This window comes from Petaurus breviceps, unplaced genomic scaffold (genome assembly GCF_028583685.1).
Source record: "Petaurus breviceps papuanus isolate PSGF00001 unplaced genomic scaffold, PetGlider_PUasm1.0 186, whole genome shotgun sequence".
Lineage (NCBI taxonomy): Eukaryota > Metazoa > Chordata > Mammalia > Diprotodontia > Petauridae > Petaurus > Petaurus breviceps.
Window position 1 is genome coordinate 58,644,744 of NW_027185798.1, and position 61,967 is coordinate 58,706,710.

The 61,967-nt window shown below is 39.0% G+C and overlaps 1 protein-coding gene across 3 annotated transcripts; it reads right to left on the bottom strand.

The window, feature by feature from the left end:
- Positions 1-25,510: 25,510 nt before the first annotated feature.
- RTCA (RNA 3'-terminal phosphate cyclase) lies at positions 25,511-49,013 on the bottom strand. Of its 3 annotated transcripts, XM_069090529.1 has the most exons (11): positions 48,733-49,013; positions 48,501-48,601; positions 42,645-42,788; positions 39,736-39,859; positions 38,779-38,837; positions 36,877-37,018; positions 36,467-36,591; positions 35,344-35,402; positions 29,668-29,762; positions 28,887-28,991; positions 25,511-26,047 (listed from the first exon to the last, which is right to left on the bottom strand). In XM_069090529.1, the coding sequence occupies exons 1-11, from the start codon at positions 48,775-48,777 to the stop codon at positions 25,946-25,948; spliced, it is 1,101 nt and encodes a 366-aa protein (XP_068946630.1). In that variant the 5' UTR covers positions 48,778-49,013; the 3' UTR covers positions 25,511-25,945. The 3 variants fall into 3 exon arrangements, with proteins under 3 accessions (XP_068946630.1, XP_068946628.1, XP_068946629.1); XM_069090527.1 differs by lacking the exon at positions 28,887-28,991 and having other exon boundaries at positions 48,733-48,919; XM_069090528.1 differs by lacking the exon at positions 48,733-49,013 and having other exon boundaries at positions 42,645-42,803; positions 48,501-48,589.
- Between the last annotated feature and the right edge of the window lie 12,954 nt (positions 49,014-61,967).

Below are 61,967 nucleotides of genomic sequence, written 5' to 3' on the forward strand. Positions count from 1 at the left end.
CTTCTTCTTCTTCTTCTTCTTCTTCTTCTTCTTCTTCTTCTTCTTCTTCTTCTTCTTCTGCTTCTTCTTCTGCTTCTTCTTCTTCTGCTTCTGCTTCTTTTTTGCTTTTTTGAAGGGGGGAGGGCAGGGCAATTGGGGTTAAGTGACTTGCCCAAGGTCATACAACTAGTAAGTGTTAAGTGTCTGAGGCCAGATTTTAACTCAGGTCCTCCTGACTCCAGAGCCAATGCTCTATTCACTGAGCCACTTAGCCACCCCTTGAGCAACTTCTTAAAGCAACAGACCAAGAAAATTTTGCTTAGAGTTTCTTCTACAGAAACACTGAGGATCCCCCTACACACTAGATTAAATGCCTATTTAAAAATAATAACAGTTTTCATTTACTGTGATGTTTTGTAAAGTACTTTGCACACATTATCTCATTTGATTCTTTTAATTTTTTTTTCTTAATTGTTAGGTCTCCCTCCCTCAGTCTGGAAATACAGATCCTATTCATGGGCCTGATCCCACTACTGATTGGAACAAGAAGCTTTGACCTGTTCCATTTCTGCCTTGGGTCAGTTCATCCCATTTAAGGCTAAATTTTGGTTCTGCACTCCTAGGAGCAGACCACATTGATGCCAGACTTAGTGGAGATGCACAGTCATAGTCCACTGCAGCTCATAACTCCAGAGCTCAAGAGATCCATGAGACTCAGCATCTCTTATAGCCGGGATTACAGGTGTTTGCCAAGATGCCCAGTATCTCATTTGATTTTCACAATGCTGTGAAGTAAGTGCTTCCAGTATCATGTCTCTATTTTACAGATGAGAAATTGAGGCTGAGAAAGTTTCAGTAATGTGCCCTCGATCACACAGATCTCTAGCATTCACTATACCAGCAAAACAGGTTTGAGGAGACAAACCAAATCTTCCAGTTGGGTAGAAGCAATCCAAATAGCCAGTGAAAATCATTAAGGTGAATTCAGTAGGAGTGACCCTGGAGAAAAATGGAGTCAGTCAAAGCTGCCTCTTCCATGGTCAACAGGCGCTGGGCTTGCAGTTCTGTCCTATTTTTTTTAATGTAATATGCCTTTTGTTATGCTTATGTGTGTACATGTCACAAAATAGCTCCTCTCCTATTACATCATAAGTTTCTTGAAGGCAGGGGCTATGTTCTTTCTTGCTTTTTATCCTCCATACCTATCACAGCATCTTCCATGGAGAGGGATCATGTGATCACATATTTAGGTCTAAATGGGGTCTTAGTGGCCATCTAGTACAAATCCCTTATTTTACATATTAATTACCTGAAGAAGTTAAGAGACTTGTCCAAGGTCAAACAACTAGTAAATGGCCGATCTGTGATCCAAACACAGGTCCTCTGACCCCAGATTCAGGGCTTTTAAGTGCTTAATGAATGTCTGTTGTCTTGAATTAAAGTTGCACAAATGATCAAATAAGATAAAAAAATTGTTTTAAATTGTTTTCGTCTTTACCAAGAATTCCCCCATCTACAACACAGTAAATATTTCTGAATTCTGTTAAGCAGCCATTAAAGGCACATTTAGCTTTCAGGATTAAGTAGGTGTAATTCAGAAGTGTCTTCCATAGATATACCCAGCAAAGTGCTAGGAACACAGCTGACCCAACACATACTGCATTCCCTAGATATCTGTCAATTCCCTCCAAACACTCCTGCAAAAGATTTCTTAAAACTGCCAATAATTCTCAAGTGGCCCTTAACATGATGATCTATTTAAGTACATGGGAAAGTCAAATCAAGAGCCTTACAATGTAATATAGCACATGAATTAATAACCATTTAATCAGGCAAAGGTGCAGAATGGACATTCATTGAACTATTTTTGTGTTCCCACCCCACCCCAAAAGATAGAGCTAATTGCATCAGATGATTGCATGATATTTCCAGCTCATACACATGAGGATACTTAGATCCCTAGTGATTTACTATTAAGATGTAAGTTGGTAAACAAATATCCTGCTCCATCAAGTCATGATAGTTCAAGCCATAGTTTTTCTTAGGGTACAAGTGAACTCTCAACTCAATGTTGCTTCAGCTCACATCTGTCATTTTTAAACAATCTAATCTATTAATGCACAAAGGGGAGTGAGAAATTAAAAGGGAGTCCCATTGCTAAAAAGCTAAAGATGTTAGTTTATGTTAATAGTATAAACATTAGAGAAAATGAACTACCATGTTGCCTGGGGCTATCTGTTAGTGTGGCCAGGTGGAAAATGCAGCTAAATGATGGAGGTAGGAAGGGAATGGATGGAACCATGTGTACTGGTAGAGGACACTGTCTTTGGGTCTCTTCTGGGGTTACAAGAAGCAGCATATTTAAGCAGCAAGTAACATCGGAAGGTTGCTGGTGTTTGTAGACCAGCTCTCAGGATTCTGTAGACATGGCTGTCAAGAACAAAGAAAAAAATGAATGGAGTCAAATATGGTTTTTGTGGCATTAATGTGGAGTATGCTAACATGACCTACCTATATACAACCTGTTCCATGAAGGCAACCAGGAGGACAAGTCCTATCTGTCTACACTCATATGTGGCCATGTTGCTGAGCTGTCCAAGGTCCAGACATTTAGTCTACAAGGAAATCGGTCTGTCATGACTCTTGCCTTTTGCTCAGCAGAAATTGCCTACCTGATGGTATCTTCTTATATTCTCTTCTCCTTTATTTTATAGGTGAGGAAATTGAAGCATATGTAGATTAAATGGCCTTATCCAAGGTCACATTGCTAATAAGTATCAGAAGCAGGATTTAAACTCAAGTCCTCTGACCCCAGACTCAGTACAATTAATTTAATTTATATTTTCAGTAAGACTGATCCTGATCATTGAGGGCAGTTATGTTGCATAGTGGATAGAATGAGGGACCTGAAGTCAGGAAGACCTGAATTCAAATATGGCCTCAGATATATACTACCTATATGACCTTGGACAAGTTACTTAACCCTGTTTGCCTCAGTTTCCTCATCTGTAAAATGATCTGGAGGAGGAAATGGCAAACCATTCCAGTATCTTTGCCAAGAAAATTGGGTCATGAAGAGTCACGACTGAAATGACTGAATCACAACAAGGACTGATCATCAGCTGTAAAGGCAGAAACTCTGAAAGTACTCTGGACCTGGGACTCATGGCTTAAGAAGATAAAACTTGGGGTCTGATGGGAATTGAACCTCAGGAGGATTGGTGCTTCTCTCTAGTCTCAGCATCTGGTTGCTGGTGGAGACCTCTGATTATATCCAGACTCAGCTACCCTATCATGGAAAGAGTTGAGGGAGCTCAGCAGTCAGCCCCAGGAAAAAACGGTGCTGGTATTATCCCTCTCCCCAGACTTAATTTCAGCACCTTATGTCCTGGCACCTATGATTCCCCAATCAGGGACTAGGGGCTCTGAGCAGTAGTATGGGAGAGAGGCAACCAGATCAAGAGGGCACAGGCACAACACAAAAAATAAACAACCCCTAGCCTCAGAGAACTTACACTCTACTTGGTGACACATACACAGATAAGTACATCTAATGTAATTTAAGGTAGGCAATAGCAACAAAAACTGGGAAAATCATGAAAGGCTTCCTAGAGGAGAAGGTAAGGATTCTAAGAGTTAAAGATAAGAAGAGAGTGTGGGAGAAGTTTGGGGTAGAATGTTAGGTTTCAGGAATTGCCAGAAATCTGGTTTGGCTAGAATAGAAAGTGTGATGTAAGGAGTAACGTGAAAGGAGGAGGCAAAACCATTATTAGATCCATCAACAAATTCTGTTGAGAGACATTTGGGGCTAGGCATCATGGTACTGTGCAAATGGTCATTTCTGGGAAAGTTAAATGAGGACCACTCAGTTTAGTTGACAGGGCACCCCTGGAACTTCTGATAAGCATACCCATACAGCTCGATGATAGAATGAACTACCAGAGGAGGGGTGAGGTTAGGACTGAGAGTAATGGAAAGTGGGAAGAGGGTGAGTAAAAGGAGCCAGATGCCATGCAGTGAGAGGCCAGCTGGCAATGACAGGCTTCTCAGGGATGTTAGTGTTAGACAAGACATCCTGTGCTTCAGGCATGTAGCCTCCATCCATCCATCCGATCCAGCCCTCTCATTCATTCATCCATTTGATTTACTCAGCAAACATCTGCTTAGTGCCAATTGAAGATGAAGACAGAAAACAAGGCTCTGCCTTCAATGAGTTTGCATTGTCTTGGGAGGAAACAACAGGCACAGAGGTAAGTAAATAACAAATATGTAGGGTGTCCCTCAAATCTTAAACTAGTAAAGCTTTTTGAGCTATGATAGCTTCAGACTGCACTAAGACTTTTGGGACACACTATATACAAAGTTATTATAAAGGTGCCCCCCACCTCAGGTTGAGGGATTAAGGAAAAGCCTAAAATAGAAAGTAGCCCCCTTGAGCTGCCAATGGCAGCCAGCCCTTTATGTATCACTTTTAAGGTTTGCAGAGTGCTTTACATAAGTTAACTACTTTGATCGTGTGAAGTAGATGCTACTATGATTCCCCTACTTTGTTGTTACTGTTGCTGTTTAGTTGATTAGTCTTGTTGGACTCTTTGTGACCCCATTTGGGGTTTTCTTGGCAAAGATATAGGAATGGTTTGCCATTTCCTTCTGCAGCTCATTTTACAGAAGAGGAAACTGAGGCAAACAGGGAAAAGTGACTTGCCCAGGGTCACACAGCTAGTGAGTGTCTGATGTCACATTTGAACTCAGGTCCTACAAAGTCCAGGTCTGTTGTTTTATCCACTGCGCCACCTAGCCATCCTTTATATCCCCACTTTATAGATGAGAAAACTGGAGATGGAGAGCAGTTACATCACTTACCTAGGGTCACACAGCTAGCAATTGTCTGATGATAGGATTCTAACTTGGGTTTTCCTGACTAGAAATCTAGCATTCCATCCACTGTATCACCTAGGTGTTTCAGAAAAGGTGAGGGAGGAAGGGAGAGAGACAGAGACAGAAAGAGACAGTAACAGAGAAAGAGAATTCTAAGCATAGGGGACAGACTAAACAAAGGTTTGGAGGCTGGAGATAATGTTATGGGTGGAGAATGTTAAATTAATTGATTAGAATTCGAACTCAGTGATTCCAGGGTTGGGACACAAACAGGGAATCCCTGAGGAATACAGGAAAAATTAGTGCTTCCTCAGATTCCCAGAAAATTATCTTCTAGGACCCAAATGAACCTGTTTTCAGTGTGACAACCTTGTTCATCTAATACAATTGTGCAGGCAGCATTTCCCTTCCCTATTGGGCCATCAAGACAACGAACCTTGCTCAGTTGGGGCTCAGAGAGATGTATCAGAGACCCCTGGCACAATTCCATCTCAGCCACAGTAGCCCAATTCCAAACTCACTCAAGCAAAGGGACTGCAAAATGACAAGACCTTGAGTAGATTCTGAGGCAGGATAAAGCTGACCATTGTTCTGACCATGAGTGAATTGGACCCCAAAGCCTTGTATATGGGAGCAAGATAAAAAAAAAACCCACGGTGAACAAGAGCTCTTAAATTGAGGTGTCTCCCTCAAATGGAAAAATTCTGAAAAGAGAAGACACAAGAACCAGGTTATCCTTCCTGGCAAAACCCTATAGTGCTGAGGGAGTAATAAGAATGATCCTTAATGCAATCCAGTCCTCTGAGAGAAGGAAATAAAAGATCCAAAGATGTTTCAGGAAAACACTAAGATAAATCCTATGAGCATTTTCTGATCTAAACCTATCAGATGAGGCAGGGCCAGAACTAGGTTGGATCCATGGAAACAGCCACAGAGCAGAAAATGTCTTATGATTATTTTTATTAATACCATTTCCCTGTTTTGTCATCTTAGCCAATCTGACCTGTGAGATGTGGTACCTCAGAGTTGTTTTGATTTGCATTTCTTTAATCAATAGTGATTTGGAACATTTTTTATATGCTTATAGATATCTTTAATTTCTTCCTCTGAAAACTGTTCATATCCTTTGACCATTTATCAATTGGGGAATGATTTGCATTCTTATAGATTTGACTCAATTCTCTGTATATTTTAGAAATGAGGCTTTTATCAGAAACACTGATTGTAAAATTTCTTTCCCAGTTTTCTACTTCCCTCATAATCTTGGTTTTGTACAAAAACTTTTCAATTTAAGGTAATCAAAATTATCCATTTTGCATTTCGTAATTCTCTCTTAACTCTGGTCATAAAATCTTCCCTTCTCCATAAATACGACAGGTAAACTATTCCTTGCTCTCCCAGATTGTTTACAGTATCGGCCTTTATACCTAGATTGTGCACCCATTTAGACTTGATTTTGGTAAGATATTAATTAAAAATAGTTTCTGCCATACTATTTTCCAGTTTTCCCAGCAGTTTTTATTAAAAAGTGTGTTCTTATCCCAGAAGTTGGGGTCTTTGGGATTATCAAATAGTTGATTACTATAGTGTTCAATTCTAGTTTTTAAGGAATTATTTTCTTCAGTGAGCTTTTGTCCTTCCTTTTCTGTTTGACCAATTTTTGATAAATTATTGTGTATCATTTTCCATGCTATTGATGCTTTTTTCATTATTTTCTTGCATTATTCTCATTTCTTTTCCCAATTTTTCTTATAGTTCTCCAATTTGCCTTTCATATCCTTTTTAGCCTCTTTTAAGAATTCTTTTTGGGCCTGAAAAAACATTACATTTTTCTTTGAGGATTTACATGTAGCCATTTTGACACTATTGTCCTCTTCCAACTTTATGCCTTGATCCTCCCTATCCCCATAGTAACTTTCTATAGTCAAACTCTTTTTTTTTCTCATTTTTCTGCCTTTTTTGTGATTTGGTGTTTTTGTGCTGGGACTCTGGGCATTACTGCCTGCTTTCACTGGGCTTCAAGGCCTAGCTGCTTGCTTTCTCTGGAGGGTAGGCTTTCCTTCTGGCTTGTATTGGGGTGTGGGGCCTCCCTGTTGGCCTTCTCTGGGTTGGCCTGCCCCAAGGGTGGGGCCTTGCTGCTTAGTTGCTATGGTAACAGAATCTTTCTGGTGGTTGGCACTGAAGAAGGGAACTCTTTATTGGTCTATCCCAGGGGTGGGGTCCTGCTGCTGGCTTGCTTTGGAAACTGGGTATCTCTGCTGGTATATCCCAGGGGCAGGGTCTTGGTGGCTTGTGTTTGGGGTAGGGAACCTGGGGTGGAGCCTTGCTATGCTGCACAGACTGCTCACTTACTTAGAGGGTTGCTGGTTTGCAGGGCTTACTGGTAGATTACCCCAGCCTTGTTGCAGGTCCCCTGCTGTGAGCTTGCCTTCTGCTGCTGCTGCTGCTGCCGCTGCTCTTAAACCTTGCTCCCCTCCCTCCACCCCAGTGAGACTGACCTTTCCTGCTGGACTGGTAAACTGCTTTCCTGCTCCTAGATTAATTCTGAATTGATTTTCTAGTTGTTTGGAGGGGAATTTGGGAGGACTTCAGAAGTTCCTTCCTCACTCAGCCATCTTGGCACCAGAAGTCTTTAGTCACTTTTTTATCATAATTTCAACTGCTTTCCAAAATGATTGGTTCAATTAACAGTTCTACCAACAGTGTACTTGGGTACCTGTTTTCCCACAGCCTCTCCAACTTTGGCTAATTCCATCTTTTTTTCAGATTAACCAGGGCAAGAAATTTGAGAATCCATGGATAGTTCTTGTACTTCTCTAAGGAAGAGGGGAGTATTCAAAGTATGGTAGTGGGAGTGGGGCAGTGTTGGGGCAAAGGTAGGGACCAGATGATGAGGTCAGGTCAAGAAAAGCCTTTTTCAAAGGGCAAAGCTTGACAGAAGATTCTGCAGGAGAGTGATGAGAAGGATCAGAGCATTTTAAACCATATCAATTAGAGATCAGTTGAAGGAAATAATGCTGCTGAACTGGAAAAATCGGGACTTTATCCTCTTTGAGTCCAGGATCCAGAATTAGAGATAATGGAAAGCAGACCGGCTCAAAATAGGAATTTCCTAACAACTAGTGCTACCTTAAAATTGGCTGGATTGCTCTCTTTGGTAATGATTTCTCCAACTATGAAGGTATAGTGTAACTATTTTTCAGGGATGTTGTATATGGAATCTATGAACTGTATAGTGGTTGGCTAAACTAAGTACTAGGTACTAGGTGGGTAAGCAAGATAGCCAGCTGCTTAGACCTCAATATTGAAGTGGACCCAAGGGACATTTATTAATATTTTTTATAATAATTATTAAATAATATTTGTTTACAAAATTTGAAAGTTGGAGGGGATATTAGCAGTCATTGAGTCCAGCCCATACATGAAAGGAATCTTCACTGAAATATACTTGACAAATGGTTTAATTTATACCTTTTTATTTTTCACTCACAATCACTTCCTTGTTTTACATGCCATATGGGAGTTAATCCCCTCAGTTTTGTCATTCCTTTTTTGTACTTCCTTCCTGGGTTTAAACTGTCCTAATTATGAGTAAGTACAAACACAAAACTCCAGTATCTAATGTAGGTCTTACAGATGCCTTGTCCTATCTCCAGAAGTTTAGCTGATGACTAACATTTTGTGAAGCTATTGACCTCAGGCAGTGGGACAAAGTGAAGGATTTTTGACAGAATAAAAGAAATACCTGGGGGAAAGAGTGTAAGGGATATTTCTCACTCCTTAAATTGTGTAATATAGCACTTGATTCTATTGTGAGCATAGCTAGCTTCCTTATAGACTATACAACTGTAATGTTAATGGAATCTGAAGATCTTCCATGCCCCTTTGTATTGACAAGTAAGCAGATACTTAGCACCTTGTTTCAAGTTTATACCTTATTTAAGCTATTTAATTAACACAAAAGTAATGAACACCTTGGGAGGAAGTTGCTGATGTAACAGGAAGGGGTTGAACAGGGAGAAGCTAACACCATATATTAGGTAGAACACAAGCTGGACAGTCAGAATTTCCTGGGGTAAGCATCATGGAGGCAGGGCAGCTGCTGCTGCACTGAAGACTGAACTGAGAATTGAGAAGAACTGAGAAAGGGAATGAGAATTGAGAACTGAGACAGAATTTCTTGGAGCAAGCCATGTGGAGGCTGGATAAAATGATTTTGATTTTGAGAACAGAGCTTATGGTGCTGAAGACTTCCAAGGACCAGCTAGAGCTGCTGAGGATTTTCAAGGGCCAGCTGGAGCTGCTGAGGATTTCTGAGGGCCAGCCAGAGCTGCAGAAGACTGAGGAAGCATGACTGTGGAGCTGGTACTTTGTACAAATGTTGCTGTGACTTTGTCAATGTGTATGAATGTTCTTGTGACTTTGTTAAGCCTTGTCTTCCCAGGAACAGAGACTGTGAAGGATTTGAGATGGACTGGACACTGTGAGCTCCAGTGTGGAGCAGGAACTGCACAGAGAGCGGGACAAGGAGCTGGGAGCTGTCTGCCTTTGAACTCGGGTGGCAGTTGGTTAGATTCAGGCAGGAGCTGGGACCATGGAAGAGGAACCATGGAAACTGAAAGCCCACCCCAAGTCAAGATGAAAAGACCTCTCTGTGGGTACTGAGTAGTGATTGATGAAATTGACTGAGTAGTGACTGATGAAATTGTAATTTAATTGCACCCCATGGGTCAAGGGCTTTGATTTTTGTACTTTGTGAACCTTAAGGAGGCAAGCCTCCTTAAGGATGATTGAATGATTGAGTTACTAAGTGATTGAGTAACTAAATGAATGTACTTTGTTTAAAACTATGTGACCACTTTGGTGAAAACTATGTGGCCATTTTAGTGATAAGTTGTTGAGCTGTGACATGGTGAATGCTGTATTTTGATTTTCTATGAATATTTTGCTCTGATTTATTATTGAATAGAGAGTTTGCTTTACTGTGTAATCAGAACCTTGAAAGCTTTCACAGCAGCAGTCCTCTGGAAAGCTGCTCATGCGTGACTTTACAACAACTCTTGCCTCTTACCTTATTTACTAATGACTTCTATCTATTCTGTCAGTGGCCCATGGGGCACACTTCATCTGACCCCCCTACTATTCTAACCTTGTTTCCATTGTTTTAAGTCTGTGTAAGAAGACTTATAATGGACTGAGTTCAAAAGAGGTCAGAATATTAATTTGCTGGTCTTCACCATGTACTATTTCATGTTCTAAATCCCTGTTGGCTCTATGATAAAGGCAGAGCATGTATAAGTGAGGGATGCTTCTGAAAGTATTGAACAAGTTGATGGTTTTTAGACCCCTTCCACAAACGGCTTTGTTCAGAAGTGGTATGGTAGCAACCACCCTGGCATACCCAGGATGACTGCTAACACAGGTTCTTAGATCTGTTCTACTAGGAAAGATAGCTATTTAAGGGGTCAACAATCTTTTTAATTACATTTACTAGTTCAGGGGAAAAGTCAGCACCCTGAACTTTAGAGAAAATACAAGCAGAGAAATAAACGCCGACAGGTTTCTGACTGCCTAAATCAAAGCAATATTGATATACACTTTACATACATCCCTGCTTCAAGAGGGTCTTTACATCTGAGTAGTTGGGGAGCTCTGAACATATGGCCACTCTGAATTTTGACCAAGGAATCACAATATCCTTCTCATAAGCAAGCCTCCAAAGCAAAAAACCAACTCAGAGTATATAAGCACTTCTCAGAGCCAGAAGGCATCACAACCTTTGTGACTCAGGGCCTAATTGGAAATTAGTAAAAAGGTGTGAAAGCCTTCCTACAAGCAAGCCTCCTTTAAGCAAGCTTCCTTTAATGGGCTCCATGTGAGGCCTATTAATGATTGGGGAAGATCTTAAATCCCATTAACATTACAAGTGACCATGGAGGAAATTTACTCAATTTTCCCTTCTGGTAGTTTAAACGAGCACTAGAAGAAAAAAATAGCCTATTGTTGTGACTAACCAAGATAGTCTTGTGTGTCTGGTGATCCTTATCATTCAGAAGATTGGAGGAACAACTCCACTGGCTTCTGATGGTTTGTTAGTGCTCCTTACTGGGGCCTGAGTTTCATAAGTGACCTGAAGACAAAGTTGGTTGTCAGTGACTTGTCCCTGATCTGGAACACTATGCCTCTCTTAATGTTGCCCAAGATCATATAAACTTTTTAGTTGTCATATCATGTTGATTCTGACTTCATAAACCACTGAAACCTCGAGGCCTTTCTCTAACCTCCGTCTAGCTAAACCTCTTCCATTTTATCTTTATACAACTCCAAGCTTCTGGCCTTGTTGGAATAGTGAGATAACTTCAGACCAGAATTTGTCTTCTTGCATCATTTGGAATTTTTAGTAGTCAAGAAAAAAGGCCAGTTTGAGAATGGATGCTTTATGCCATGCTGACATAATTATGGTGATGTCACATAACCTATTTCCTGTATTCATATCTATTTTGAAGTGACTTTTGAGCTATAGGTGCTGAAATTGAGAGTATCTATTAATTATGATGATAATGATAGTATTGTATGGGTCTTAGAGCATGCTGCATTCACTTAGGAAGAAGAGTAGGTACTGCCCAAGATGTACAGGAAGAAAAATGAGATGGTAGTTACATCATATGCATTATCTGAATATATAGAACATTCTGGAATTGCTAAAGAGATCATTGCAAGATTGCTTGAGAACTGGTTGTTAAACTTCTTACTGTTGTTGATCATGAGATGATGAGGAAGTTTAAAGCCTCCATGGTGATAAAAGAGTCCTAGGACCATGGGATCATATATTTAGAGCAGGAAAGGACCTTTAAAGGTCATCTAGTACAATTCCTTCATTTTACACATGGGGAAACTGAGGCTCAGAAAGATTAAATGCGGTGCCCAGGTCACCCAGCTAGTAAGTGTCAGAGGCAGGATTTGAACCCAGATCTTCCTGACTCCAAGTTCAATGCTCTTATCTACTCACTGTATCATGCTGCCTTTAAAAAACACACCTGTGTCTAAAATGGGGTTTGAACTCACAGCACTGATATTAAAAGTCTCATTTTACTCCCTGAAGTAATTAGGTAACCATGGGCTATGGCTATTGTAAAAGGCTTCCAATGTGAAGGGGGTGGGGTGGGGTGGATACGTTGTAGTTTCATGATGCATTGTGGTGGAACTGTCTCAAAGAATTCAAAATCAGGCCGTCTCTAATCCAAGTATAAGTATTTATTGAGATTGACTCTTCTCATAAAGTGGACTAAGTTCCAAGAGGACCCAGCAACTTCAGAGAAAGCAAGATGGATTTTTATAGGGTAAAGATGCAATTACATAACAAATTATGAATATTAAAAAGGCAGGAAGGATTTGTTAAGGGATTAGGTAATAGGGGTCACAGTGCAATTTACCCATAATGCATAAAGAAAAACCCATTTGGGGGGTATGGTGTGTATTATGATAATAATATTATAGTAAGCCCCCCTAAGTCATAAGTTCACCTAAAGGACAGCTTTTGCTATTACTATGCAGGTGCCTGTTTAGGGAAAGTCCCTTCTATTGTTTTGAGGTGCATATCCTGCTCAGGCATTCTGGTGGTGCTGCTTTCTGATTGGCTGAGTGTTATGGTCCTGTCTGAGACTAGATGGATGTGGTTGTGGTTGAGGGCATAGACACACCTGCTGTTTCTGTGGGAAATATGAGGAATGGGGGCAGTGGCTAGCGAGAGGCAGTGGCTGGGATCCCATCACATGGACACACCTGCTGTTTCTGTGAGAAATATGAGTTAACGGACACACTGGTTGTTCTAGCAAGCAGTGAGGCAGATATGAAGAAGTTAGGATATTGACTTGGGGAGGGGGCCTGCTGTTCAGTGGGACCTATGAGGAAGTTAGACTACTGGGGCTGGGGAAGCTTTATTAGGATTCCATCAGGTAGATACATTTTTCTCAGCAAAGAGTAATTCAGTGGTCACACCTTTTTCAGTGGATTATAATCAAGTGTCCACACTTTCCTCAGTAGAGGATGACCTAGTAACTAATGTGACAATTATTATTCACCTAAGACAGATATCAACCATTACTATTAAAAGGAACACAATAGGGGCGGCCAGGTAGCACAGCGAGTAAGAGCACCGGCTCCAGTGTCAGACTGACCTGGAGATCGAATCCTGGGCTCAGACACTTAGCACCCACCCAGAAACACCCGGCCGTGTAACCTTGAGCAAGTTATTTAACCCCAATTGCTTAGGGGTGGCCAGGTGGCTCAGCGAGTAAGAGCACCGGCTCCAGTGTTGGGACGACCTGGAGATCGAATCCCAGGCTCAGACACTCAGCACCACACCCAGAAATAACTGGCCCTGTAGTTGAGCAAGTTACTTAACCCTGATTGCTTAAAAAATAAAAAAAAAATGAAAGGAACACAATACAGAAATGTATCATCTTTTTGGTGGGAGGGAGGATCCTTACTTATCTAGAGAATAAACTTTTAAGTCCTATCTTGGGCATGTTATGGATTAATGCAGAAATGACAGGTGATGTGAAGAAAAGTAGAAGACGAAATGGGAAGCCTAAGAGGACTAACATTTAACCTTATATGATTTCTGAAAATGCAGTGTCTCAAGGTCATGGTGTTTGAGTACCTGAAGAAGCTTGATAGTCAATTTGGCAGAAGGGAGATTATGTAGGATATCTATGGTGTATTCTTTAAGCATGTGGTCTTTAAATGAGGAAGAAGAGTGTCAACGAGACACAAAGGCCCCCTTCATTCCTTTCTGGTAAAGTGCAGGCCGAGACTGCTAGAAGATAAATCCGTGAATCCCTGCCAGAAAAGCGGACGACGAGCCTGGGACCAGAGGTCAATGTAGCCTGCTGCTGGAGTAGGGCTGCATTTCCTTCAATATTCGGAGGTTGTGAATGAGCTTATTATATGGTGATATCATCAGACAAGGACTCAGGGAAGGAGAAGGGTGAAAAGGAAAAAGAAGGGAAAAGAGAAAAGGAGCAAGTGGCAAAACTGGGCTCAAGAGAGAGAAAACACAGAAAACATATCTCAAGGGAGATAGTCAACTATCGTTTATTATGTACCTATAATATTCCAGGCACTATGCTAAGCACTAAAGATACTGCTCTAGAAGAACTCACAGTCATACTGGACTTTGATGATACCCTAACAGAAGTGAAATGACTGAGAAAGAAACGCCCAGGAAATTGATGACACTGTATCCTCTTTCCACAGGGTCTTTGAGTTTTGAATGACTATTGATCCTCTCCCTTTCTTACTCCTTAGCTATGTTGAAGACCTACAAGGATTGAAAGAGGATTAGATTATAACTGTGTTGCACAATTTTATCTAGAGTTGCTGAGAATATTTTGCTATTTGATTCACTTTCTTAAAGGATTAGTCACAATCCTGATAGCCTTTAAAAATTCAGTCAAGGGATGCATATCCAGCAATTAAGAAGAGAGTCAACCTGGGGCTGCTAGGTGGCACAGTGACCTGGAGTCTGGAGGACTTGAGTTCAAATCTGCCCTTAGACACTTAACACTTAGCCATGTGACCTTAAGCAAGTCACTTAACCTCATTTGCCCTGCCTTCCCCCCTCCAGAAAGCAAAAGCAAACAAAAAAAAAAAGAAGAAAGCCAAGCATGGAAGAAGAACTTAGTTCTTAAGAGGAAATTGCTTTTATTCCTTTCCATTGTTCTTTTTCTAATGTCTGGGGGAAGAGGACATCTCTTTCCTCCTGGTCCCTCACTGGAAATGGTACCTTTTTAATAGTGATTAGCTGGCCTTGTAAGAGACGGTGAGTATTGAGGGTATCATGAAGAAGTAAGGAACACCGGGGTCCTCCAGCTTCAGAAGCATGTTAACTTGACCAGATCTTCCTTAATGTGTGCCTCTCTGTTAGTATATCCTGTCTATGTGTCATGGGAATGTACATTTTAAAGATCTTCCCTGCCCCTAGGCTAAAGTGCACCTGGAGCCTGGGGTGGGAGGCCTGTTTTTCAGAAGATACTTTTTGATTGGACAGTGGGTCAAGAAAGTTGTTACATTTTCTAAGCCAGGAGAAGGCTATATAAGCCCTGATGTGAGGCTTTGTTTTTGGGCTCACTTTGGGAAGTGTTCTGTGATTTGATCTGGATTCTGGGAAGCCGTTGTTGAGAGACCCCCTCAGCTTTGAAAAACCCAGATGTTGAAACCCAGATGTTGATTGGGTATGGATGTAATGGTTGGACAGTTTGAAAACTGTCTACTTGATCTGTTCTCCATCTTGATAATTCTGTCTTTATATTCTGAAGTTCGGGGTGCTGACCTTTTTCCCCTGAACTAGGTGAACGATACATATTTGACTGATTAAAGTAAGCTTGTTAACCCATTTTGAGTTGCTTTCCTTTATCAAAGCAGATCCAAGAACCTGTGGTGGCAGCAACCCTGGGGACGCTGGGGTGCTTGCTGCTATACTATGTGACCCCTTCCCACTGAAGTTCTATGTATTTGTGAGAGAGGGCATCCTAAGTTTATATTGGAATTGTTTTATTACTACTGTTTTTGCTATGCCTTTTCAGTAAATGGCTTTAATTGAACTAATTGTGTCAACTGGTTGACTATTAAGTGTAAATACACTGGTGGGGGCTCACAAAATATAGTTTTAATAGTACAAACCCAAGCAGTACCTTGAATTTGGAATATTCATCCCTCTAGAGATCCCAGCCCATAAATGTAAGTTGGAAGGAAATAGTTAAGAGGGGGCAATACATGTTGTTTCATGTCCTGATTACAAGTTTGTTGCTATTGAATATATATGTCTCTAACCTATATTGCAACAGAGTGACATATCAGGTAGGAGGTTAGTTATTTGAATAATTATCATCTCAAAATGACTACAGGAAATCTTAGAATAATTAAGGGGACTGCTATATGCCTCTTCTACTTCTTAGCTCATACTCTGATTTTCTCTTCTCTCTTGACCTTCTTCCCTGTTTTCTCAATCCTCACCCACTCTGACTTTACTTGTAATAGTTGCTTGCCCCGACACCATGGTCTACTATTTTAATGATTCCCTAAGCTAACACCCTAAAAGCCCAACTCTCTGGGACCTGGACCTTCTGCTGCTCAACACTCCTCAAAAATGGACTTATGAATGTAGGGAAAGTGAAGAAATCAAGCTGCTTTTAACCTCTAAATTTATGCTTGCTTAATCACATCTGGTCACTAATTGCCACACAACAGTCTGGTTTTCTTACTGATTCAAGTTTAACTGGAATGGAGATGCTGATTGACTTTTGAAAAGGCTGCTGACAGTAAGGAAGAGAGGCAGAGAGATGGCTATAACTGAGGCAGAGGAACATTTAAAAGCTCTAAGTAGTGGGTCCCCCAGTTACCAAGGGATTTCACTTTTCCCCACTTTGTAACTAGAAATCTAGATAAAGGTGAACTTCATCCCTGTATGATGCCAGGGAAGAAGAGGGTAAGAGCACACAATGCTCAAATGCACTTAGCAATGACTACTGAGAATCTATCTAAGGTTTATTTCATTTCCTTTTCTATTCCAATTAAATGCTCTCATCAATTTGATACTGTGGTCTGCTTTGTTAGAGTGTTAATAACCAAGTATCTAGACTTGAGTTGACATTAGAAGTTTCTGATTTCACCCTGTGGTAAGGGAGTGAACCATAATTAAGGCTACTTATTACCAACTAGAAGTCTCTGGTTTCACCTTGAGGTGGGGTCATGAGCCATGATTGAGACTCACTTATTTCCAAAATAATCCTCATTGAACCCAGTAATTTGTGGGAACTCTAGAATGGAATAGAAAGAAAGCCGAAATAGCAGCTCCATTTTTTTCACATTATCTTGGGATGGTCTCTAGGGAAGATATATAGAAGCTATGTACACACAGAAGGAGAGGGATAGGAACCAGACCTGTTATTTCACTAGTTATAGGGTACTCTCCAGTGAGGAAATTCCCTCTACCAATGCAGTTTGATATTCTCCCTGAAATAATCAGGCTTAGTTACCTAGAGCACTGAAGCCTTAAGTGATTTGCCCAGGGTCATACAGCCAATATGTATCAGAGGTGAGACATGAACCCTAGTAATATAACAAGTGTTTATATAGTATAGCACTTTAAGGTTTGCAAAGCACTTTACAGATATTAAAAACCTTGATAAGTAGGTATTAATTATTAGCCACATTTTACAAATGAGAAAACTGAGGCAAAGAGATGTTAGGTGGCTTCCCTGAGGTCATGCAGCTAGTAAGTGTCTTTGGCCCTAGAAATCACGCTGAGCATCATCATCATTATTAAAAATTAATAGCTAGCCCTTTAAGCATGCATTAGCATACATTTATCCTCTTTGCTCCCAGGAGCCTGGGTTTCTAAGAGGAAATTTTTATTTAGAACATCAAGGATGGGCTTGAAAACATTCTCTTTTACCCTCTTCCACAACCATATCCCCTGCAATCTTGCCCACTGTCAGTCTCTTTTTTCCCCATTGCCCAGCTCTGGCCAGCACCAGTGTCCTTCAGAGGACTTTGCAGTCGTACATTGTGACTGGGTTCTAGCCCTAGAAGGCTGAGTCACCTAAAATGTGCAAGGAAGCTTCCCAAAGAGCCTGCAACGATTGGGACCGTCTCCATTTCTGCAGCCACCTGGGGCTAGAGACAACTGGCCATAGGACAACCTATCGCCCGATAGCTCTGTCCTTAGCCTTAGGTGAAGATGCCTTTTCATTATGTGGGGAAAATAAATGTCAAGTGTCCTTTCTACTGCTTAGCTTGTTGTAGCATCATTAAAGAGAGAAATGTATCTGCATTCTTAACCTTGGGGAGCACTCTGACTCCCAGTAGCTACATGGCACAGTAGGTAGGGCATTGAGCCTCTAGTCACTAGTTGTGTGACCCTGGGCAAGTCACAACTTCTGCTTTGCCTCAGTTTCCTAATCTGTAAAGTGAGGATAATTTTAGCACCTACTTCCAGGGTTCCTATAAGGATAAGATGAGATATTTTTTAGTGTCTGGCACATAGGAGGTGTTTAATAAATGCTTTGTTTCCTTCCTTTCCCACATTAATGTTGAAAGAGCCATATCTGAGGTGTAAATTGATCACTCTACCTTGGTGAAGGCACAATTTGGATCATTAATGAGCTTTATAAATGGTAAAGTCTAGTTGTTGTTGTTCAATTGTGTCTGACTCTTTGTTACCCCATTTGGGGTTTACTTGGAAAAAATATGGGAGTGGTTTGCCATTTCCCTCTCCAGCTCATTTTATAGATGAGGAAACTGAGACAAACAGGGTTAAGTGACTTTCCCAGGGTCGCCTAAGCTAACAAGAATATAAGACCAGATTTGAACGCAGGAAAATGAGTCTTTCTGACTTCAGTCCTGGCACTCCATCCGCTATGACACCTAGCTGCCCAGTGCAAGTTTTAGAGGCCATAAAATATTAGATCTGGGAGGAACCTTAGAGAGTAGGTAATTATCGGATTGTAAACTTAACAGCTTGAAAGAACTTTGAGATCATCTGATTCTAAGCTAGTGGTTCTCAAACTTTTCAGTCTCAGGGCCCCTTTATACTCTTAAAAATTATTGAGGTTCCCCTGCCAAGAACTTTTGTTTATGTGAGTTATCTCCATGGATATTTACCATATTAGGAATTGAAAGGTCTTTGTATTAATATGAAATTGTTTATGAAATTGCTGTGATCTTGCCAATCCCCTGAGTTTCAGGGACCCCCAGATCACACTTTGATAGCTGCTCATCTTGTTTAACCCCATCATACTGCACCAGGGAAGAGATTTAACTTGCCCAATATCACAAAACTAGCCAGAGGAAGAGATAGGATTCAAACCCAACTGTCCTGACTCTCAGGTCAGAGCTCTTCCAATTACATTCTGCTTCGTGTAGTCATAATAAAATGAAATACAATGTAAGATCCCCAAAGTCTCTTATCCACAGGAGTACCTGCTTTAAATGGCACTGGAAGTAGAAAGGCTCACAGGTGGTGTTAGAATAATTAGTTTGATGTCTGCAATAAACCACCAGGTGGCATTCTGAGCTTGAGTTGTTTTGATTCCAAAGTGACTGACCATCAATGACTCTTCCTCATGCATTGCAGGAGTCCATCTGGGGCCCATCAGCTTCTAGCCCAAGGGCCCTGTCTATGATTCTATTTATGGAAACAGCAGCTTAGATTCCCTGTGACTCCCAGACTTGAAGTCAGCCCTGCTTCTATTTAGTCTAGGGTTAAAAATGTTAAGCTTACCATCATGGCAGAATGATATAATTGAAAACATGCTGGATTTGGAATCAGAGGGTTTTGTTCAAATCCTGGCTCTGCCATTTACTACCTTTGTGACCTTGAGCAAGTACTTAACTTTTTTGCTCCTCGTTTATAAAATCAGGAGCCTGACTAGATGATCTGGAGGTCTTTTCCAACTCTAAATCTATGACTTATGATTTATTTCATAACTTTATCAAAATGGCCTTGTCTCTATCCCATTAAGATGCTTAATTCTTATTTTATTTTTTTATTATTATTTTTTAAGCAATTGGGGTTAAGTAACTTGCTCAAGGTTACACGGCCAGTTATTTCTGGGTGTGGTGCTAAGTGTCTGAGCCCGGATTCGATCTCCAGGTCATCCCAACACCGGAGCCAGTGCTCTTACTCTCTATGCTACCTGACCGCCCCAAGATGCTTAATTCTTTCCAGCTTTGGAAAACATGATGATACTTGCCAAGCCATGCTCCCTATCTGAAAGGAGAATACAGATGCCCATCTTTTGTCAATGTTGTATGAAGAGAGTTCTGCACACAGAGAAGCATATTTTGATGCACAAATGTACAATGTGACTCCACCAATTAACTCATGCCCTAAAACCTATTGTCCTACACTAACCAGTATCCAGTTCCCTAATTGCTGAATTCAGAGGACCAATGAAATTCCATTTAAACTTTTTCCTAATCCAGTACTACTGGAATTTCATGAAAGGTGAGTTGGATTTTTTGAGTTTGTTTTGTTATTTTTTTCTCATTCTCAATCTAATATCCCAACATTTTTAAAAATAAAATTGACATAGCATTAGAAAGCTACACCTTTCCTTCTGAGAGTTTCATAATTTTGAAGAGTGTATCCTTTTTCTGGAGATCAGTACCTAGAATACTCTTGCCTGATGGCTAAGTATAAAATCTTGCAATCCAAATATATGTAGTCTCCCAAGTTATTGCTGAGAACAATCTTTGTCCCCTAGGACCTAGATAACCTTTTCTGAATTTTTTTGAGCACTCAGTTTGATTTCTTCTTACCTGGTACACTGATCCTGAATCCTACATGGGTTTCAATATAGTTTCTCCTCTCTTTCCCTCTCCCTTTCTTTTCCTCCTCCTCTTCTCTCTCATTTTATTTTTCACTCTCTGTATTTGTATGTCTCCCTCCTCCTCTTTTTCTCATATTCCGTTTCTCTCATTTTCTGTCTCTCTCCCTTATCTCTCTGTCTCTGTCTCTCATTCTGTCTCATGAATGAGGTACCACACATTGGCAGCAAGTAGCTCATCAAGCAAAATCCCTGCCCTTATACTTCTGGTAGTCCCAATATCCTGCTCTTTTTTTCTTTGCAGAGGGATCCCAAGACTTTACCCTGTTCTTAACTCTGCTTTGCCATGTCCATTCCCTGTGCTATATCCCCAGTCCCCATGACCTGCAACCTCCTCTTCAGAAGAATTTCTCAATTACATAGACTTTTCTATCTTTCTGTAAGTCTATCTCTTCAGAGACCCAAGTAAAATATTCTCAAATGAATCATTGTCTCTCTTCCCTTGATACTTTGTACTTTCTTCTCTGATCAATCAGGCTCTGTGGAGACTAAATCAGCAACATCATCAGTCATCTGGTTCAATTTCCATATTACCCCATCATTAAAATGAACTTATTTCCCCTTGATATCTTTATATTCTTTCTGCAATTTGTCATGGGCCAATTACAATTCTTTGAACAAAGACACCTAATCCTCAAGATAGATAATGTTACTTTCTTTCATGGCCACCGAAAAGATGGATTGGTGGGTTAGGGTTTTTGCCTTTTTATCAAAATACTTTTCCCAACTTGCCAAATATATCACTTGGATGTAGGGTCACAGTTGTCAAACCCTTTCTTTTCTAAGTTCTCCTAACTAGGCTTTGGTTTCTTACAGGATTCCTCCCACCAATCAATATTTCTGGAATCCTGCCCCTTACCAAAAGCGATACCCAAGGGATCTATTTGGCAGATCATAGGATCATAGCCATAGAGCTAGAAGGGACCACATAACCCATCTAATCCAACCTCAATATACAGATGAGGAAACTGAGGTCCAGGGGTTAAGTGATTTGCCCAAGATCACACAGGCAGAAAGCTTCAGAGATGGAGTTTGAACCCAGGTCCTCTGTCAAGTTAGTTCTCCCTTTTGAAAAGTATCTTACAATTTGAACCTATTCCCCTGCTGACTGTGCCAAGATATTAATCTTCTTTTTTTCACTTTGCCTTTTATTTCAAGAAAATGCTTTTGTTTCTAAATAAATTGTCCTCTGGTTGGTCTGGTAGGATAACGATAGATATAGATATGTAGATATCCATATCCATATCTATCTACATATATATATTTAAAGAGAGAGAGAGAATCATTAATCCATTATTACACACTGTGCTAAGTGCTGGTGTTACAAATGCAAGCAAGCAAAGAGCTTACATTCTAACAAGGGAAAACAATACATAAAGGGGTACTAGCAAGGGAAATGGTGAGAGATAGAATTTGTGAGTGTATGGTAAAGAGACATCCAAGAAATGGCTTAGTGGCTTGGACCCCTTGGCAAGATAATATGATACATAGAGAGGAAAGGGGACAGGAGAAGAATGGAAGGAAGATGAAGATAAGGCCTGGAAGGTAGCAGTATGGTGAGGAGACAGGAAGTGATCTTGGAAAATTCTCTTAACTTGTCAGGGTTGCCATTTGTAAAATGAAGAATTCAACTAGGTGATGGCTTAGGTTCCTACCAGATTTAAAATTCTATGATTCTATGACCATGTTAAAAGATTTATCAGACCAGAGGTATTTTCCTGGTCATTTCCTTGAGTACCTGATTATCTCTTCCTGATCTAAACCATTCTCTTTAGGATTCCCAGATTTCAAGTAGTTTTGGTAATTAAATCCACTGAATCCATTCAGATTGTGGTATGACCTTTGGATGTTTATTTAGAAGAGAAAAATCAACTAGTAATTGAAATGAGGAATAGTGCATATAGATCTATGACTCTACTTATCTTACCCCAGCAAAACACTTGCATCACTTACTGAAAAAGAAATACATTTCAATCAGCACCATCATTTTAGCATCTTAGTTTCTCCAGGGCAGGATCAATGTTGCTTATTCAGCTTTTCAATTAAAAACTCTGCATTTTCCCCTATAAATCACTGAAATTAAATTATGCAATATTTATAATCATATATTGCACTATTCATCCTCCTTTAGCCCCTCCCCTGCCTGCTGTGGCTTTCTTTCCCCAAAGGAAATTAATACTTTAAGCCAAGATATAAAGTTACAAGGTAGTTAGAGGTCAGCTACTGAACTTAAAATTTAATATAAACGTTGATTTAGTTAATTCCTAATTGTTTTGCTGATCAATCATTGTAGTTCAGAAAAAACTTCAGGTTTTTCTGGCCTAGTCTTTCTCTGTCCACCAGGGCTGTAAATGCCCTAGTCCTGTCCTTTCTCTTTATCTGGTTTGTTGTTTGGTCATTTCAGTCATATCCAACTCTTCATGACCCCATTTGGGATTTTTTTGGCAAAGATACTGGAGTCGTTCGCCATTTCCTTCTCCAGCTCATTTTACAGATGAGGAACTGAGGCAAATAAGGTTATGTGACCTTGCCCAGAGTCACACAGCTAGGAAGGATTTGAAATCATGAAGATATCTTCCTGACTCTAGGCCCAGTACACTAACCACTTAGCCAACTGGCTGCCCTCTTACCTAGTAGTCTCTCTTTTCTCTTTGGAATCCACCCCCACCCCTTATATCTGGAACCTTCTACAGTTTTCCCTTCCACATTGCAGGGGTTAGGGATATAGCACCTCTGTGATCTGGAAAATCCACATAAAAGTTTTTGGCCCTCCATTCATCCTGAAGAAGTCTGAATTTTTTTCTTTTTCTTTTATGGAGTGTTTATAGTATCTTATTGGTAAAATTTGGGTTAAGTAGTTGGTCATAGGCTATATTATACAATACTATACGTATATTTTATGCATTTCTGAGTTTCCAAACTTTTTCTGTGTCATCTGCTGGATTTTGCATGTCGCCTGCAGCTTCCACAAAACTCCTAAAAATTCCCATTTAATTTCTTATTCTAACCTGTGATATATTGAAAGCATAATGGGGGAAAATTGCAATGTGGAAGGGACTTTAGAAACTTCATTTCCTAGTTCATTGGTATTTCTGATCTCAGGAATGGGAAACCAATCAGGCCCAGGACCCCACCCCTGAGACACCTGGGCTACCCAGAAGCTCCAAGGATCCAGAAATCCCAAGGGAGAACTGATTAACTCTGTACCAAGTTCAAGTGACAGCCTCTGGCTAGAGACCAGCCTAAAAATCTAAGGCTAAGGCTAAAAATCATCTTGCCCAAGGTTATTTGATGACATCCTTGGTACTTTCCCCAATCTCTCTCCAGTCCCAGTGGCTTATGATCTGACTTGGTTTATAGGTATTTAAGTCCTGGCCATAGAGTACATAGGACATTCACTGGGTATATGGATACAGCAGCAGGGCCAGTGATAAGATGGCTGGATGGTCTGGTCTGCTGCTGGCGAGGCATAGCGAGTTAGGCAAGTGCACTCATCTACTCAGCTTTCAACACATCCCAGTTTAAGGCTGGCAGTCCCAAAGATGAGTGGAATAATTTCCCCAAATAGCTGGGGCTTGGTTTCTCTAAAGTCTCTAGTTCCAGCATGTTCATAAGTTTTAACTCCAAGTCAAGGTACTAACATATATGCACATACACATTCCTTGGCTTATCCTAGAGTAGGCATTTAGCCATAAATATCAATGTCACGCATAAGTCTGCATAGGCAGATTACTTATGATTGTGAAGAAAATCTTAGGGGCGGCTAGGTGACGCAGTGAATAGAGCACTGGCCCTGGAGTCAGGAGGACCTGGGTTCGGATATGGCCTCAAACACTTAACACAAAAACTAGCTGTGTGACCTTGGGCAAGTCACTTAACCCCAATTGCCCTTCAAAAAGCAAAAAAAAAAATCTTCACTGAGCTCTTCCTCCCATATATCTTCATTGCGTGGAGGTCACCCCAGCTCTGGCAGATCCTGAAGATGGAAAGTTTTCAAGTGATGGACTGCATAGCTACTATCTAAAGGTTGGCATAGCCAAGTTGAGAGACAGGTTTATTGGCAATTTGGTTGCTGGGTGATGGACTTCTTGGCCTGGCAATTCTCAAATTGTCTATTAAGTTACTGACTGTGATCTGCATGAATACTCATAACAGATCACTGATTCTTTAAAATTTAAAAGTTATAAAAAAAATTTGATCCAAAATAAAAACTGGTCTTACATGAGATTTGTAGCTACACAAACTCAACTGCCAACCTACAACTAAGAATTCATGATGACATGATAAGAGAATTTCCTGTCTGTGGAAAGAAAGAACCAATCTTTAGGGTGCTACGGTTTGGGGAGCAAAAAAGAAAGGAAGGCATACCTCCATATATTCTGAGGCCCAGGCTGCAAATTGTAGGGGAAAGAAAAACGAGAGCTATTACCTCTAGTGAGGTCTTCAAGCAAAGGCTGGGTGACCACTTAATGTCTATGTTGTATTGTGAACTGTTGTTCAGGTGTATATTGAATTAAATGGCTGCTGAGTCTCCTTCTGGGAGTCTGTGATATACAACTGACTTCCTTTAATTAAGAATTGCAGTGTTTTTTGCTTAAGTGATTCTTATCTTTCTGCCTCACCTAGTATCTAATAGTGCTCTCTACATGTTTGCCTAAGGAATTTTAAAATGTCCACATTCACATATTTTTCCTTATGAGATGTTAGGCCAATAGAACACACTACATATTCCTATTTCACATATAAGGAAATGTATCAACTGCACAAGATCACTAACATAGACCATCTGCTGATCTTTCCACCAACACTGTGAGTCTTATTTAGTAATTTTCTTCGAATGAAGCTGTATCATTCTCATGGATCTAAGCCTTAGGTCATTTTATGTTCTCTTTCTAATGATTTTGCTAATTAAATCTCCTTGGATGGAGTCCAAGATGAACCCAAGTTCTTTACTATGTAAGTTGGCATAAGGTAACTATCTGTTATGAAATTTGCTTCGAGTACTCATTAATTACCTTTAAATAGCCACCTGCAACTAGAATGAAGCATGCTGTTTTAAAATTTACCAATAAGAACAAATAGGGGTGGCCAGGTAGCACAGCGAGTAGGAGCACCAGCTCCAGTGTTGAGAAGACCTGGAGATCGAATCCCGGGCTCAGACACTTAGCACCCACCCAGAAACACCTGGCCGTTTAACCTTGAGCAAGTTACTTAACCCCGATTGCTTAAAAAAGGAAAAAAAAAAAAGAACAAATAACTAGTTCATTTGCCTAGAATTGCTTTATTAGTATTCTAATGATGAGATTTCAGCAAACTGGATACAGAGATTAGATGCAAGTTATTAAAGAGAGATTCCCATGCCTATGCGTTATAGCATAGAAAGGAACCATTTCAAAGCACGCATCTTTTTGGTGAAACACAGGCTTCATTTCAAGATGTTCATACAGAAATTAGTTTTCCAATCTCAAGCATCTGTCTTTAAATTTTAACAGTTCATTATACACATCTCAGTAAACATTCATGGAAAGATTTCTCAAGTAAAGCTTTTTCTAAACAAACCAAGAACACTCTGTACTTCATCTCTAAAGTTAAGCTCATTCATTTGATAAATTACTCCCCATTCACCATCATGTACTATTTATCAACTGAAAGTTAGTGCAATCCATCACTGAGGTATCATAAAAAAGGCAAACATCCTACAAATGTGGATTTGTCATCCCAATTCCTTGGCACTCAATAATGTAAGTTTCTCTAGAGAAATCGTCTTCATCTTCTGACTTGTTCACAGTAAATTTGGCCTAAAACAAGAAAAAAAAATTTAGTACATAATTTATATTAGGAGAGTCAGATGGACAATCCTATAATTCCCTACCCAGCAAACAGGTGCTAATATCACTTACTTTTTTTTTTATGAAGTTACAAAAATCAAGTGATTTATCAAGTATAAAATCCCTTTAAAAGATTCCAAAGTTGGAATTTTTTTTTTTTTTAGGGAAAGATTTTTTTTTTTAATGGCTACGATTTGTCTTCTCCCTTCTTCCCCTTTTGGCCAGCACATGAGGACCCCAAGTCACAGCTTTGGTCCCCATCTGAAATCATCTACAATGGCCCTGAAATGAGACAGCTGAGTGACCTTGGGCATCTGGATCCATGACTTCTGACTGCTGGGATCCAGTGACTGATGCCACACGAATACCCAAGACGACAGGGAAGAACTAAGTCTTACTGGAAAGGAGTCCCCACTGTGCCTGACAAGTGTTCATCGACTCTACTTGAAGACCGCCAAAGAGAGGAGAAATCCACTATTTCCTGAAGCAGGCTAATGTACTTTAGGACAGTTCTAATTCCTGCCAAATTTTCCTTGACATCAAGCCTCTCTTTATCTCTTTGCAACTTCTACCCTTTGTTCCTGGTGGAAAAGTTCCTCTTCCATGTGGACAGAGCTTCAAAAACCTGAAAAAAAGTCATCAGGTCCAGCCTAAGTCTTCTCTCTGCCAGGCTAATAATCCTCATTCTTTCTAGCGACCTTTAGATGGTCCTCCCTGGGACATTCTCCAGTTTAACAATGTCTACCCCAACATGGAGGACACAGTTCTAAATGAAACACTCCAGATGTAGTTGATCAGAGCAAAATAAAGCAGAAATGTAATTTCACCAGTCAGTCCTGAACACTCTATCTCTCAACATAGCCCAGGAAGGCATTAATTAGCTTTTTAGCTCATATATTACAGGATATTAATGAATCATATTGAAATGGTAGTTTAGTTAAAACCTTCATGTCATTTTCAAAAAAATGCAAAATGCAAACCATGTCTCCTCCACCCCCTCCCTCTGTAGTTGTGAAGCTAATTTTCTAAGACTAAGTATAAAACTTTACACTTATCCCTATTCTGTTTCATCTTACTGGCTCAAGCCTGTCAAGATCTTGAATATTACCATTTGATATGTTAGCTATCCCTCTCAGTTTTGTGGCGTCTGTAAAGCTGCTGAAGGGGCCATCTATGCTCAACTGACAAAAAAGGTTAAACAGTCTAGGTTCTCTGGGGCACTCTCGTTGGGGACCAACCTACCACCAAGCTGAAATTCTATATAAGAAAAACATTTGCCTACACTAGCAGATTAGGTTGAACTGTTTACATTTCTCTCTGACATCGAGTTCGTCTTACATTTTAATTCTTATTACTCTTTTTCAATCACCTGAACAAAACTGGCCTTAAGAGACACCAAGCCACCTATCAAAACAAGATAGCACGTAAAAGATTTAGGTGATTCTTTCAAGACTCAAGACTAACCTCCCCTTCCAAAAGAGGCCCTCCCGATTCTTCCTCCCCTCATCCAGCCCCACCCTCCCTTCCACCCGAAACTGTTCCCTCTGACATCATCTCCTACTAGCACTGTATCTACTTTGCATGCACGTGGCTGTCTGCATTTGTGCCCCCACTAGAGCGTGAGCTCCGTAAGAGCCAGGACTGTGTCTTTGCCTTTCTTTTTGTCCCCCACTGCCTGACACACAGTGAGTGCTTAATAAATGTTTGCTGACCAAGAGGGCTGCTAATAATTTCAACTTCTGGGAGAGGAAACTACCAGTACAGGCCAGCACCTTCTCTGCAATTTAGTCTTAGATAGAGACATCCTACAGGCTGCATAATGATTTAGAAAACCACAAATTAACATTATTTTAATTGTACTATATTTTCATTTATTTTGTTAAACATTTCCCAATGACATTTTAATCTGGTTCAAGAATTTGACACCTCTGGTCCAGGGTTTTGTTCATAAGCCCCTCAGCCAGTATATGAGACAAGCAGAACTTAGACCCAGGTTTTCTTGGTTTCTGTTCTGGCTTTCTATCCTCTACAATCCAGTGCTTCTTAAACCATGGGCCACTGTTTAAGAAACGCTGGACGGGTTGCAAATGGAAAAAGTTTTAAGAAGCCCTGCACATCACGCTGCCTCTTTTAGTGTTTTGGAATATAAAGCTGAGACAAATTGCAGGTATGCTACACAATGCTATAACCCTTATAAAAACCTTCATTAAAATATCATATAAATCATTAAGAATTATAAGCACGAGGTAAGGGGAGAAGAGAAGAAAATATATATTAGATTAAAACATTCTAAACATTCTGGGGTTTTTTTGTTTTTGTTTTTTTTGCTTTTTGGAGTGGGGAAGGTAGGGCAATTGGGGTAAAGTGACTTGCTCAAGGTCACACGGCTAGTTTTTGTGTTAAGTGTCTGAGGCTGGATTTTAACTCAGGTCCTCCTGACTCCAGGGCCTGTGCTCTATTCACTGAGCCACCTAGCCACCCCTACTCTAAACATTCTAAAACCAACCACTGGCTGTAGTCAGATTTCCATTTCTAGAAAGTTCTCATCAGAACACATATCTTAAGCATTCTATTATTCTGGGACCCAATATGTATGAGTTCTATGCTCCAGTTAAAAAAGACTCACAATAGGACTGGTTGTTTGCTGGATGATGAATTATGGAGGTGAGGAGCTGCAATTTGTCATCAGTGGATGGAGTACTCCCATGAATGAAATCATAGATCCTTAAAGTATATTATTCCATTATTCAAAACCAGTCTAAATAACAGCTACCATAAAACCAAGCAGTCTTCATCAACATACACTTACCTTTGTTAGTTGTTCAGCAAAATGTATGGCAGTTTGTGTATGGAGTGTAATAGGTCCTGTTTTTACCCTGGAGATCCCACTGGCCAAGGCCATGAAAATGATCAGCTGTATAAAACAACAACAAAAAGGAAAACTTCACAAAACTAGTAATACCAATGATGCAACTCTACCCTTTCTCCATTAAAAAAAATATTGGGGCAGTTAGGTGGCACAGTGAATAGAGCACCAGTCCTGAAGTTAGAAGGACCTGAGTTCAAATCTAGTCTCAAGACACTGTCTCAGACACTTGAAATTTAAATTAGCTGTGTGACTTTGGGCAAGTCACTTAACCCCAACTGCCCTGCCTTCCCCCCCTAAAAAAAACAAACATGCTACCAGAAAGAGTGGATTAAAATAAATGTGTATTTGTAAGAAAAATAAAATTGATCATTTCAAATTTTCTTGATTAATGATTTAAGCCAAGTCTAGTTTTTAAAAATTATGTGAAAATCTGAATACTCTAAGTAGAATAATGGCTTACTTTTACATAATAACAAGAGAAATAACAGTAGCTAATATTTATGTAGTTTATAGTGTTTAATATCATTAGCTTATTTGAGCTTCATGATAACTCTGTAAGTTAGTCAATATAATATTATCATCTCCATTTTAAGAATGAGGAAACAGAGGCTCTTCAGAGATCAAGTGACTTCCCCAAGGTCACACAGATGCTAACCCATGCTTTTTGACCCCACATCCAATGTTCTTTCCACTCTACTGTTCCGTTGGTATGTGAAAGTACCTGGTCCTGCAGATACTCATCCACAGCTCCCCCATGTCTCAGATTTCCCAGCAGCATCTCTGCAGCTTCAATTCCAACCTTGTCAGCAGATATGCCTAAGATAGTGAGAGTGCAGGTGAATTAACTGGCACCACAACAGGCAAAAACCAGCAGTCAAGAAGTCAGCACACCTCTGATCTTTAGGCTATGATTCAGTCAGTACCTGGAGACTTAATTTTCACCTGTTCTTTTATGGGAGGCTGGAATGTGCACATACACACATATGTACATATACATGTATATATACACACACATACAAGGTTTTTCAAAGTGAGAAGCATATAATATATATGAGGGAGATATGTTGCGCCAGAGGCTTCAGGCCTGGAAGGAAAAGCCAATCCAGCAATACAAATGATCTTTTGGACATCTTGAACTAGATGTTCCACTGGCGTCTCAAAATCAGTATGTCCAAAACTCTTTTACTTTCCCTTAAACATTCCCTTCTTCCCAACATTCCTATTACTATCAAAGATACCACCATCTCCCAGTCAACCAGGCTCATAACCTTGGTGTCATTCTCGATTCTTCACCTGCTTCAGCCTGTATATCCCCATCTTTTGTCAAGGCTTGTAATTTCCTTCTACACAATGTCTCTCATATACATTCTCGTCTCTCTACTCATACAGCCACCACCTGGTTATCCTGGGCCTAGCTTCTTACAAATGCCTTGTGATTGGTCATTTTAAGTCATCTTTCCCCACTCTAATCCATTCTCAACTGAGATGCCAAAGTAATTTTCTTACAGCACAAGTGTGATTATATTATCTCCCCCCCTACCCACACCCAATTCAGTAAACTCCAGTGGATCCCTATTCCTTCCAGGATCAAATATAAAATTCTTTCTGGCTTTTAAAGTCCTTCACAATCTGGTCCCTTCCTAGCTTTACTATCTTCTTACACATCTCCTTACTCCCTCCACTCTTCAATCCAGTTACCTTGGCTCCCTTGCTGTTTTTCACTCATGACACTCCTGTCTCCTGAGTGTGCTTTCTCACTGGCTGCCCCTTATACCTGGAATGCTCTCCCTCCACACCTCAGCCTCCCAGTTTCCCTAAAGACTCGGTTCAAATTGCACCTTCTACAACAGACCTTTCCTTGTCTCTTCAGACCTTCCCTGACCAATGCCTTCCCTCCTAAGCTTGCTTTCCAATTACACTGACTATATCTTGTACATTTAGAATTATCTGCATGTTGTCCCCCGTTAGACTGTATATTTGTTGAGATCAAGGCCACATTTTTGCCTTTCTTTGCATCTCCAGTGTTTATGACTGTGCCTGGTACAAAAGAGGTACGTGTAAATGTTTATTGACTAACTTCCTCAAGTCACTTTTCTATTTAAGTGGAAGAACTGGATAAGAATCTAAGCAACCAAACCTGGAATCTCACAAGGCTAAAATCGAAAGGAACCTCAGATTTCATCCAAACCAACACCCATCCTTCATCTGAGAGATTAAGACACTGATGTCAAGTGACTTGCCCCAAGGTCAGTTTCATTAATAATAATATTAAGAAATTCCCGTGATTACATCAGTGCCCACAAGTGTCCCCATAAGACATGGAATTTCGAAATAATCTGCCCTCCTTAGCTTTAAGTTTATGAAAAAGTATGAAACATCCATTCATAGAAAAGGCAATTCCAACACAGCAATGTTCACCACCACCCTAGAGTTACTATTCTTTGCACACTGGCCTTCATACCATCATTTCCCAAGCACAAGCTCAACAATGTACTAGGTGTTATACAGAATGCGAAAGGAGCAGAAGGCATGATCCCTGCCTACAAGGAGTTTACATGCAGTGGACAAAACAAACACGAATGAGTAAATTAAAGGAAAAAAATGCAATATCAGACCGCAGCAATGAATATAAGTTCAACTGAAGTGTAATGAAGGCAAACAGCAAGAGGGGTTGGCATAGTCAGAGAAAGCTTCCTGAAGAAAAGACTCCAGCTGGGTTTTGAAATCTTGCTAAGATCTGACTAAGATAGAAGGAGAGTTTAAAGAAGACAATGTCAAGAATAAGACAGCATGTGGCAATAGACAGCACTAAGCATGCTTCCGTTCTTCAGCCCTGTGTGGTGAAATGGACAGAAATGAGAAGACTGGGGTTTTAGTCATGGGAATATTACCATGGCCAAATCACTTAACCTTCCTGAGCCTCAGTTTTCTTATCTTTAAGGCTGGGACAACATTTGTACAACCTACTTTTAGAAGGTTGTTGTGAGCAAGTGCTTTATGTGTCAAGTCCTATTCACATGAAAGCTATCTATGTAATGACTAATGGTAAACATTTACAAAATGGCTGTGGAAGAGCTTGAATTCTTGAACAAGATTTCATTAGAATTATATTAGTTAAAGTAAGTTAAAGGGCCACAATAATAATACGGACAACTAGGTGGCACAGAGGATAGAGTGCCAGGGCTAGAGTCAGACTCATCTTCCTGAGTTCAATTATGACCTCAGACACTTATTAGTTGTGTGACCCTGGGAAAATCACTTAACCCTGTTTGCCTCAGTTTCCTCATCTGTAAAATGAACTGGAGAAGGAAATGGCAAACCACTCTAGTATCTTTGCCAAGAAAACTCCAAATGGAGTCCCAGAGAGTGGGACATGACTGCAAATGACTAAACAACACAATAATAATAGTTATAACTTTTGAAATCTTATTCTTTTCAAATCAACACTGAATCCTTTCTAAACATTAACCATGCCATTTAAAGTGCCAATAAAAAATAATTTAAATACAACCTAAAGGAAGTCTTACTATAATTTCCAGCTCATTGAAAATAAACATTATGAAACAGTTTCCAGGATTCAAGGAAGGCCTCAGGATAAACGTACAATGAATTTAAGTAGTACTGGCCAAATACACTAGAAAAGAGAGAAATGAGGAGTGGTGACTTTAGTTTTAGTTGACTGGTTTTATGGCAATAAAATTTGCCTTGACTGAAGATGTAAGGGGTTGAAGAATATACATAAATTCAAAAGTCGCTAAAAATCACTGTATGTTTCATCTCCACTAGAATTATTCAATGTTAAAGTTGGAAAAGATCATACAAAGAATTTCAAATTTGAAAGGACCTTAAGAAACCATCTAGCAAAATGTGCCTGAACAAAGAAGGATCCACACTATTCAATTCAATCCTGTACTGGTCCTAGGGATACAATGGCAAAAGTAAAACATTCCTTGTCCCAACTCATGGAGTTCACATTCTACTGGGGGCACACAAGAGACGCACATATAAATAACTACAGAATACAAATGAAAAACTTTCCAACTTCCACCAGTGGTCTCTAGTCCCACCACCCAATGGGGCCCAGCAGAATAGATCTAATCAGCTATTATGCACACCAAGGTATTTTTTTGGTTAAACACCCCCTACTCCCAATTCCTTCAACCAGTCCTCAATGACATGAACATGAAGCCATTCACCATCTTGGCTGCCCTCCTCTGGATGCTCTCTGGCTTATCAATGTCCTTCCTAAAATGTGGTGCAAGAACTGAACAGAATACTTCAGATGTCACTTGGCCAGGGCAGAGAACAATGAGGTGATTATTCTCCCAGTCATAGATAACACGCTTCTCTAAATGAAACCTGCATTAGTTTTCCTGGTTGCTTTATCACAATTGATTCATGATGAGCTTGCACTCCACTCACAGCTCCAGATCTTTTTCTATCTATCTACAATTCCCCAATTTTGTATTTATAAAGGTGATTTTCTGAACCTAAGCATAAGACTTTACTATCCCTATCCAATCCAATTTATAGATGCAGTCCAACTTTCTAGCCTGTCAGGAAAGGATTAAATCTTGGAGACCACTGAAAATTTGCATTTAAGATCTAAGCCTTGATTCTTAAGAGATCACCCAGTCCAACCTCTCCTTTTACAAATGAAAAAACTGGAGCCCAGACAGGTTAAGTGCCTAGCACTATTCAACTAGTTATAGGAAAAACTATGACCACCACTAAAATGACAAGACTTTTTGAGAAGCAACCTCCCTTTACCATAACCTATCCTCATCTATTGATATTTCATAGAAATTAACTAGATATTTGTTTGGCTCATCTACCAACAAGCTTCTAACAAGTGTCTAATATGTGCCAAGCACTGTGGTGGTTCTTGTAATATTTCATTTAGTTTCTCAAAGACTGCCAATGGTTCCCTTGGGCCTAATTAATTAAATCTAAGTTTTTTAGCTGAGGCAGTCAAGGTCCTTTACAATCTAGTCCTAATCCACCTCTCCATGATTGCCTAACACAAACCTGTAGTTTCGGTTAATCTTGTACTCACACAATTCCTTGAAAATGCTTTATTCATTCCCACTTGAATATATCTCTCTTCAAAGTCACAACCCTCACCCAAAATATTCACTCCATTCTCTCCTGCCATTTTAATCCCTATCTATTCATATTCATTCAGTTCACATACAATTTCTTACATAAAGCCTCCCCTAATCACTATAAAGCCCAAATGATCTTTCTCTCTGAATTCTTATAGCAACTGCACCATTAATTTGGAACTTATTTATACTGCATTGTTAGTCAATTCTGCATACATTAATTCTGCATACTTGCTTTTCCAATCAGATTACAAGATCCTTGATGGCAGAAAATATGTCTTACTGACTGGCACAGAGTCACACATACAGTGGCTGCTCAACAAATACTTGTTGCCTAAATGAGATTTGAAGCTAGGTCAATTAGAAGCAATACACATTGCATTGTGTATTGCACCTACTGAGTAAAATGGGTTTGGCTGCCAGCTCAATATATTAGAGCTACTACAAAACATTCCATCTTAAACAGGATTATGATGAAAAGATTCTTACATTTTTATGCACGGTAACCTTCAGTTGAGGTCTCTCCTTGTCAGGCTACTAATGTCTTTTTAAGTTATTTTCGGGGGAAAAAAATCATCAGTTGACAAAAAACAGGTACAGAGAGGACCTCAGAGGTAATCTAGTCCAATCTGCTCATTTTACACATGAGAAAACTGAGACTCAGAAGGGCTAAGTGTTTTACCCAGGGTCACAAAGTTAGCAAGTACATCAAAAGAGTGGATTGGTGGTTAGAGGTACTGGGATCAAATTGTGGCTCTGTCACTATCTACCTGTGTGATCTCGAATAACCATTTAAACTTTCCTAAGCTTCAGTCTCTTCAACTGTAAAATCAGGGAGTCGGACTAGAAAACCTTAAAGGCTTCTTCCAGGGCTAAATACATGATCCTACGATCCCATGAACCTGAAGCTTAAAAAACAAGTTTTACCAAATCCAAACTAAAGACAACACACACACACACACACACACACACACACACACACACACACACACCCCCTCATTTTTTATAACATTTCGATTCTTTTTTTGGGGGGGAGAAGGCAGGGCAATTGGACTTAAGTGACTTGCCCAAGGTCACACAGCTATAACATTTCAATTCTTATGCCAAGAAAATAATCCCCCTTTCAAAAAAGAACTGTTTTAAAATATGATTGATTTTTAACACAACATAATTCTAAAAAATTTTAAACCATCACACCCATCTCTATCCTACTGAATTCCAGACTTCTTTCTTGGCAACTATTTTTGTTTGATCATAACATTTAAAACTGTGGCTTTCCCATTTATCTGTACCTCTTTTACCAAGTGATGATCCAGCAAACAAGCAGCCTGTTGACGTCTCAGCAACAATGCTGTGTGGAAATTTAAAAAATGTCAATTCCATTATATTATAAATAGCCTTTAAAAATTATTGGCAAATATAACATAGTATGCTATCACTAAACAGACAAAATCAAACTTGAACCAAATAAATCAAACTTAAACCTGAATCCTTATCAGAAAATAATGAGGTACTCATCATAAGTTTATGTGCATAGGCGGATCCTATAATGCAATTAAGTGAAAAGTAGCCCTGACCACTAATATAAGTATTCCTGGGGATTTTTTCCTTAAGCAGGGGAACCTGGCCAGATTCTAATCAGTATCTACATAAGAAGCACCTTCTCCTTCAAAATAATAACTGACTTCTTAATGAGAATAAAAAATAAAACACAGAGTTACCATATATATCAGAATGGGATGGTATTTTGCAGGTAAAATGGTATTATAAAGCAGACTAAGATTATATCAAATAAAAAGGTCTTTTATACGGAAATTTAGTGGAGGGTTTTTTTTTTTTACTTTATAGATAGTATCATAAATAGAATATTTACTTTAAAAAGTTTTAATTAGAGTAATCTAAGAAGACCACAGTGTAGACACTAAATGTAAATGCTCACCTGAAGGGTACTTTTACTCTTCAAATATATCAATTTAAGAAACTTCCTAAACCTTGAACCATTCCCCTTTTTATTGGACAGTCATTCTCTGGCCTGAAAAAAGTCTTTGTCACCTTAGGTATTTACAAAATGACTTTTCAACCACATTACATAAAAGCATTTAGAAAAGTTTCCTTCAGGATTCTTTTTAAAGACCAACTGCTAATAAGATGCATTAAAAATGAAATTTTCTAAACAAATCAGAGACTGTTCATCATAACAACAATAGCAAAGTTCTCACAAGAATCTCAAGTTTTAGAAACTGCAAAATTCTTGGAATGAACTTGTCAAATCTTACATATATTTTTGTATTAAGCTAGAATACTTTTTTAAACAAGTCTTTTCAAAACACTACTCTAATACTTTTTTAAATAGGAAAATTACTTCATAACACTAAAACTAAGGGGACACAGGAAGAGATTAGTGTCTTGTCTCACATTATTCCATTTCCATTGCCAAAGGCTTGTTCTTTAGGTTCCTGAACAGGCTGGATGTTAACGTACAGATCCCTGATTTCCTTTCTGATGCATCTCACTGCTGCTGCTGCCATATCTTTTGCTATCTAATTTGGTAAGACAGAAAGGCAACAGTTACAGTAAAACTGAAATAAATCACTGGTTAGTTTGACAATTCTTTTCAAGCCATCAAGGATAATTAAAGTAATTACCAACTTTTATATGCATTATTCAGAATCAATGCTCAAATACAAAAAGCTAATCTTCCTTAAAAATTAGCTACATCATGAAATGATTTATCAAAAATAAACAGTTATTCCAATAATTTAAAAGAACAGGTAACATGCCATTTACCAAGAAATACACATGCTTGTAACATCTGAGATACTTACTTTAAAGGGCAAAACACCAGCAACAAATGTTCTTCCATATATCTTGGTCACTGTGCCACGATCAGTTAAATTTATTGGGTTCAGCTGTTTAACTGGTGACATTTGGACAATTACTTCACCACCGCCTTTAGGGTAGTAGCCCCTTTGAAAAGTACACATGTGATCACATGTAACCACATTCCAGGACAAAAAAACAAGTCAGTAACAGCTGAATAAAAGACAAATGGTATCTGAACATTGTCAACAAACAGTTCTAAAACAGCAATGATGACAAAATACTGAACATTATGTCCTTGTGGTAGATCAGCTATATTAATCATGCAATAGAAAAATGCAAACAACCTGTGATTCCCAAAGTGTGTTTGTGGGGGCTGAAGGGGAGGGAGAGGAAATGGGATTCCTGGTGTGGGAATTACCTCCACTAAAGCACAAGGCAACCACTCTGACTGAGTAGGTAGATCCTATGAAGTTGGCTGAAGCATTTAAGTGAGTTGCCTAGGGTCAAGGTAGTGTTCAAGGTAGGATTTGAATCCAGGTGTTCCTACTCCAAGCCCATCATTTTGTCCATTACATCATGTTGCCTCTAACAATGAAACTAAAATTAATTTTAAGCAGTCAAAAATTCGTTCTTTACCACTACCACTAAGCTTAGGGATAATGGAAGGTAATCTCAAAATAATGTCTATGTCTTTTGATCATTCTGTGAAATTACTTCCAATTACATCATGACAAAAGGAAAAAAGTCTTTATCTAAAGTTGCCTTCTACTTTGTCCTCTTTTTTTCCAATGCCTGTAACAAGAACATAAAGAAAAAAAATGACTTTTTCTAAATTCCATAATTACAAAGACTGGGACTTCTTCCTACAATGGACTGTAGTATACATATATACCCCATCACTGTGTATTTTTTTTTGTATGTTTCCAGTATCTATTTATCTGAGAATGTTTTTCTCTCTAGTAGAATATAAGGTCCTTAAGGCCAGAGACTGCCTCATTCTTTTTATTTTTATCCCCAGTAACTGGCATATAGTAAACACCTAATAAATATTTGTTGATAGTCTAATTCAGGGGTGGAGAACCTTCAGCCTCAAGGTCACATGTGGCATTCTAGGTCCTCAGGTGTGACCTTTTGGGGATTTGTTCTGTGAAGTTTGGATTCAGTCAAACGGCTGCACTTGAGGACTTAAGAGGGCCACATGTGTGGCCTCAAGGTTGCAGGTTCCCCACCCCTGGTCTAATGTTTTGCACATAATGGGATCTAAATGTTGCTAAATAATAGGACAAAGATACTATTTTGTGTGGCCAATAGACACAAAGTAGAAGTTTCCTAATTAAGTATCTATACCTATGATATGCAAACGAATACTATATACAATTGTGACCATCACTACAACTTCAAATTTCATATGCCTTTGTGGATTACCTTTCAGAGTATTAATGAACCCTACGAGAAATGTCATCTCTAATTATTTAGGAAAGGAAATAAGCATTTATTAAGGACGTACTATATACCAGACACTGTGATAAGCACTTTACAGATATTGTCTCATTTAATCCTCACAACAACCCTGCAAAGTAAGTGCTACTATTATTCTCATTTTGCAGCAGAAGAACCTGAGGCAGAGAGGTTAAATGACTTGCCCAGGATCTAGCTAGTAAGTAACTAAGGCTGGATTTGAACTTAGGTCTCCTTGATTCCAGGCCTGAAACTCTCTCCACTGTGCTAACTAGTGGCTAGTCACAAAATGATAATACTCTATCTAGTATGTTCATAATTATCCTTTAGAGTATGCCTGACCAGTGCAACTGCTTAGCAAAGAAGCATCTCATTTACCATGCCAGTAAGACCAATGTAAATAAAAGATCAAAACTAGAAAGGAAAATATTAAATATGCAACCTACCTCATTTTAATATCACAATCAAACTTGATACCAAACTTTTCAACAATTGGTTTGAAGACCTACAAAATTAGTATGTTTTGTTATTTTAGCCACCAAACATTTATTAAGTGCCCACAAGCCCATCCCTTTATAAAGTACTAAAATAGTGCTTAGGGAAATGTCACATGCAAAAATACTTAGGGAATTTCAGTATTTTAAATAAAATGAAAGACATTACCAAAGTTAAAAGGTTTAACATTTTCTTAGGATCACAGAATCATAGATTTAGAGCTGAGGTGAGAAAACAGACTCAGAGAGATTTAAATGACTGCATTAAATGACATGTAGGCTTTTGGTAAATTCAAACAAAATAAGGTGATATTCTCAGAAAAGTCTTATCTCTACACAGCTTTACAGGAACTTTCCTCATACTTTTAAATCTACAAACTTCTCAAGGTCAGAAGAAAGGAGGTTTCCACTGAAGGGTTGTGGGAACAAAGAGCAGAAAAAAGCTAAATGCCTAAAACAATGAGGAGGAAGAAAAGCAGATGATGGCAGGCAGAGGTGTGCCCTGAAGAAGGAAGGGAATGAAGCTAAAGAGCACAGAGGGAGAGGACTGGGATGTGGCAGCCCAGAAAATCAATTTGTAAACCACAGCCAGAGGCTTCTCAGAGAGCTAAGGCACACCAATCAGAAAACACCAATCTAAGGCCTTGACTGATGGATTCTTTGCAGTCCCAAAGATGGCCATTCTGCTTTTTTTCTACCTCAAAATTATTACATTCAAAGTTAAAGTCTTCTATTTCAAAAGTTGGCTTTGATCTGATATAAGTACTATTAGAGTCTTAGCTTAAAGCTAAGTCCAAAAGCTTAGGTCACCAGTCCCATCAAGAAATTAAAAGCCAGTTTTAAAGAGCACAGTTCAGAAGAGTCTATACAACCATCTGATGGCTTTGACACAGAGGGAAAGGCACTCACCATCAATGTGTAATCTATCTGTGGGGCCATTTCAGCATTAGTGCCACCTTTCAAACGGAGTTCGGAGGGAGAAGCAGCAAAAAGAACACAGGGCATCGAGACCTGCAGTAACAGGCACACGCTCCTAGGTGGAAGTCAGGAAAAAGATGATGCTATGATAAACCATCACATTTTACTTTCAAAAATGCACAAATAAAAATAAATAAATAGATAAAATTTTGAAAGATTGAATGACTACAAAGTTTTAACAATGTTTTTCATGGAATTCAACGTTTGAATATTTCACATAGTAAAATAGTATGAGAACTGAATTGCTTGACTGGAGCTTTAAATAAATGCACTTAGAAAAACATAAGGTAGAGATAGCAATAAGGGATGAAAAGCAGACATATGTCCAGATAGTCCAAATGGTCTATGTCCCTCTTCTTTTTTGATTCAGTTTCAACAGAATGACATGCCTCTTTATTCATCAACATGCTGGACTCCTACCTGGATTTTCTATTAGACAATGATACCTATAGAAGCCTTTATCACTTAGACCAGTTGGTGCTTTAAGCAATAAGATAGTTACTAAAGAGCACATATTAGAGGTCTGACTACCAACCAAGGAAGGCATATTTTGCTACTGTGCTTCAGTTTTCTGAAGCATCAATGTCAAATCTCTCCGTTCTATATACTCCATTCAATGCAAAACCTACATTCTAATCCCAGTTTTGTCAAGTGGCTGACAATCCTGGGCAGGTCATTTAACATCCCTGAGTCTAAATTTCCTCATTAGTAAAATTATATATATATTTTTAGTTACTTTCTAAACAACTGAAAAAATCAAGATTTTCCTAAAAAAAAATTTCTTTTAATAGAAAAAGCCTAGTCCTCATTAAAAAAATAAACAGAGGAGAAAAGAAAGTTTAGAAGAGGACACAGACAAGCAAGAAACTATTGGAACCACCACGTAAAACTTTAAATACTTTTTTTTAATAGAGTGGAGATTCACAGTTTCATTTTCAGTACTCTTTTTTACATTATTCTTTGTGCAAAAAAAGTTCACTTTTGTTGATATTTGCCAAGTTCAGATTAATAAATACGAAAAAATTTAAATAATGCCTAACTGAATAAAATTATCAAATCCAAAAAGCTCCTGTGTGAAAAAATACCTTAAGTACCAAGGAAATAAATTAAATACCTATGTTCATAATTTTAAAGCCCCATGAAAATTATGAAAATTGTGAAACCCATGCACATGTAAGGTTCATAACTAATCAGAACAAGAATTTTTGGAAAAAAAACAAAAACAAATGAGGAATCCTATCTTATATTATCTGCCATTCTCTTAAATGCCCACATTATTAGTGGCAGAGATAACTCATTTTTCCAATGCAGTCTGGCACCTGCTCTTCAACAAAGTGGCACAGTGGATAGAGCAAACTTGGCCTGGAGTCAGAAAGACCTGATTTTAAATCTGGCCCCAGGCTTCACTAGCTGTGTGACCCTGGGAATGTCATTTAATCTCTAGCTACCTTAGTTTCCTTAGCTATAAAATGGGGTTAATCATAGCACAAAGTAGTTGTGAGGATAAAATGAAATAGTTATTTGTAGAGTACTCAGCACAGTGTCTGGCATATAGTAGGTCTTTAAAAAATGCTTGTTTCTCTTCTTTCTTCATCCTCCCTATTAGAAAACTGCCTGGGGCACCGAGAGGTATATGTGACTTGAGGAACTTGATTCCAGTTATCTCTCACTTTGAGGTTAACTTTTTATCCAATAAGCCATGCTGCCTGAGTTATCTCTTCTAATGTGTAAAACTTCAAATCCCTCAGAGGGCAAGACCTGGTGCTATCTAAAGGATCTATGTACTTACCACTTCAGTGCTTTTCTGACTACTCTTGAATTCCAAACTTAAATGAGAACCATTAGCAACCATGAAAAGGCCAAAAAGCTGATACAAATAGGGTGGGACATGACTACAGAGTAAAAAAGCAGGCTCAAAATGAAATATGCCCAAAGCAAGAATTAAAATACCTAAAAGCATCGGGAGTTTACCTAACAAATATGCTGCATGGAAACTGAAAATGTGGTTTATATATTTAATTTCCAAATATTAAATATATTAGATAACAGATTTCATCATAACCACTCAATTTAAGTTTTTCAACTGAAAAGATGTTTTCTCACAACAACCTTGTAAGATATAGTATACCAATATTATCCTCAGAAAACTAACACTCAGAGATGTAACCTAACTTGACCATGTAGAGAGCCAGGAATTTGAACCCAGGATGAGTCCAAAGCAAATACTTTGTTCCACTATAGTGTGGCACAGGAAAAGAGAATTTGAGAGGCAAAGATCTTGGGGCATGTGCAGACAGATGAAATATGCACAATAACTCAGTGAATAATGGGGCAGAACATGTGGTATCACTAGTAGCACAACCTAATGGAAAAAATACTGACCTAGGAGTCAAGGGACCTGGGATCCAGTGCTAGGTCTGCCACAAACCAGCTATGTGACTCTGGAAAAATCAGTTTATTACTCTATGACTTTTGTTTTATCATTTATAAGATAGAAAGGCTGACCTGGATGATCGATAAAGTGCCTGTCAGCTCTAAAACTCTATATATTGGGTACTGGGGGACTTTTACTCAAGAGCATTGGTATTCAGAATAACTACTAAATTTCAAACACTCTCCTGTCTTATATAAGTCAATGAAATAGTTTTACTCATGTGTATAAAATTACAATACATTTTCAAACATTAAGTTACCTTTACTAAAGAAAGAAAAAAGATATCAAAGTTAAATAAGGAAACAATTTAGTGGAACCAACAACCTTACATTTGACATTGTTTGGCTTCTTAAATGGAACTATTAAATGGTTCTTTCTCAGGTCTCAAATACATGCAGAGACATACCCAGCTGTCTTGGTATCTGCTGTGTGGGTTCCACCTTTGATCTTCTCTGGTGTGAATGTTATTTCTGTTGAGCCGATTTCTGCCCCTTCTAGTTGCCCTTCACATAAATCTCGAATCATTTCCAATCCAGAGAGGTGTTGAGGCCTTCAGGTCATAATACTGCATCAAAACGTGTGCATTCAGACTGCCTATATACCCATATTATTTCAAACATTTATGAAACTTTAATGATAGTAAAATTATAATACCTAACTTAGCGATAGATATTCTTTATACTTACAACTCATTATTAAAAGTCTTACCTTCTGTCTTCATTTAACCAGTCAGATGAAACATTTTTTTAAAGTGGTAGTAGTATATCTAACTGGGAAGATGGTTCAAATGAAGTTGTTTTAAAATGAACACTTAAAAAACCCCACCAGTGTTACTCTGAGTGGCAAGGATGCAAATAGGGGCCAAAGAAATCTCACCATTCTATAAGTCAACCTGCCAAAAATGTTTAATTAGACTCCTTTTCCAATTCAATGAATTACCACATGCATTAACACTATCCTTAATCGGTTAGAAATACCTCTTGTCCACATGCAAAATGAATTAGATTCAACCACACACAAATATCTTTTAAGCAATCTTAAATGTGTTAGACAATTAAAATCTTAAAAATCCTACTTCACAACCATTAACCATTCAGTGGGCTCATTAAAAGGTAGGTAGGATATGATAAATCATTTAGAAGTAAATCAGTTGGACTGAGCTCTCCTGTACAATACAGTAGGCTTCCACTCTGTCCCTTTTCTAGGTGGTATTTATGTAACAGCATAAAACTAATACTGCTTTTTCTGACAGATACACCTCGTTACTAGAGTAAAAGCATTTTGGTGTATATATACTATTTTTTCATACTTCAGTAGCAAGAAAATGGCACAGTATAGACAAACATGAAGAACATAGGTTTTAAAAGATTTAATGTGAAACAAGGGCATGAAAGTACAAGAAGCACCTATCCCAAGATAGTGCATGTCATAAAGAGAAGAACCAGCTGGGAGATTACTATTGAGGAACTTTAGACCACTTAGCCAGGAGCTACAGAAAGATAACATTAAGACACTACCCTAGAAATAGCAGTGTGGCACAGTGGAAGGAACACTAGATTTAGAGACAGAGGACTTCTGTTCAAATTCCGGTTCTACTATTTACTCATGTGACAACTTCTCAGATATGATGCATTAGAGGATAGCTGAGGTTCCTTCAGCTTCAAATGACATAGGGAACATCAAAATTCTGTTCACCCTAGCTTTGAAACTTCTAGGATGCCTTTCTAGACATACAGTAAGGCATAATTTTTCAATATGGTTTTTCCAAAAAAAGGTTAGGTAAGAGCTATATTGCCCATTTGTTTCCCAGATATATTATTTTTTACTTGATACGGTAATTCAAAATTCAAAAACTACTTTATTGGAGGCATGATAAAAAAGATAAAAAAGGTTCAAGTATAAGCTAAAAACAATTCAATAATAAAAAAATCAACTAATTCTACTGAATATGCTATTATATTCAAATGTTCAAATGAATTTGTAATCTGAATATGGGTATTCCTTCCAATGATGTAGATTGCAGAATAGTACCTGTCTGTCTCATACTACTCTTGCCCATGTCATTCCGTAAGTTTGTGATAGGGTACATTCAAAATGACAAGGTCATTTTTCATTTTGTCTTAACATTCTGAGGGAACCTATTATAAAAAAAAAGACCCTGACATAATAACAAATCAAAACCTTTAGGTTTCTATCCTTTGTGCGCAAACTGGTAATTTAATTTTGATTTCACACACACATATAATTGTTCAGTTGTTTCAGTCATGTTCAACTCTTTGTGACCCCATTTGGGATTTTCTTGGTAAAGACAATGGAGTGGTTCGCCATTTCCTTCTCCAGCTCATTTTACAGATGAGGAAACTGCTCAGGGCCACACAGCTATTAGCATATGAGGCCACATTTGAACTCAAGAAGATACGTCTTCCAGGCCTGGCACTCTATCCAATATACTACCTAGCTGCTCCATACATATACAAAGATATATTTAAATTCCATTTGTGTTCATTTATTAACAAATGTAAGTGCTTACTGTATAGTAAGTATTCTGGAGAAATAAAAGGCAAGGTCCTTGCCTTTGATAAATCCAATCTGATACGGCCAAGAAGCAGCTACTTTTCAGCAGTTTGTAATTCACTGGACATAAACATGCATGAAAATAACTATGCTACAATGTAGTATGAGTGCCAGAAGAAGATATAAACAAAAGACATAGGATACTATTCAAGGAAAGAGTGATCATTTCTGGCTGAGGAGGTTTCATGGAAAAGACAACATTTGAACTTGGCTTTGAAGAATGGATAGGATTTTGAAAAATGACAGATGGTCAATTTAACTTTGTTCAAAACTTAATTCTGGGTAGTCAGTGAATGGAAAAACAAATGAGGCATGATTCCCCCTTGTCAAAGAGGTCAAAGGCTTAATAAAGAACACAAGATGTATATACAAATAAGTACAAGACAGAAGTGAACAATGATAATTGTTATGGAAGAAGTACAAACAAAATGTTACCTGATAAGCAGTTAAGAGTAATTGAAAAGGGGGTGGCCAGGTAGCACAGCGAGTAAGAGCACCGGCCCCAGTGTCGGGATGACCTGGGGATCAAATCCAGGCTCAGATATTTAGCACCACACCCATAAATAACTGGCCGTGTAACCTTGAGCAAGTTACTTAATCCTGATTGCTCATAAAAAAAAAAAAAAGAGTAATTGAAAAGTTCTGAGTGAGGGACTTAGATGATCGGAATTGTGCTTTAGAAAGATTAACATAAATATGTGGGATGATTGGAGGAGAGGTTGAAAGTTGAGAAAAGATCAGGAGTCTATTATAACAATCCAGGTGAGGGGTGATATGAGCTTGAATTAGGGTGACGACCATGGGAACAGAAAGGAAAATAAAGATCCAAGTGACAGTGCCAAATTTAGTGACTATCTGATATGTAGAAAAAGTGAAAGAAATGTGTAAGATGACATCACCATTTCTAGCCTAAATGGCAATTAAAAAAAAAGCTAAGAACTGAAACCTGAAATACATCTAAAACTGAAGTATAGCGTATGCAGTGTCACATCCTCTTATCAAGAGAGAAGAAAGTTTTAAAAAGAGAGGTGGTCAAATGTTCTGGGGCAATGAAGGAGCAGGAGGCCCAAGAAAAGGCCATGGGTTTTGATAAATGAGAGAAGAGACAATTTAAAAGACATGCTTCTTATATTCTAAGTTTAAAGACCTATTATTCAAAAGAAGAATGATAATTATTCTGTATATATCTTCAAAGAACAAAATTAAAGCCAGATAACTGAAGGCACAGATAAGTAAATTTCTACTCAATCTAAAGGAAGGAAGAACTTTCTAAGAACAGGCTCTTTTAAATATTTAATGGGCTATCTTATGAGGCACTGAGTTCTTATGACAAGAGGTGTTTAAGCAGAGGTTAGCTGACTACCTCTTAGAAGGGATTCTGCAATGCAATAGAAGCTCCCCTCGGGTGACTTCTATATCCCTTCCAAAATTCTATAAGTCACCAGTGTTACTTGACAACCTTGTTATTCACCTCTTGCTGACTGGCAACAAGAACTCTTTTTAGACTCTGAGCATCAGAAGGGACCTCACAAGTTACCTACTTCATCCTACCAATGAAGGTTGATTAAGTAGTGGATAGAGTGATGTACTCCGAATCAGAAAAACCTGAGTTCAAGCCTTGTCTCAGACAATTGTTGATTTTTTACCCTAGGCAATGGATAATAAAAGTATCTACCTCACTGGGTTGTGAGGATCAAATAAAACAAAGCTTTCGCCAAATCTTACAGAACTATATAAATTTTAACTATTTTTATTATTGATGCATGATTCCACACTACAAGAACCCTGAGAAGTGGCCATTCAGTCTCTACCTGAACATCTCCAGTGATGAAGGAGCACTACCTCAAAAGCAACCCATTACAATGCTGCAATGAGTAAAAATTCATTGTTAGGATATTTGTTCTTATGCTGAACTGAAATGTGACTTCCTGTAACTTTTACCTACTTGTTCTAGTTCTGCCTTCTGGATTGGAATTCAGAACATTTCTATTCTAAATACCCAGAGACCACTACTCTCTTCGCCTAACAGCATCTCTAGAATAAAAATTCCCAGCTCCTTCAATGGTTTCAAGTCTCCCTCACTATCCTGGTCACCCTCCTCCATTACATGCTCCAGCTTGGGCTGCGTCTCTTACAGTATGGTCCTCAGAACAGAGCATGTTAGCCCAGCAGAGGGTAGTCATAATATTGCCTGTCTATTCCGAACATGTATGAAGTAGAAGTTACAGAACATAAATGTGTAGTGGGTAAAGTTTGCACAGTTCTGTGCTTTTCTCTAGTATTATACTATAGTCTAGGAGAAGAAAAGGAAATAAAATATCAGATGGCAGGAATAATCCAGGGTTAGGCAAGAGTTGTAGTAATCAAAGGTATTAATATTGTTAGTGTCTTCCCTCTGAGCTTACCTTCCATTTACTCTCTCTACATATAAATAATAATATAGTTATATGTATGTGCATATATATACACACACATATATAAATATATATCCATATATATCTATGTATCTTGAGTGTATAATTTTTTCCCCATATTGTCTCCTCCATTAGAATATGACCTTCTCAAGGGCTTTCTTTGAATCCCCAGTTCTCAGCACAGTGTATGGCATATACTATGAGCTTAACAAATGCTTGTTGATTTATTAATAAGGGCAGTATTACAATATTTTGTCATGACACCTGAGATGTACAGTTATCAAGCTATAAAAATGGCTAGACAACCCTCTGATTATCTGCTGAAGGATATGTTATGTCTTGGAGTAACTCAATTTCTGATAGGCAACAAGAAAATCAGAACAGCAGATTCATCAAGAGACTAACGTGCTTCATATTTCTTCTGAATCATAAACAACCAAAGAAGAAAATTAATTGTTTAAATATCATTTTCAATCACAGTAAATCTTGGTTGTCAAATCCAGCCCAAGACAACAAACATTTGCAAAGTATCTGCTATAAGAAAGGCACTGGGAGATAGAAAATGAAGTGTAGTTCTGTCCTGCAGGAGATAACACTCCTGAAGGATGCTAGGGAAGAGGCACAGGTGAGGAGGGAATCCATTCTAGATATGAGGGGCCATACTCTGCCAAAGCATGAAGCAGGAGCAAAAAACTAAACTCAGGTAACAGGAGGTTTAGTTAAAAAGCAGTGTAAGTATATTAGAGATATATACAATAAACCCAGAAGAATAGAATGGAATCAGAATGTGAAGAGGTTTTAAAGCAAAGCTGAGGTTATCTTTTCTTCCTAGAACCATCAAGGAGAGAGCCATTTAGGGATCCTGAACCATGAAATAACATGGTCAGACCTGTGCTTTAGGAGGATTATTTTGTAAAGAGACTGGAAACATCGTATCCTAATTAGGAGGCTGGGATAGAGCAACTGAGAACTGAAGAGGATCTGAACTTGGGTAAGGTCTGAGAGTAGACAGAAGCAGAAGGATGCTGGGGATTGCTGTGAAGGTACCTTAGACAAGACCCATTGACTGACTGAATATGGGTGATGAGAGGAAAGGAAGAGCCAAGCACGACACCAAGTTTACAAAACCTGGGAGACTAGCAGAATCGTGGTCCCATCTACAGAAGTTTAGAGGAGTGGTTGGGGAAGGGTGGGGGCAAAATAATTTCTATTTGGGCTGTTATTATACCCAGGAGTCCGCTAGCCACCCGTGCCGCGCCCGCCGCGCCCCTTACCTGAGGCCCGGGGTGCTGCGGCCTGCCCGGATCTTCTGCACCCGCAGGGGGACGCCCAGCAGGCAGCTCAGGGCCGTGGACACGCGCAGGATCTGGCCGCCCTGGTAAAGAGAGGAGGGAGCCCGGCTCAGGGTCGAGGCCAGAAGGCAGGGGGGAAGGGGAGACCGAGGGGCAGAGGCGATCCCAGGGCGCGGGCAGGTCCCGGGGAGCCGGGCCGCGCGTGCTCACTCACCCCCTCCATGATGCCGCCATCGATTTCCACCCGCTGCCCCGCCATGGGGGTTGCCCCTGGCAACAAAGCCTCGGTCCTAGGAAGGGCAAGCAAGAGGCGGGAGAGGTGATGACTCGGGCACCAGGCCGCCCGGCCTCCCCGGGCCTGGCGTGGCCACAAGACCCAGGCGGTGCGGAGCCACAGCTTCCGAGGGGCAGGCGGCTGCAGTGGCTGCAGCGGAAGAGCCCAGGCAGAGCAAACCACAGGCCCAGGCCACGCCGCAGCCGAGGTGGAGCTCACTGAGCATGCGCGCTCCCAGAGCCGGCTTCCCCCCGCTCCCGTCACCACCCACTCCCCCAGCCGCCGCAGCCGGGCTTAAAGGGACCGCTCCCGAACCCCTGATTACAGCTTAGATTCTCAAAATGACAGAATAGCAGAATTTCAAGAGTCGGAGGAGACCTCAGTGGCCATAGCCGACTCACGCCCAAAAGAGAGCTCCCACTACAACGCACCCCACTAGAGGTTTTCCACTTGTTCCCTGTTGCTGGTGCACATCACTAGAGCGGTCTATTCAAAATGACATGGGTAACAACTAGCCTTTCCAAGGAGTGCTTTAAAGCAGGGCTGTGCCGCGGTCATCCCCCACTGGCTCCGAAGAGCTGATTGTTAAATTTCCTGTGTGAACATCGATACCTTGGAATCCACAAACGCTGCCATTCAGGGATCGTTTGTTTTGTTGTCCATACTTAAAACGATTCAGAAAATGTTAATAATGCAGACTAAACTTAAGTGTATCCTCTGTCTTTTTACAAATATGATCTATTTTCTCCTCCCAACAACCCTGGGAAATAGGTGCAATTTTTACAGATTTTACAGATAAGGAAATTGAGGCAGGTAGAGGTTAGGTGACTTGAACCCAGGCTGGATTTAAACTGGGCTCTACGATTCTGTCTCTCGATCCATCCAAATGAGCCATCTAAATGCCTCTACCATTTGTTACCTGCCTCCACTTCCCCTCCCAAAAATGCTTTCCATCCTTTTCCTTGAGGTTCCTAAACTTCCTAAGTTCAAAAGGGATAGCGACTGAACTTGGAGTTTCATTAGTACAGGCAACCCCCAGATGAAACTCCCTCTAATAGTTTAGGTAGAAACTGTCTGTGATTTCTGTTAGAGAGCTGCCTAAAGCAATGTGTTAAAGGTTACAGACTTGAACTGAGGTCTTTCTTCCCTATCCTAGGGCCCCAAAGACAAATTATGTAACCTTAGGTTTTAACTCTCCTCAAAGAAGGGATGGGAAGGGAGTACAAAGGTACTCAGTGTATAATATGAATCAGATACATGGAAGAAATTTCCTACATTTTATTTCCTTTCCTACACATACGAAAGAAATGCCAAAGGACATGTAGTTTCATTAACAGAACAACTTAAAATAGAATTCAGAAACAACTTAAAATTACTTTTAAAATCTTCTGGGAGACAACTTAAACTTTATTTAAATTTTTAAGCATTTTGCAGGACTACCAAAGTAGACATTTTACATTTCACCTCTGTTCTGCACTGTCTACCTCAAAGTCTACTTCTTGTGGCAAACTAGACCAGGAACTTGGGCTCCTCCTCTTATGAGTGGTTATCTTCTCTGAAACAAAAGGATTGCCTTCTGTAGGATCCAGAATTCCCCCCACCTAGGGGACCATGTACTTCCCCCAACCAGTGGGGCAATTTTGATAATGAAGAAAGAGGCCAGGAGCTCCAGTATGATTACATAAGAGAAATTTAATGATCATAATGGCTTAGTCTGGGGTTGTGGTCAAACAAATGATGGATCCCCACCAAGAGCTTCATAATCCTCAGTCAAACAGTTCTTTTTCCTTCTCCTTTGCTGGTTCACCATCCACATCATATATATATGCTAAATATAGGTGATGCCCAAGCTTCGCCCTAGCCCTAGATAGATTAATTGACTGCCCAAAGCCACACATATTGACAAGTAATAGGAGCTAAAATTGCAACCAGGGATCTCTACTCCAAAATCAGAGCCTTTTCCACTATACTACACAGCCTCCCATATTACCCTCCTGTTGAACTGAAATCTGCCTACATGTAATTCCAATTAGTTCTTCTTCCTATAGCCCAACAAAAAAAGACATCTTCTACATGATAGTTAAATACTTGATGATATCTCTGTCATCCAGGCCCTTTGTTCCTAAGCCTTCTCTTTTCCAGATCAAATGTTCCCAATTCTTTTCAAATTATTTTCTGATTTTTTTCCACTCCTAATCTTCCCTGAATGCTCTCCCATTTGTCAGTATTCCTCCAAAATATAATTCTCAGAGCTAAGTAAGCAGGAAGTCCTAAGTAGAATATAAATTCATTTAGAACTGGATGTGCCAGAGTGAACTCACTCCTTTTTTTTTTTTTAATAGGGTTATTAGACTAGTAAATCAGGGGAATGACATAGACATTGTCTCCTTGGATGTTAGCATTGCATTTGATGAAGTCTCTCAAGCTATCTCCATCTATAAGAAAGATGTGGGATAACTGATAATAGAGTTCAGTGAGTTGGATTTAGAACTGGTCCCAATCCCTCTTAATTCTAGTGCCTTTTCCTCTCAATTATTTCCTGTTTTTCCTGTATATATCTTGTTTGTGCATAGTTGTTTGCTTGTTGTCTCCCCCATTAGACTGTGAACTCCTTGAAGACTGCCTCTTTTTTGCATCCCTATTGCTTAAAATAGTGCTTGACACACAGTAGGCACTCAATAAATGGTTATTGACTGACTCAATAAATGGTTATTGAATGACAGCTCAGCATCCGCACTAAGGAAATGGCATCCAAATAAGAAAAGGGCCCATTCAGTAGATATATTTCCGGATGAATTTATTGAAGGATAATTTTTACAACCAACCCATGCCTCAGGAAGCCTAGAATTGGGAGTGGGATACTACTGCAATCCTCAAAATCCACATCTGAATTGGGACGGTGACACGACAGCTCCAAAACCAGCTTTCTTACACTTCCCCTTTTCAAGAGGAAAAGTCCAACCTTTGAGATGTAGAGAGTACTTTGATTTCTTTCATCATGGTAATTGGTTGAGGAGGATGAGAGTGAACTTAATTTCCTCATGGATAGCGAACAAGAGGGACATGGAGAATCTTATCTATGATACTAGCTAGGTACTGGGGGACCAGCTGGGTCCATATGGAAACATTATTTCTGAGGTTATTATTGGGGAAAAAGGGAAGTATCTTCTCAGCTGATTTTAGGGGGGAAAACTAAAAATAAGGGAAAGTTAATACTTACAAAATATATTACAAGTGAAATGGATATAAATTTTCCTGTCTCAAATTATTTGACCAATGCAAAAAGAATAACCTTGAATTATTCTGGTAAATGAGGAATCAAAGGTTTTATAGAGATGCTTTATGGTTTTATTCTTTGGGATTCTACATGTAAGGGAGGGTGCCTTGGTGAGACTTCAGTAAAACTTGAATGTCTGCAGGGGCTAAAAAAGAGTGATGGTGAAATGTTAAGGGGAAATTTCACCTGTGAAAGCAAAATATCCCAAAAAGGGTCTTGAATAATTCAGTTACATGTGAAGAGGCCAGCAAGGTAATAAATTTGCCTCCAAGGTATAGATTATATTCTTATCGTTATCTCAAGCCATCATTTACATAAGATTTTTAAAGGAATATGGGATGTAGAACCAAGTGAATTGAAACTGACCACCCTAAGACTTGGATAAAGATAAGAATATATTCTATGCCTTGGTAGCTGCCTGAGGGACTGGGCTTTTGAGTCAGGAAGAATTGTTGAATAAAATTAAACTCCTTTCTCCTTCCTGAAGATGACAATTTTAGAATTTAGGTTCTGAGGGAATCAAAGGGGAAAAGTTTCTACCAATTCTAAATTAAGGGTTGTTGCCCTAACTGAAAGAACTCTGTAGAAATCTAGCAGTAAAGAACACCCTATGAAAAGTGAAATATCATGCTGTACCATGCCAGTGGATGAAAGTGAAAAAGACTACAGATACTCATCAAAAAGCAAACCCAGGAAGTCCTGCAGCTCAACTCATCTAGCAGGGTTACCATGCCCTGGACAACCTGTCCTTCCCAGCCTGGCAATAGTTACCCATTGGCAGGATGGCCTACCCAACCCTGTCCTTTAGCCACTGTCCAAAAGCTACAAGTCCTATAGGTCTTGCCTGGAGGCAATGCCACCTACCCAGACCAGTATAGCAGCTGAACTTAATGAGGAACCAGTGCAACCACTAAATGACCCAATCAAGCCAGTCAGAGAGAAACAATATATCCTCTGTGGAGAGAGCCTAGCTGAGCTGCCCATCCTGTGAAGACAATTTTACCTGAGAAGAGCCAGTCCAGCTGAACAGTGGTGTTATTATTATGATTGACTGGTTTTGTGCAAATGGAAGTGCACTGGTGAGGGCTCAAGAGCTATAGTGGTAAGTAGGAGTGTATTCCCCAAAACAGAGGGAGAAAGTTTGAATTGTAACCACATGGCAGAACTTCTCTAGGAATCCAGGCCTGTCAAAGTGAGTAGAAGACCCACACTGAATACAATGTTAACATTACAAACCCTACATCAGACATCTGACTTGTTACATGTATATTCTGTATCAAGAAATTATGGCAATAATAATGATGATGATAGCTGACATTTACAAGGCATTTTAAGGTTTGCAAAGCACTTTACATATATTGATTCATTTATGTTTTAAGAGGAAGTATGGCACTCATAGCTCTAAACCATATCTTTATGCACAGAAGATCACATTCAGAGTAGTATGTTCATATGCTGGCATCATAGTTTAGAAAAAACACTGACAACAAGAATTTGTCCAGAGGAGAGAGATGAGGATGATAAAGAGCAAAGAGATTGTGTTGTATGAAGGTCCATTGGTTCTTGTATGAAGGTCCACTGAAGGAAGTGGAGTTTTTTGGTTTGGATAACAAAAGCATTAGGGGTATATAATTATTGTTTTGAAGTATTTGAAAGACTGTCATGTACAGGAGGGATTATACTTATTTTGTTATATATTGTATGTTATTACTATCGATGTATTGATGTAAAAGATTACTACATTATCTATAATTATGTTTTACATTATATATACACATATGTATTCGTGCATGTATAAGTATATGTATATATACATATATACACATATTTGCGCATGTATATATGAATATATATTCTTCTTGGGCCCAGCGAGAAAAACTAGGAACAGAAGTGGAAGTAGCAGAGAGGCAGATTTTGGCTCAATATAAGAAAAAGAGAGTTGTTCCAACATGGGACAGACTTCTTCAGTGGAGGCTCTCTCTACTGAAGGAGATTTTAAAACAGAGGACAGGGGGTTACTTGGTAGAGCTGTTGTAGAGAGGATTTCTATGGAAGTTTCTGTGTTAGATGGCCTGTGGGGTTCCTTTTAACTCTGAAGTCTGGCGGCTTATTCGATTGAAGTCTGACTGTAATCAAGAGAGGGCTAAGAATCAAGAAGACCTTGGCTCTACTTTTTACTCTACCACTGTACATGCTAAGGCAAATTTTTTTTTAAATAATCACTTAGCATGGTAATAATATTCAGATATTCCAGTGGATTTGTGATTTTATTGGTTTTATTTCCTCCAGTGATTAAGGTTCCAGTGAAACCATGCCTGCTCATCTTGTGTGACTTTTGTCTGTGTTCTCTCATAAGTTTGACATAGGGGGTTCATCAAACATGTTGGAGGTCTTCCTAAGTTTCTCCTGATACCACAGGTGGGGCACTTGAACTGTATGTCTTTGATCTCTCGCCCTTGTTTCTTGACCTATCCATCTTCTCTTCCTGTCATATACTTTACCATGAAATGTTTGTTCCTTTGTAAGGCCAGTAATTCATTGAGTTAGTCACCTTACCGACTAAAAGTAACTTGCTTAACCAGGTAAGAATATTACTATTCAGTCAATCAATGTCATTCAATGAGGCATGAGAATTCCTTGAAAGTCATTGGATGAAATGACATCAGGAGTTGTTGGCCTTGTTTAAGAGGACTTGATTATAGCCCATGGGTCTTCATAAAGTAAGAGTCTAGTTCAGAGTGTAAGGATTCAAGTGTCTGGCAGCAAAGATAAGAAAACTCTTTCAGCAAAGGCCCTGAGGAGGAATCATGTGGTAGAGAGAAGATGAGTTTCTTCTCATCCTCCTTCTTTTTTATCATAGAAGGACCTTTAAACATTGGAAGATCAGAGAATTTGGAATTATCAGCATCCTAAGAGTGTCCATCTCTGAGAGAGCAGTGACTGGCACCAGTGCCTGCACTGGAAACAGAGGACAAACTAGACACACTAAGGAAAGACAGGTTCAAGACTCTGTAAGGAAGCTTAGAAGAATGCTACAAAATGCCAAAGGGGAACTTCACAAGTATTCCTCAAAGAGGAGAAAAGGATTTTCAGCAACCAGGAACTGTGGCTTACCCCTTTGCCAAATGTACTCCCTAGCCCGTTTTTTATATACTGGTGGAAATAATTACAGGGATAATCTCACTGGTGGGGGCAACTGAGCCACAGAATTAGACACCTCAGTAGTAGCTGCTCCAGGGGATTCAGCTGGCCTGGGCAAATGAGTTTTAAGATAGTAGCCCAAGAGTTATGTGCTACATTCCTTTGAAATTCCTCATGTACTCATTGATTATTGCTATATACTGCTCACGCCCACCACATGTTTCTTCATTGCTGTCCGAAGGCCCACCTTTGTAATACTGGTATTACACTAATGTTATTGTAAGGAACACAATAGTCTGGAGGATTAGAAATGCATATCACTGGGTTTTTGTTTCTAGAAGTCTGGGATCATGAAAAGAACTTTGCAATTTTTTTTTAAAGACAATCCAGATTGCTCTCACTTTTTCCTGCTTATTTCTGGACCTAACTTATCTGTTTATACTGTCTATCTTAATTATATATACTAGTGGAAAAACTGTATGGGTTGTCTACTAACTCTGTGTCATAGTTTGGACAATAGTAATTCTTTACCCACTTGCTTTTTTCTGTGCAGATAGTAAGGCCAACTCCTTTGAGTAGTCACAAATCTCATTCAGGAAATTCTATAGTTTCTGGGCTTAATTCAAACAGGATGAAGTCATCCACAATAAGAGCATCTGGAGGTCCTCACCATCCATAGAGAATTCCTCAGCTTGGACTCAGAGCTGGTTGTCCTCCTTGAAACTAGTAAACACCTTTGGTGAATATACATCCCCCCATTTTATGCTTGGTTGATATCTATGATAAATGAGTCAAACAAGTTATCACTGTTATATTTTTCAAAGAGTAAGGAACTATTTTGCTATACAGATGGTAAATACCATGTTTGAAGGGAGCCTTTAAAAATGTGATATTTTGCTCTATTGAATAAAATGCTTTTTATAATCAATAAATAAGCAGTGCAGTAAGAATTATATATTCTCTACATATTTCATTTACATGGTATACTGTGTAATGCTGATTGTGAAAGCCTGAAAGTTCTCTCATCAAATACTCTTGATCTATCTTTTTAGATAGATGGATGAAATAGATTTATTGTCTTTTTTTAATTGATTCTATTTACAATTTATTGATTTTGTCCTATAACTGCCTAAGTCATGATTCTTTGTCTCTGAACTTAACTCAGAAATTTAGCTGGTCTGTAATGAGTTAAGTTTAGACATCCACTTCTCCTATTAATCACTGTTCTATTCTTGTGTCAAGAAAAAACGTTACCTTTGACATATGTAGGAAGACCCCAAGGAGTCTGGTCTATTATCTTTATGCCACCAAGCTATCCTTCAAAGTTTCAGGTTTGTTAACCAAAGAAGTCTGGCTTATTATCTCTGTCCTTGTAGATTCATATGGACTCGAGCAATGAACATTCAGTCCCAAGGGGGAAAGAGAGGGTTATTGCTAGCCCTCATTCCCAATTTCCATCCAATCATATTTTCTTCTATCTATGGTGCAAGCCTTCCTATTTTCTCTACTCCCCAAACTATAAAAGTGACCTAACTCCTTCATTTAGGGTCTTAGCTTTGCTGGGGAAACTGGGATCCTATTTATTAGTAAATTTATGTCTTAATAATAAATTGCTCATGCTTGGAACTTTGTGCCTCAGTCTACCTTAATTTTTATCAGTTGCATGGAAGAGTAGGCATAAAGCTCAGTAGTGATGTTGTTCTATCAATCTTTTTCAACATTAATGTCAGATATTTTTGTGTGTGATTTTTTCTTCTTCTTTAGCTACTTTGTAATCGATTTTTCAGTGGTGAAAAAAAAGTTTGTCATAAAAATTCCTTTTAGATATTTTCCATCTTTCATCTCTGTCTTCCTTCTACTTTTATCCTTAAATGTCCCCAGAATGACTTTGCTTAGTAGGGTCTCTTGCCAACCTTTCTTCAAACTGGTTTTATGCTGCATTGATTCTCGTTATGTTATGAGAGAATGCTGCTCATAGTATTTAATCATTCTTCCATATAGTACTTCATGGGCTCCTTATTATGATGATTTATATTAGTTAACTTTTGCATGAAATCATTACAAATTGTCTCAGAGTTCATTGTGAAAAAAAAATTCTTTACCACTTCATCTTCTGCAACAGATGTTGATAAATTAGATTTTTTCATTGTTTATTTTTTATGTTGATATTTTTACAAATACTTGTCATGAGCACTGCAACAAGAAATGACTAAGTGTCTGAAGAAAAAAATATTTCTTGTTGCCTTTAAGGGTGTGATAAAACCAACGTCACCCAAGTCTTTATTCACCACTAAAAGAGAATAGGTGAGCTGTCCTAGTTAGCTGTAACTTTCTTCTTTCTTCTGATTTCATTTAAATCAAGAATGTCAGGACTGACATGATTCAGTTTCTCTAGGAGTATGTTCGCTCTTGGGTCATTTTCAGTCAGCCAATAGTCAATGAGTATTTATTATGCACCTACTATGTGCCAGGCACCACAATGATAAGTGCTGTAGATAAAAAGGTCAGTCCTTGCTCTCCAGGATCTCAGTCAAATAGACTTGTGTCATTAGACAAATATTTTATATTTGGGGAATCAAAGTGAAGTTAAAGTTTGGAGACAGCCTAAAAATTAGTGCTTACTATGGCCAAGTGTATAGAGTGCAATATTTCACATTTACATCACACTTTAATGTTTGCAAATCACTTTACAAATCTTATTCCTTTTGATCTTCACAATAACCCTGTAAATGGCATTATTGCACCCATTTTACAGTTGAGGAAACTGAGGCAGAGGTGAAGTACTTGCCCAGGGTTACAAGTGTGTGAGACAGGATTCAAACTCAGGTTTTCTTGACTCCAGGTCATGTGATTCATTCACCATGCCAACTGACTGATGATATACATCCATATCTACTGTCAAGTAAAATCATCCAGTAAAATTTAAGAGGAAGAAGAGAGTAGTAGACATAAGATTATATTTAGAGCCAGAAAGGACCTTAGAAATTATCTAGGCCAACATTCTCATTTTCTAGATGAGGAAACCAAGGTCCAGAGAAGTTGTGGTCACCACTCAGACAAATAGTAAAGGGTGAGAGAGGGAGCTGGGACTTGAATCCAGGTACCCAAACCCTGGGGCCATTGATTTTTCTACTACACTGATGCCTCCTGGTAGTTGGTGTCTTTCAATAAGGAGAAATAAGGAAATTATTTGTCAAAATGACTTTTTTAAAAAATAGTGAAGATTTGCTGTCTCCCTAGGGCATGGCAGAGAATATTCCAAAATGTCAAAATTGATTACTACGATTTGTTTATGGTGATGCACAAGGGTGAAAGAACGTGGTAGGCAGTAATGACTAGGAAGCCTTAGATGAGGACCCTGGAGTGTTTTCATCACTGTTGCTCATAAAAGGCAACTTCAGGAGGACTTCAAAAGAGGAAAAAAAATTTGGAAAGTGAACAACGGTTAAGAGAATGGTGTTTGAGAATAGGATTTGTACATCCGGACTACAGCTTTAAAAGAGGAATAAGATCTTGGCCAAGGGTGAAATACAAGGGCTTTCCCTGTTATTCAGTCAATGTCCAACTCTTCTTGATTCCATTTTGAAATTGTCTTGGCAAAGATACTGGAGTGGTTTGCCATTTTTCTTTTTCGGGCTCAATTTATAGATGGGAACTGAGGCAAACAGGGCTCAAGATGAATTTTCCTGACTCCAGGCCTAGCACTCTATCTGCTAGTACCACCTAGCTGCCCCATAAAAGGGCATTTAGAAGGTCTTTTTGTTGTTGTTATTAATCTTGTAAATATAATGAAAAGGGTTTTTAAATGGCAGAGGTGGCACAGAAATATCTATGTATCAGGCTGGATACCCTAGTAAGCAGCTACAATGTAGAAACATTAGCAGTTTAGAGAGGAGTTCCCATAAGACAAAATCCAAGGAGTTAGTAATAAAACCCATAAGCTCTGTTGTATATACACAGGTACACAAAGTATGAATAAGAAGCAAGAATGTAAAGTAAGGAGGCAAATTTCACCTTATACAATCTATTGAAATTTGGTGAAATGAGACCTAAGGTGATAATTTTTTCCTCAACAATTCTCTTTCTTGGATTGTCTTTCTTCTTCCTTGATCATTTCTTTTTATCAGTTATTAGCTATTGTCACCTGATCCTGCTTCTCAGACAGCTATACATGTATATATTATTATATACATAAAAATACATACAAATACATAGTATTGATCCTTTAAGTTCCTTTTGAGCACTTGAGAAACCTTAATATGGTTCTGACACACTAAGGTCATTATATCCTCCAATTCAATAGCCATGTAATCACTTCAGTAATAACTTTTCTAACCCTTTTGTGTACCTGGAAACTTTTTCCACTCTCCTCCTGGAGGAGAATGTTGTTAAGAACTTTACGTAAAGGCCCTCAACATTCTCTATATGAGTATGCAGAATGACTATGTAGCACCCTTAAGTATTTATGCTTTGTAACAAATGGGTTTTCTATTTTTTACATAATATATTAAATGCAGTTTCTCTAGCAAACTTCACCATTATGTCTCTGACATCGCCCCCCTCTTGTTACATCTTGTTAACATATACTGAGAGTCAAATTTCTCTTTTCTTTCCTGGTGAGAGTATCTTTTTTTAAGATAATATTTTATTTTTTTCCCCAATTACATCTAAAAACAATTTTTAACCTTCCTTTAAAAAAAATTTGAGTTCCAAATTCTCTCCCTCCCTCCCCTCTCCCCTCCTTGAGAGGGTAAACAATCTTATATTGGTTATACATGTGCAATCATGTAAAACATATTTCCATATTAGTTATTTTGTGGAAGAAAACAAGAAAAAAAGGAAGGAAGAAAGTGAAAGATATGCTTCAGTCTGTATTGAGATTCCATCAGTTCTTTCTCTGGAGGCAGGTGGCATTTTTCACCATGAGTCCTTTGGGATTGGGTGACAGTATCTGTTAAGAATGATGATAGAGTATTAGATCCACTCATGATATCATCATAATGCCTATTGTTGAGTCTGTCAAGGAATTCTGATGATGGACCACAGTCAGTGCTAAAGAAACACTCTTCCACACAGTTAAAATTCTGCTTTTCTTCCTTAGGAAGTCACTTCCAAACTCAGCATAGGGGTCTCTAAGATTATGTTTCATGTGTGTTCACCCCTTTACTTTCAGGTACCCCCCAGAAAATCTGAAAGATACTACTATTTCAGAAAACTCACATAGGGCAATATTCTATAACACCATAGTAGAATTGATTCAAAACTGATCATCTTAGAGATCATCTAGTCCAATCTCCTTATCTTATAGAGAGGAAACTAAGGCTCAAGAGGTTAAATGACAGGGGTGGGTCTCAACAAGGTCCTCTGTTTCTAAATCCATGGGGTTTTCTATTATGCTATACTATTTACATTTTCCTCCACTCAGATTTTTTCACCAAGAGCCTCCAAAGCAATATGCAGAGTCCCTCAAGTCACATCACAGGTCAAGGGTACTTCTAAAATCAACTACATTTTGCTTTGTGTGAATCATCCCAAGTCACCATTCTGATATACAGCTGACCTTAGCAGCCAATTATGAAACTGCTAGAACAACAGTGAGGTACACACACAGGACAATGCATAGAAGCCCCTGCCTATGAGACCTAAAACCTGCCTTAGTGTTTCCATGGTACTCGCCAAGCTTGGCCACTAAAAAATGCAAAAGATTTATGTTTCAAGCAGTGGTACCAGATGAGTCACCAAAACATAACCCTTATGTCAGACTCTTCAATTCAACAATTACTGAGCACCTACTATGTATGAATCACTATCGATACACCAAAAAGCCCTGGTACATGTTGGAAAAAATGTTTTAATCTTTTATATTTCAGTCATTCAATCTCTTTTCCTAAAACACAAATCTGACCACGTCAGCCCCTCTTGCATCAAGGATAAGCTATAAACTCCTCATTTTGGCATGTAAAGCCCTGCATAGTGTGGCTCCAGACTATTATTTAGGCAACAAGCATCTATTAATCAACCCCTCTATCATTTCAGTTCTTTCATTTATCTTCAATGTCTCCCTGCTTACTGACTGCTTTTCTATTGCCTAGAAATATGTCCTTATTTTCCTTATCCTCAAAATTTTGGGCAAACTGCCTACTAGTAGACAGTTTCCTCCCTGAGGTATCAAAAGTCATTTTCTGCTGTGGTATAGCCATAAGTAGATGTACGAGATATCTGCAGAGATGACAATTGAATCCCTGTTATCCATGTAAATCAGGTAATCCATGTAAATCACCATGTTAGAGAATTCAAGAGAAGAGCACTCAGGACTAAGCCTTGGGATACACACAAATTTCACAGATGATGAAGTAGAAAAGGAGGATGAGAAGTAGTCAAACCCAGGAGAACCAAGAGAGAACAATGGTAAGAAAAATATGGAGAATAGGGGAGGGAGGGGATGTGAGGGGGGATGATGGAAGGGAGGGCAGGCTGGGGGGGAGGGAAGTTAGAAGCACCCACTTTTGAAAAGGGACAGGATCAAAGTAGAGAATAGAACAAGTGGGATGTGGAATAGGAGGGAGGGAAATATTGTCAGTCTTTTACAATATATCTGCTATGTTATTGTTTGGCATTAGCCACACATGTACAACCTATACTGAACTGCTTATCTTCCCAGTAAGGGTGGGTGATAAGGGAGGAAGGGAATGAATCTGGAATTCAAAGTTTTAAAATCAAATGTTTATATATATATATATATATATATATATATATA

What these genes read in the sequence shown, in the direction of transcription:
- RTCA (XM_069090529.1), bottom strand. Translation starts at nt 48,777, where the DNA reads ATGGCGGGGCAGCGGGTGGAAATCGATGGCGGCATCATGGAGGGG. An exon ending in ATGGCGGCATCATGGAGGGG is followed by an intron (nt 48,602 to 48,732) that starts GTGAGTGAGCAC and finishes TCTCTTTACCAG; the next exon opens with GGCGGCCAGATCCTGCGCGT. An exon ending in GGCAATGGAAATGGAATAAT is followed by an intron (nt 35,403 to 36,466) that starts GTGAGACAAGAC and finishes ATTTCCACACAG; the next exon opens with CATTGTTGCTGAGACGTCAA.